The sequence below is a fragment of the Pelodiscus sinensis genome, chromosome 1 (genome assembly GCF_049634645.1).
Source record: "Pelodiscus sinensis isolate JC-2024 chromosome 1, ASM4963464v1, whole genome shotgun sequence".
NCBI lineage: Eukaryota > Metazoa > Chordata > Testudines > Trionychidae > Pelodiscus > Pelodiscus sinensis.
Window position 1 is genome coordinate 136,975,076 of NC_134711.1, and position 60,563 is coordinate 137,035,638.

At 45.8% G+C, this 60,563-nt stretch overlaps 1 protein-coding gene across 8 annotated transcripts; it reads right to left on the reverse strand.

Moving 5' to 3' along the window:
* Positions 1-294: 294 nt before the first annotated feature.
* KEL (Kell metallo-endopeptidase (Kell blood group)) lies at positions 295-38,533 on the reverse strand. 8 transcript variants are annotated; one of them, XR_012896732.1, is made up of 19 exons: positions 38,333-38,531; positions 32,283-32,448; positions 30,476-30,679; positions 29,533-29,657; positions 28,483-28,629; positions 27,402-27,467; positions 24,941-25,129; positions 24,493-24,638; positions 23,936-24,062; positions 22,282-22,395; positions 19,770-19,868; positions 18,519-18,596; positions 17,910-18,013; positions 16,892-17,002; positions 11,183-11,250; positions 9,834-10,000; positions 9,465-9,560; positions 6,637-7,298; positions 295-611 (listed from the first exon to the last, which is right to left on the reverse strand). XR_012896732.1 is itself a non-coding variant. In XM_075903207.1 (19 exons), the coding sequence occupies exons 3-19, from the start codon at positions 32,368-32,370 to the stop codon at positions 7,122-7,124; spliced, it is 2,106 nt and encodes a 701-aa protein (XP_075759322.1). In that variant the 5' UTR covers positions 32,371-32,448; positions 33,430-33,516; positions 38,333-38,531; the 3' UTR covers positions 2,771-7,121. The 8 variants fall into 8 exon arrangements, 5 of the variants coding, with proteins under 5 accessions (XP_075759322.1, XP_075759304.1, XP_075759287.1 ...); XR_012896731.1 differs by having other exon boundaries at positions 295-1,258; XM_075903207.1 differs by lacking the exon at positions 295-611 and adding an exon at positions 33,430-33,516 and having other exon boundaries at positions 2,771-7,298.
* Positions 38,534-60,563: the final 22,030 nt, after the last annotated feature.

The following is a 60,563-nucleotide window of genomic DNA, read 5'->3' on the forward strand; positions in this document are numbered from 1 at the left end:
AGGGAGGGGCAGACAGAGAAGCAGTGAAAGAGCAAAAGGGATGAGAGAATGGACAGGATGGAGGGGAGAAAGCGAAAGAGGTAGAGAGAGGAGAGCTTATGTCCCTCTCTCGGGTTGCAGGCTGGGGGCAAATGGAAGAAACCTTTGTGGCCTCGTCAACAGGGGAAGGCATGGAAATGATTGACATGGTGCAGAGCGAGGATGCACAAAGACTGAGGAATGCAGTGGTGAAGGATTTGCTATTGGATCTGGCCATCTCCCTGAATACAGGCAGCATCATGCTCTTTTTTTTATGCGTGACATAGAACCGGAAATCATTGCCATACTCATGGATGAAGACAATCTGAACATCTACCTGCGTTTCATGATTGCCTACTAGGCAGCAGTGTTTTCCCCCAATGCACACATCCCAGGGAACCTGTGACACCAAATGACAACAGCAGGCACCTTCCCGATCAGCCAGACCTGTCTCATCTTCCAACTCCCTTGAGAACAGCAATAAATCCTCAATCCAAAGCTTGTGTTGGTCTCTTAGAAACTGGACTTGCCCATCTCAGGATCTCCATCCTCTATTTCCACCTACTTTTTATGGCAGAACAGAGTATACATTTCTGGAAAAGAAATTACTGAATGACTTACATATTTCTTAACTAATATTCCAGAGAAAATGTTTTCCTCCTAATTAACAAGGTCTAAAAAGTCAAAATTATAAGAACCAGTTTAAATAATAAAAATAGGTTTGTTGGGGACATAAAAATCTTTTACAGGTTAATTTTAATAAGTCTTATATGTTTTCTATTGGTTATTCTGGTGGATTTTTTAAATAATTAGTTTCTCAAAGTCTATTAAATTATTTTACACATAATTTTAATAATCTGGAAAGATTTTAACAGCTGGGATTGTGCCAAATTTTACTGGCTGGGATGGGATTATTTATTTCTTCTTCTTCGTCTTCTATATCTTCTTCTTTTACATTAGAAATTCAGATTGTGTCCATCCCAAAAGAAACTACAGAGATAGGATAGCTAGAGAAAAGATGACATTATAACAGTCAACAGAGACTGAAGCTGAGCAATTGCAAAGGAAAAGGTTTTTAGATTATTCAAAAGTCCTTGTTTTTATTGAAATCCAGTGAATAATGAACATTTTGGATGAACGTTTTCTACTCCTTCAGCTGAGTTATGGAAGCTCACAATATAGGTATTATGAGATACCACAAGAAGTCCTCTGGGAAGACCATAAAAGCAGGCTGATCTTTCTAAAAGCAAACCCCAACCAGAAAAGAAAACATTACAAAAAATTAGGCTCGCTTTTTATAATGGTAAAGAATCAAAAAAGGAGACAAGCAACCCAAATATAGTGGAGTGAATCAAAATGAGCTGAATTATTCCCAGTATATATCACTCACAATTTATTAGGTCAGGTTATGGAAGGGAATAAATGCAAAGGAGTATTTTTCAGACAGTTTTGAGACAACTGAACTAGGAATTAACAGAACAAAACTGAACAAAGAGGAAAAGTTTGGGTGTGGAATCAATAAAAACTTTAAATGTGACCTGCAAGGGACAGTAACATTGGGCTTGTGCATTTTGTGAGGGACAAAAAAAAGGCCTGCCAAGATCTGTTAAGGTGGCATCCCACTAGCGAACCAGGACTCCAGAGCTAGATCCTGTACAGACACAGAACAAGAATAGCTGTCCCTGAATAACTCCGTGGTTAGTTAAGCAGTAAAATATTCACTTTCTTTTTCTTAATCTTAGAAATATCAGGAAAATAAGAGTCTTGCTTTTCCTGTTTAACTGAAGATCTTTCTTTGGAGACATGGATATGTAGATTCTGAGCTCTCACAGTCCATACTTGAAGGGCAAGATAAGTCCTATGGTCACACTGATTATTCAGGTATTTGACTTAAATAAAGGTTTAAAAAACAAAAGCACCACTGCCAACAACCAAACAAATAATTGAAGTGCACATAAAAATAAATCCCTCTTTCCATCTCAGTTAATAAGGCTTCATTTGCATGATTTCTCTGGAGTAATAATTTTCCCAGTTCTCTGGTAGTCTATATAGGCTTCCAAGAAAAGCATGTCTGACAAGACCTGAATTTCTAATATAAAAAACAAATAGAACAAAAAATACTTGGGAAAAAATGCCAACACTTTCAGAAGGCAAGCAAGCAAACAAAATAAAACAAAAACCCCATAAATGAATTTGTTTCTCATCGAAGTAATCTTAAATGTAATAATAGTAAATTGTTTCGAAAGGAGTCAGTGTGGTGCCGTGGATACCTTGGGTGAAATTCTGCTGTATTGATATTTTAAAAGAGTTTTAGCACTACTTTCAAGGGAGCCTGAGTTTCACCTATGGTTTATTCTCCCATCTCTGCCTTTGACCAGCTGTGTAATCTTGGTTAAGTCATTAGTGGCTGTGGATGTGTCTAGACTACACCTCTGTCCACAGACAGATGTAGATTAGGCATGTCAAAATTGCAATGAAGCAGGGATTTAAATATCCCACACCTCATTAGCATAAACATGGCCACCGCTTTTTTTCGAAACAGAGTTTTTTCAAGAAAACGGAAGTCTAGAAGTAGATCTGTCGAAAATAAACCCTTTTTCAACAGATCCTGCATTCCTCAAAAAATGAGGTTTACAGGATCTGTCGAAAAAGGGTTTATTTTTGACAGATCCGCATCTAGACTGCTGTTTTTTAAAAAAAACTCCATTTCGAAAAAAGTGGCGGCCATGTTTATGCGAAAGAGGTGCGGGATATTTAAATCCCTGCTTCATTAGCAATTTCAATGTGCCTAATCTGCCTCTCTGTCGACAGAGGGATGCAGTCTACACGTAGCCTGTGTGCCTAAGTTTCTTCATCGGTAAAATACAAATTATATTGAACCCTCTTTGTGATCAATACATGAAAATCACCAACTCATGTGCTATTATTATATCAAACTTCCAAGGAATACACATTTTGCAACCCTGAAAGCCTGAGAGCTAGAAAATAAAACTGATGAAAAAAAAATGAAACTCACCACTCTATTTTCATTCTCCCATACTGAGTGAACTTTAAAAATCAGTCAATCAGCAGTCACAGTAAACAATACATCTTAAAAACCTATTTCAGTTATATGTTTTCAGTCAAAAGTGTTATTAACAAGTAAGGGATATTTTATTCATGTACATTTTATGTGGCCTTTAATCAGTGAGAATGAAAAGTGGAATAGTCTTTCAAAAGAACTGCCCCTGAAGAATATACTGTGTTGGTCTACACAAGATGCTTGGGGTTTGCCAAGTTTAGTAAATTTTTGGTTTTTTGTTTTTAAAATTCAGGTTGGACCTCCTTGGTCTGGCACACTTGGGACCTGACCAATCCCAATCAAGGAAGTTTGCTGGACTGCGGTTGTGGGGAGGTCAATTCTGGGCCACCTTTGCCATCAGCCCTCCAGCCTGGCTATACGCCTAGCCCCAGCTGGTGTCCCCGGTCACTGGCTCTACTTCCAGCCCCCCGCCTCCAGCCCTGTTGGGCTGCCGGCTCCAGCTAGACTGCTGGATACCAGCCCTGTGGACAACGGCCCCAGCCCTTTCCCTGCTGCCAGATGCTGGCCCTATGGATGCTGGCTCCAGCTCCAGATAAGCTGCCAGATGCTGGCCCCACTGCCACTGGCCCTGGCCTCGAACAGGCAGCCAGATGCTGGCGCCATGGATGCCAGCCCCATGAGCCTCCCAGCCACCAACCCTCCTGCCTTTGAATTCCCAGCTGTCAGGGCTCTCTGGTCCAGGAACATCTGGTCCGTTGTCAGACCAGAGAGTCCAGATTTAGAGAGATCTAACATGTACAGATCTAATTATCAGGGCCTCCAAACTGATTGTTCCTAAAAACAGCCTGAAAACTTAGGAAAATTCTTAAATAACAGTTCTCTTGCTGCTCCTGAAATCTATATCTTTTGCTCTTTGACTCTGAAAAATTGCATTACAATATGATATGTGGTTATAAGGATACTATGTCACTAAAACATAACAGCAGCAAAACTCCCCTGAATAGCAAAAATTCCTGGAAAGCCAGAGATGGGAGAACCTCAACAGCTTGGTATTTGGAGAAACATTCTAAAATCTGGATGGTTAGCCTGACCCCTGGAGACTCCCAGAAACCCTGGAAACAATCTCCTCCTGTCCCACATCTCTCCCAAAACAGGCCCCCGCCTAACTTGGCATCCTTTTGTGAAAGGGAACAATACTTATCTATTGCCTCCATCTGGAGCAACTGGGGGCAATAGAAGAAATCTCTAAGGGTATGTCTACACTACCCTCCTACTTCGAACTAGAAGGGTAATGTAGGCATACCGCACTTGCAAATGAAGCCCGGGATTTGAATTTCCCGGGCTTCATTTGCATAAGCGGGGAGCCACCATTTTTAAAACCCTGCTGGTTCGAACCCCGTGCAGCGCGGCTACACGGGGTTCGAACTAGGTAGTTCGGACTAGGGTGCCTACTCCGAACTACCAGTACACCTCGTTCGAACTAGCGGGGTAGTGTAGACATACCCTTTCACCTTGGAGTGAGGCACCCAGGCCTGGGGAGGGAGGCATGGGGACAACTTCCCCTGGGCCCAGAAATTCAACAGGGCCTAAGGCTCTTGGCCACAACCACAACTGTGGCTGCAGCATCCAGAGTTCTGGGCCCTTTCAATTGCCACTCGAGTACCATGTGGTGCTCCCCAGAGCAGGGACAGCATGCTCCTGGCAGCTTGGCGGACTGACTTACAAGGGGAGGGAGAGGGTGGGCATGGCATGCTATTGGCAATACTGAGGGCTGGCTGCCCCAGCCCCACTTCTTCCAGGAGTGCTGAGCTGTCTCCCCGCACCCCCAGCTTGCCCAGAGGCCCAGCAAGTCTGCCGGACCCCTGGACCTATAACACCAACCCACATCTCATTGTTTCCTGACTGTGCATGCGCACTACTGGGTTATTCCCCATTCTGAAATCTAAAATTTTGCTTATACTCTACTCTCCCCACAGCCCATCAACATCTCACCCCAAGCTCCTCATTCATTAACCTCCAGGACCTTCTAGGCCACTCACCAGTGTTCTCTCCCCTCCTCAGGGTTTCACTCCTATCCCAGGCCAGGGAGGGATGTTAAATTTCATTGATTCAGCTAATCAAGTAGTCGATGGAATTTCCATTAAATACTCGACTAGTCAATAAGGGGGAAAACTGCAGAGCATGGTTAGCTCCTGGCCACAGGGCTAAACCCGCTCTGGATCTCTCTTTTAAATGTAATAAGAGCCACTAGGCTCCTACTACACTTAAAAGGCAGAGGCGCAGTGGGCAACCCGGTGTGAACCGGGACAGCTGATTCTCAGTTCATGCCCAGTCTCCTGCTGCACCTCTGCCTCTCCTGCCACCTACAGAGATGGTGCTGGGAGGAACCGGTTTTTAAGCCAGCTACCCTCAGCATGAGCTCCTGTCTCCCCCTTCCTGACTCTGACCGAGGCAAGGGGGAGGGAAGCAGGTAGTCACTCAACTACCCAATAAGCCTATGCTACTCGACTAGTTGCTTACTTCCCTACTCCTAACCTTGGCTGGTGGCTGCTCATCAGTTCCTCTCACCTGGTGGTTAGTGGGGACCTGTGTGAAGCCTCATTTTCACACTTACATACCTGGGGACCCCTCCAAGAAAAAGAACATTCTCACTCATCTCTCTCCAACCCATTTTTCATTCTTTTTCTTCTTCCTCCTCTTCCCGTGTTATAAGTATTAGGAAGTAAATGAAAATAAAAATCAGGTAACTTGATAGAAGCAAAGGGTTGGGCTATGGGAGGGGTGAAGGGGTCAGGCTCTGGGAAGAAGTCAGGATGAAGGGAGCAAGCTTTGGCCTGGGTGAAGGATGCGGGAGAGTGTTAGGGGGGTAGTGCTTACCTTGGGTGTCCCCCAAAGCAACCAGCACACCGCTCTGACAGTGGCTCCTAGATGGAGGGGGGGAAGAGCAGGTTCCACTGTGCACTGCTGCCTGCAGGCACCACCCCCATAGTTCCCATTGGTTGCAGTTCCCAGCAATGTGCCAGAGAGCTACACCATCTGGCAGTCCCTCATAGCCTCATGACTGTATGGTCCTGGTGCAACCGCACTACTTGCACAACTGTAGCTACATCACTGCCTCCTGAGATTGCACTCCCTGTCCTGCCCATGCATTGCTTCCCCCATTCCTCTTCTCTAAGGGGTTCCCCTGTTCCAGCCTTTCTTCTCCCTCAGTCACTGCATGCTCTTGCTTTGAGGGAGGAAAAACTTGATCATAGCTGATCTTGTTGCTACAGAAGCCAGTAAGGGGGCGCAGGTAAGACAGAGGAGAGGCAGCTGCTGCATCAAAGGCGTGGTAGCTAGGGTTTGATCAAAAGCCCAGTGAAGTTAATGGGACAGAGCTTTCCGTTCAAGTTGGCACTGGATCAGGCTGCTAGTAGTCAGCGGTGAGAATAACAATGGAGTAGGGCTGGCGGGGGCGTGGAGGGACCCAAACAGGGCAAATCTAAGTTAATTCACAGAACATAAACCTTCCCACTCATATTGTCAGCATTAGGACAGGTGTACAATAACATATCTAAGTGGAGTTTTTAGCAGAACACATTAATTAAATGTCTCACCTTCCCATCAGGAAACAGTAGGCAATGAATCTCTCCCACCATTTACTTTCAGAGTCAGAGATCTGGGTTCTTCTATCCCTGGTGGTCCAGGGTGAGAGGTGGCATGGAGATTTATGAGATTTTCCTCAGAGTTGTTAATGGTTGCAGCCAATCTTCCAACGTTGCAAGCTTGTGTTCTCACTTCCACTTCCCGCGCTCTGACATTTTGCTTAATTGGGGCAGGGCATGGGAGCAGTTGTGGAGTTGCATACACTGTACAGGCTGCTATGTATAGCTCCTTTTCCCTCCTGCTACCTGGATTGGAACATTTGGCCATCATGATCTTCTGGTAGGAGGAAAGGTTGAGAAGAAGGGATGGGCAGGAAGGGGTCAGGTTCCAGCATGTCTCTGTGTAAGAGCAGATCATTCTTCAGCAGGGATGATTTCTCCAGCTCCACTCTTCATACCTCTGCCTGTCTCCCTCTCCCTCTCCTCCTCCATGTTAATTACCAGATGTGGCACTTGCTGGCTGGATTCATTGATGCTGAGCTGGAGCAGTGGAAGTGCCTGGCAAAGTCCTGGCTGTTGCTGAGGGGACCGCGGACACGGAGTGGTAGGGGGCTGTGCAGGTCCCTGTGCAGGAAAGCACGCAGTCTCTCACGGCTCTGGTGACCACACATCCCCTGGCAGGAAACAAAACAAGCATGTCAGCATCTAAGAAAGATCCCAAAGGCTCACTTGCCCCACAGGCCTTCACTAGGCTCTGCAGGGTTCCAGCTTATCATTTTTCCTGGGCAACGTGAGATGAGGGGACAGAGGAGATACAGAAATATGCTGGGCAAGTGTGCCAGAAGAGAGGATGACACTCAGAACTACACCTTCTTCCCTTCACTATTTCTATACTGTTATTTCCTAGTGCCTGGGGAGGCGAAGAGCTCCATCCATACCCATCTGTTCTGTACTCTTCACTATGGGTATGTCTACACTACAGCATTATTTCGAAATATCTAATTTTGAAATAGTTAATTCGAAATAGCTTATTTTGAAATAATGTGTCTACACACAAAATGCATTTCGAAATAGCGTTTTTCTATTTTGAAATAGCGCGTCCACACTGAGTGGACAATGAATCGCATTTAAGGCTGGTTGGAACCAGTTCCATTAGGGCATCAGGTCATAAGTTACCTTGTGGCCAAAGTGGCCAGCAGGGCACCCTGGAAAGGGCTGGGGGCCCCCTATTTCGAAATAAGCATCTACACAGCATTTATTTTGAAATAGCAATTTTGAAATAGGCACTATTCCTCGTGGAATGAGGTTTACCAATTTCGAAATAAGCGCTCCACTATTTCGAATTAATTTAGAAATTACGGAATGGCTGTGTATACACTAGAAAAGTTATTTCAAAATAACTGCTGTTATTTTGAAATAACTTTGCTGTGTAGATGTACCCTATATTATTTCAGTGTGTTGATTTAATCACAGTCCCAACAAGGCAGAATTTATGCTGGCTTGCAGGAGAAGCATCCATAGAGCAGGCAGTGCTGTGAATATGCCATTCTTTGGAGAGGAATGTCCAGCCTTTAGTTGGGTGGTTTGCAGGGTCTGGTTCATACTGAACTCATCATTGTTACTGGAAGACCAGTTGCTCACTCTGGTTAATCCAGCCAGCATTCACTGACAGCTGGTCCCACCTCTCTTCTCTACTGCAGACTTTAACAGAGTGACTAAAACTTTTGTAGCCTCAGGACTAGATCACCTTCTTTGGTATTGTTCTCAGGGCTACCCTCAATAAGCATCCTTAAGCTCCAGCTAGTGTGAAATACAGTGTTTCCTGAACCTCCACGAGAACATGACACCAGTGATCTGTGAAGTGCATTTCACTTGAAGCTCAAGAGTTTGTTTATATATAAGCTCTAAATTTGTTAAGAGCTGGGTACCTAAAACTCACTCACTCACTCCATCCATCCATCTACTTGACCCCAGCATCACCAAAATAGTTGATCAGCTCTCTTCCTAACGCCCATTATGGTGGTTGTGCTGGATCACTCTTATTGTCTTTTCCTTCCTGCAAACCTAAATTTCTTGCTTACTCGTCTCAGGTAAGTATATTATCTTCTGATGGGTACGTTAAATATCTTTTTTTTTATCATCATCAGTCATCATAACCAAGGATGCTGAGACACTCCAGGGGCTGCTGCCTTAGGGTGTGTCTAGACTACCTAGTTTTGTCGACAAAAGTGGACTTTTGTCGACAAAACTATACCAGCGTCTACACTACCGCTGAGTTCTGTCGACATAACGTTCTGTCGACATAGCGTTTTGTCAACGCTGGTAAACCTCATTTTACGAGGCATAACACCTTCTGTCGACAGAACTCTGTTGACAGAAGGTGTTATTGCCTGTAACACTGCGTCCAGACTACGGAGTTCTGTCGACAAAGCAGCTTGCTTTGTCGACAGAACTCAATGTGTCTGGACACTCTTTGTCGACGGAAGTTTTGTCGACAGTATCTGTCGACAAAACTTCCGTCGACAAAACGCGGTAGTCTAGACGTACCCTTAGATAAACCTGGAATGATGGACAGTAGATAGATTTTGTTGTGCTTGGTCCCTCTGACAGTCTATTGCATCGGAGCCCAGTGTAAGGTATATGTCTTCACTCAGGCCTTTGATCAGCATTTAGGGAGCAGCACTGTGAAGGGGTGAAAGATGAGGAGATAGGGAAATGGGGATGATCAGACACAACAACCAGAGAGAGAGAAGAGAGAGAGTGAATGAAAGGAAGAGACATTAAAAGGTTAGGTGGGCTGTCAGAGACAAGATGAACAAAATTAGCGAGGAGTTCATTACATGGGCAAAGCTGATATAGAAGAGCTGATGGTTTGAGAGTCCACTCCTGGGTAAATTCCGCTCCCATTTGTGCTTTTTCAGCCAGTTCTTATAGGCCTGTGGGAAAAGAGAGAGAGAGAAATTAAAATTGAAAAAAAATCTCGGGGGCTACGTCTACACTGGCAGCTTCTTGCATAAGAACTCTTTTGTGTGGGGAGCCCAGGACTGGAATAGCAGGGGCTGCAGGGCAGAGCTGAGGGGCACAGGCAGGGCTGTGAGGGGAGCCCAGGGCTGGGATAGCAGGGATGGGGGGAGATGCAGGGCAGGATTGAGGGGCATGGCAGTGTTGTGTGAAACCACAAGACTAGAACAGCAGATATCTTGTGATACCTGGTAAGCGATGGCGACTCCCCCTATGTCAGCTGCATTCTCCAGCAGAGTGAAAGTGCCATTGACTCTCAGGCCCTGAAGAGAGTAGCCTTCATACTGGTCCACCAGGCAGTCTATACCTTGCACTAATGCTTCCCTGTTGCATCTAGGACAGCTCTCAGGTACCACTGTGGAAAACAAGGAAATCCAGGAAGGTAAACCCAATACCAGGAGATTCTATCATTGCTCTTGTTAGTAATGAACGTGGTCTGGGATTGAGTCTTTTGTAATTAAAAAACCTGCCTGTGCACTATACATGTAAATAGGGAGGAGGGCCTGGAAGAGCTCCCCTAAATTTTCCAGAGGGAACACAGGCCTGTGACAGTGAATAGAGGGAATAGACTGTATTACATGTTACCAGCAATGGTTCTGGGGTACTGGCACAATTTTTTATAGCTGGGATACTGAAAGTGGAAACTGTGTGTTTGATATTATTATTGTAAGCCAGGGATAGCTGCTGCACCCCCAGGACCAATGTTCCCTCTAATCTTTTTTATTTGTGTTTCATGTATATTTCATTTCATCCATATGTGGAACAAATCTTACTATATATTTTAGAAACGTGTGTCTGTCTGTGAGTCCATTTGTTCAAGTACTCCCCCAAAACAGTCAGAGTTAGGACCACCAAATTTGGTATCCAGCTTCCTCTTATCATAACTTAAAGCAAGGGCAGGGTTTGGTTGTGTCAGGACAATGGGATATACCTGGAATGTGACTGTTTCTTAAAAAACGGAAAGGCAGGGGTCTGGTAGAAACAACAGTTATATTGCAGAATGACCATGGGGGTGGGGTAGCAAGGGGACTGGAACAGCTATAATCCCACTGGGGCAGCAGTGGTAAAGGGGGGAGAAAGGGACAGCTATCTACTATATAATTCAGAGTGTTTGTCTGTTTGTATATCTGTTTGAAGTCTTTTCCCATCTGTGCCCACTGCAGTTGTATCAGCCATAGACAGGCACTTCTCAACTGGCCCCAAGCTTCTGCGGTGAGAAAGGGCTGGGGCTGTCCTCTCTCCCTGGGGAAACCTGCATATTGAACCATTCATTCCCAGCTGCATCACAGAACAGTGATTTAAATGAAGAAAAACAAACCTTAAGGACCCGAGCAACGCCAGATAAAATCTTCTAAATTTCATGTTCACTGAGGCATGTGCAATTTTGCCCACCAGTAGAAACATAAAATCCAGCTGTGGATGCACTGCTAATCAGCTGAGTGGCAGTGGAATCTCTCCTAAGTGTCTGTAGAAGCGCACAGGAAACACTGTCCAGCACCTCTACCTCCAGCACCCCTGAATGGTTCACAGTACGCACCATAATCATAGAACACGTGAAGCAGCTCATGTGCCATGATGACTCCCAACGCTCCAAAGTTCACAGCACTGAAAAGCACAAAATGAAAAGTGTGATCAGCGGCTAAGCCTGCAGGAGATTGGGGAAGCCAGGGTTTGTCTATACAGCCCTGCTCTGTCAAGTGTGATTCTACTCTGCCAAGTGACAGTGTAAAACCAGTGCCAGGGGCTGCATCTTATCCTGTCTGTTACTCCAGAGCCACTTATTCAGTAAATGTGCAAGAAAAAGTATGATCCTTCTCTCAGTCAGAACTATAAATCCCGCACAGCTATTCTTACACAGCAATTAAACACTCACAGCTGGCCTGGGTCAGCTGACATGGGGGGGGAGGGTCTCTGGAGAACTGCAATTTTTTTCTATAGACTTAGGTTTGGGCTTGGGTTGAAGATGAAGCTCTGGGAGAGGCCCCAGCCTGAATCTGAATGTCTACCTAACAAATTTTAGTGCTACAACCTGAGTCGACTGACCTGAGCTAACCACAGCCATTCCGTAATGATAGGGCTGGATGAGGTCCCAGGAGGTCATGTCGTGCAACATCTTCCTCAAAGCAGGACCAACCCCAACTAAATCATCCCATTCAGGGCTTTGTCAGGCCCAGCCTTCCAAACCTTCAGGGATGGAGATTCCACCCCCTCCCTAGGGAACCCATTCCAGTGCTTCACCTTCCTCCAAGGGAAATAGTTTTCCTAATATCCAACCTAGAACTTGAGATCATTGCTTCTTGTTCTGCCATTTGTCGCCACTGAGAACAGCCGGGCTCCATCCTCTTTGGAACCTCACACTTCAAGTAGTTGAAGGCTGCTATCAAATCCCCCCTCATTCTTCTCATCTGTAAACTAAATAAACCCGGTTCCCTCAGCCTTTTCTCATAAGTCATGTGCTCCAGACCCCTAATAATTCTTGTTGCCCTCTGCTGGACTCGCTTCAATACGTCCACATCCTTTCTGTAGAGGGAGACTCAAAACTGGATGCAGCATTCCAGATGGGACCTCACCAGTGCTGAATAAAGGGAAATAATCACTTCCCTAGATCTGCTGGCAATGCTCTTACTAAAGCAGCCCAATATGCCTTTAGCCTTCCTGGCTACAAGGGTGCACTGTTGACTCATATCCAGTTTCCTGTTCACTGTAATTCCCAAGTGCTTCTCTGCCAAACTGCTGCTTAGTCAGTCGGGCCCAGCCTATAGCGATGCAGGGGAATCTTCTGCCCTAAGGTCAGGATTCTGCACTCGTCTTTGTTGAACTTCAGATTTCTTTTAACCCAATCCTCCAATTTGTCTAGGTCACTCTGAACCCTATCTCTACACTCCAGCGTGTTTACCTCTCTCTCCAGTTTAGTGTCATCTACGAACTTGCGCAGCCTGAGTCAGCTGACCCAGGCCAGTCACAGACATGCCACAAATTTTTTTATTCTGATATAGACATATCCTGAGAGTCAAGCTGAATTCTTTCTAGCTCATACACTTTCATCATTAATAAAGATTCTGCAAATCAATTTCTGCTCTCATTAATTCCTGTGAAATCCTAGTTTTCTTATGTTATGCCAAGTTAGTGACAACTGTGCAACTCCACACTGTGCTGAAGAGTTGCACAAATGGTAACTGAGAGGAAATACAGGTGAACAATTGCAATTGCAATGGGAGGTTTATTAATAAGTCCGCTAATGATGCACAAGACAGAAAGTAACCTAATCAGGGGTTTCATTGGAAACTCCACCCACAAACCAAATTCCATCCATGTGAAACACCAAAATGAGTCCACTGACAGTCAAATTTATACACTATGATCATCTCTTTCCTTTCTTATCTGCACTGATCAAAAATTAAAAGCAAGGTACATTGATAAGTACTAGAGTTCAGAATTAATATGTCACTGAAATGAATAGGAGTGACTCACATCTATTGCTTTAAGAGTTCTACAGACTTAGTAGACATCACTGCACTGATCATACCCAGTTCACATTGTAAAGGTTATCTGCCTTTGCAACTCGCTAATTTGCTGGCTATTCTGAAAAATCAAAACTAACTTTTGTTTCAGGGTTGACCAAAACTGAAATATTTAATTGTTTTGGCAAACTTGAAAAATATTGCATTTTGCATTTATGAAATGTTCTGTTTTTGAGTTTTTTACAAGTTTATGAAATTAAAGAATTAAATGAAATTAAAGAAAATTTCAAAATGAAAAGCCATTTATAACTGAAAAAATCAAAACTTTGCATTTAAAACTGTAAAACCATAAATGCTTTGATGTGTTTTTTTTATTATTTATTTATTGCAACTTAAACAATTTGGGGAATTCAAAATGAATTTGTAAAATGTTTTGGTCAACCCCAAACTGTAGTCTTAGAAAAGATCCCTGGATGTCTGACTCCTGAATCCAATGCTCTGTTGGCTCTGCTGGATTAACAGTGGTAACACACTTATTTTCATCACAGTGAATTTAGTCAGCTGAATACAGGGGACAGATCTATTGATTCAGAAGTGACTCGCTCATTAAAAAGCACATAGAAGTATATTTGTCTTGCCATTATTCACTTCAATTGTGCCCCAAGTTTTAGGAGTGATCAAGGCACCTGGGGTGCCTAATAAGAATGATTATGTTGATTAAACCACCTGATTAATTTAAACTCATATTATATCCCCGTGTAAGTTCCTATCTTTGTACTATGGAAATATAATGAGTTTGGTATTATTCTCTCTGTATAAACCTTTCTCCAGGAGAAAAAATGGACATCCAGCAATGTTTTATAATGATCTGCCACTCAATGACAACTGGTTGCTCAACAGAGGTGCTCTTATCCTAAGAGAATTGTACTGTTGGATGGTTCACAGGAAAGCACACACACCTCATGATGCAGAAAATGGTTGCTTAGTAGAGGTGGTATTTTTATGAAGAGGGAGCAGAGTTTTCTTGGATCCATTTAAAGACACCTTTGGACCATAGATTGCCTAATAAGGCTGCTCTCATGTTTCACAGGATTTATTCTTGGAACCAGGGCCGCCAACAAGTGTGGGGGGGGGGGGGGGGGGGAGGGGGGGGGGGGCGGGAGAAAGGGAGCAGTTGCCACAGGGCCCTTTTCCCGGGGCCTTTCTATTTAAAAGGGCCTGGGGCTTTGGTCCACCACCACTGCTGCTATTGTAGCAGCAGTGGTAGTGGCCAGAGGCCCAGGCCCTTTAAATCACCACGGAAGCCTGCATAGTGTAGTCGAAGGCAGCACTGAGGACTGGCTGGGGGAACTGTCCCTACCCCCACCCCTTCTATCAGAGACTACATCTCTTGCTGGGAGAGGGAGTCTGCTGCTAAGCTCCACCCCCCACCACTGCCCAGGGCATGGCAAAATCTGTTGCTAGCCCTGTTTGGAAGATAGAAAATTATATAACCCCATCTTTGAATGAGTCAAAATAGAGGTGGGCTCAGGAACAACGTTCCCTCTAAGCTGTGCACCTGTGCAGCCGTGCACTAAAAAATGTAGGTCCACCCACGTCATTTTAAGAGTGAAGCAGCAGCACTCACCACTCACCTTCCTGCTGGAACAGAAGGTGAGTGGCGACGGTGACAGCCAGTGGCCTGGTGGGTCTGGCTGCAGGCGGTTGCCCTTTTGCTCTGCCTGGAGCCAGGGCACAGGAGGTGAGGCTGTTCCAGTGAGACTGCCCCAGCTGGAATGGGCCTCATGTGGCTGCTGCTTTACTCCAGCTGGAGCTGGAGCCGGGGGCCACCCACGGTGCTATTTTTAGTACCGAGATCCCACAAGGACCAGGACTGTGGTACTGAAAATAGCACCATGGGCAGCCTCTGCCACAGTCCCAGCATGCGGTCCCACTCTGGAAACAGCTGGGGCCATGGTTGTGGGGGGTTCTGCGACTGGGACCACAGTACTAAAAATAACACCATTGCCCTGGCCCCTGAAGCCCCTGCAAACTGCTTTCCACATCAAAGGTAGAAAGTTAGGGAAGGGGCAGGGAAAGAACTAAGGGGAAGGTGGGTGAAGAGAGGAAGGGGCTTGTGCTGTGGAGGCCAGGGCAGGACAAGAAAAGGGAAATCACCAAGGGGCAGGGTAGAGGAGAGACAAATGCCAGGGAGCCAAGAAGAGACCATCAGGAAAAGGGCAGGAGGGGGGTACAGGAGGGAAGGTTTCATTGGGGGTGTGAGAAGGGAGGGGACAGGGTGATGCTGAGGGAAGGGAGGATCAATGTGGACATGAGAGAGGAAGAGGACAGGGGAGGAGTGGGTGCCAGGAGAAGAGGGTTTGAAAGGAGAGTGGGCATGAGAAAGGCAGGGGATGAAGCAAGTCGTATGTGAGGACACAGAAGGATATGAGGGGAACTGGGGCAGAGGGTGACGAGGGGGTGGGCACAAGGGAGAAAGAAGGCAAGGCAAGCCAAGGCAGTGAGGGAAGGAGAAGGCATCAGGAAGATGCAGGGGTAAGGGAAATTACAGGTGCCAGGGGATTGTAGAGGTGAAGCAGAAGGGCAGACATGGGGATGGGAGGGATGGGCAGGTGAGTAGAGGGAGTGTTAGGAGAGGGGATGTAAGGGTAGCTACAGATGATCAGAGTGGGGCTAAAGGAGACATGGGCACAGGAGGAGGAAAAGGGTAGGTGCAGGGGTCAAGAAGGATGGGGAGGAAGACAGGTCCCCAAAGGGCTGAGGGGAGTGACAAGGGCAGGAGCCAGGATAGCAGAGAAGGGTGAGGGGTGGGGAGGAGTAGGCACCAGGGGAGCAGATGGAGGGAGGGGAGGGTGGGAGACATGGCAGTGGAGGGAAAAGGGAGAGGTTTATAAGATATTTATTAATAACTTGGGTGACACAATGGGAGGGTGTCTAGACTACACCTCTCTATCGACAGAGAGATGTAGATTAGGCATGTCGAAATTGCTAATGAAGCAGGGATTTAAATATCCCGTGCATCATTAGCATAAACACGGCCACAGCTTTTTTTGAAATGGAGTTTTTTCGAAAAAAATGGTAGTCTAGACGCAGATCTGTAGAAAATAAAGCCTTTTTCGACAGATCCTGTAAACCTCATTTTTTGAGGACTATAGGATCTGTCGAAAAAGGGTTTATTTTCGACAGATCCGCGTCTAGACTGCTGTTTTTTCCGAAAAAAACTCCATTTAGAAAAAAAGCAGCAGCCAAGTTTATGCTAATGAGGCACGGGATATGTAAATCCCGGCTTCATTAGCAATTTTGGCGTGCTTGATTTGCATTCTTCTGTCAACAGAGGGATTCAGTCTAGATGTAGCCTGGCACACACTGAACATGACCTCAATACTAGTGCACAAGACAAAACTCACTCCATTCATGGGTGGAAAATCTAGAGGGAACGCTGCTCAGGAACTGTTTTCTTTGTAGCCTGTATTGATGAGCCTCATGTCTTTTTTCCTTGTGCTCCATTACATGGTGTCTGCGAGAGCCAGGAAAATTGCCAGCCCAAGTCTATGGGTAAGAGCCTTAGGCGGCTCAGTGACAGAAGAGAGATGGCTTATCTCAGTCATACATGGAAAGGACTTAGGCTTTGAGTTTGCTTTCAATGAAGCTTGTGGCCAATTTCCCACTGACTTAAGTCAGAGCAGGCCCCCACTCTCTCCCCTTATTCAGTGAGCTAGGGTGCTGGAAACCCAGCATGCCAAAGGAGCAAGGTTCATACTGGTGGCATTGCAGCTCCTCAGTACCTTGGGAACTCGGTGTGGAAGAACGGGCTGCGGAACATTCCTGCAGGGAAGACCACGGCATGGTGCCTCAGCGAGTAGTAGGAATCTACAGACCAAGGGGAGACCTCCCAACTAGAAGCAAAAAACAAAGGAGAGAGAACATCTGCTATCAAAAGCTTGGGAACTTCTGATCTCTCTCCCTGCAGGGTCTATGTGGGAATTGCGGTGACACAGAGAAAGGACTCCCCAGGGCAATCCCATACAGAGAAAAGACAGAGCTGGAGGCTCACATGATTCAGATGTTTGTGTGCTCTGCCTTTATTTTTATTTATTAGGCACTTCTCACTGTCCTTAAAAATATTCATGGGTGTACCTTTCCCACAATGCTATCAGATAGGCCAGTGCTAATAGCCTCATTTTACAGAATGGCTAAGAGACTTGCCTGAGGTCACAGAGGCAGTATGTGGCAGAAGAGGGAAATGAACCCAGATTGTCTAACTTTCTGTTCAGTGTACAAGAGCAACCTTCCCTCCACTGTCTTGGCTCACTCCCATGTGATATCTCAAATCCTCTTGTTTTTGTGGTATCTTCTGTATCCTATCAACTGTGCCTGTACACCCTTTGCACTGCCTTTATACATCCTCTAACCCCGTGGTCACCAACCAGTAGATCGCGATCTACCGGTAGATCTCGGAGGCTCTAAGAGTAGCTCTTGAGCCCTCTCTGAACTGTGCGCCTGCACAGTACATTTACATTAGATTTCCTCATTTGAGGAGCAGCTACTCACCGAGCAACAGCACAGGTGAGTAGCTGTGAGAAATGGTGGGATTTTTTTTTTAAGTAGCAGTATAAGGATTGGGGATAGCAAGTGATAGAGAGGAGGAGAAGAGAGAGGGCGGGGCTTCAAGGAAGGGACGGGGCGGTAGATCTTGTCTTGGTCTGTCATTTAAAAAGTGATCTTGGGTGTAAAAAGGTTGGAGACCACTGCTCTAACCAGTCTACCACACATCATTTCCACCATCAGTTGGCCAGCACATACTTATCCTGCAGGTGCGGATGAAGGAGCCTCAGAGAGAAATTTTCCTTCATAGCCTTCAGGCAGGCCACCACATTGAGCAGAAAGGTATTGTCGTGTATCTCCAGCTGAGGAAAGAGAGAGGCAATATGAGTGAGTCTGAAAGGCCACAGAAGTGAGACAGAGCAAGAGAGAGATGAGAATCAGAGAGCGGGTGGGGTGGATCAAAAGAAACAACAGCAAACATGAAAACCGGTTTAATCAAAAACCAAACATTAAATATTCTTTCTTTGCTCTCCCAACCCCCTAAATAGCCATCTGAAGATGTGCAAAAGGACTATGGGAGATATTATCACAGGCAAAACAGAAATGCCATCCTCAGGGATGAACTGTGCCCCTCCCCCCAATTTCCCCCTTTCCAACAGGAGGAAGAGTAGACAAAGTTGCAGGAGCATTAGCTGGACCTCCCAGCTTCTCCAGACCCAGCCTCTCTTGAAACAAAACACTGGAGGGAAAGGAGAATGCATGCTGGGTGTATGGAACATACTCTGCTCCCTTCCCCCCAGGTGTCCTTGGGTACAGAACAGACATATTGCCAATAACAAGATAGTCATGTCTGTTTGTATAACTCACATCCTGGAATTCCTGGTCCATCTCAGCAGTTTGGAGAATACTGTTTGGATAGCCAATTTCCACCTGAAGCTCAGAAACCTTAAATTGTTAAAATAAAATAAAGTAAAATAAAAGATACCTAATCAAGAGGATTCCTTACATGTTGAATGTCCCTATAATGTGTTTCAGGGCAGGGTAAGTAGGACTTACAAATGAGATTGGTAAAAAAAAAAATAGAAGTCCTATTTGACTCCTCAGGTAACACATCTCTCCTTATTCCTCTCCTTTCCCAAGTCAGTTGCCCTAAGGCCAAAAGCAGCCCTGCTCTTGTGAAGCCAGTGGAGTTGCAGCTGCTTACACCAGGGCAACTTTGTGGTTTTATATCTCTTGTAGGTGCTCATATATGTTTGCATGTATGCAGCTGTGGGGTTACTTGCAAGCCATGTAACTTTTATGTAATGTTTCAAGTTTTGCACTTTCTTGCAAGCTTTGTAACTTCCAGCTATTGCTTGTACAATCTTTACGCTCTGTAACATTCCATCTTGTGACAAGGGAGTGCATGGGTGTGTGTAAGTGGTGTGAATAGGGTTTGTAAGTGGTGTGAATAGGGTAATGTCTGTGCCTTTGTGGAGAGGAGCCATGAGGCTGCAGAGAGGAGCCAGGGTCTAGGTGGGGACTGATATAATTTTTGCTTGCACTTAAGAAAGGCAAGAAATGGAGATGCCATGAAAATGAAGAGAAGGAATTTAAAAGCATGAAGAAAATGAGATCTGGGTGGGCATCTTGATGATGGACAGAGAAGAACTCAATGTACATGATGGGGCCACTCAGATCAATATAGAGAAGAGAGCATGGAGACCATGGGACATATGATCAGCTCGCCGGCCTGGATTTGTGACTGCAGGCAGAGACATGAGACCCTCATGCTTAGCCTCTTTTGCTATCTCTGTGCAACTCGTCACTTGTGTAAGTGTATGTGCATGTGTTAAGGAGTTCCATTCCCTTTTCTCTTGATCCCATAGCAGCATTGAATAAATCAGTATAAGTGTAGGTCTCCAGTGAAATCTGGCAACAAGTTTATGACCATGTGGATATGACGGAATATAAGTATACATCTAGAATTGTTAAGTAGATATATAAAAGTGTCAATGTAGGATCATGTGCATGACCAGGCATGTCAAAATATGTTTAGGTGCAGACGCCCTCCCCCCCACCTTCTCCAGGGGCTTCTGGGATATAAAGGCCCCTGTGACCTGTGTCTTCCACACATACCTTGTCTTTGACTTCCTGTCGAGTCTGCTCATCCATCCATTCCACCTGATCCAGACGACTGTGGAGTGCATCTCGCACCTCAGAGAACATCCTCTCAGCCTGCCAAAGGGAAAGAGAGACACAGTCAGGGCTACAGAAAAGCAGCTGCTTTGTAGGAAATGCCATGAAAGGGGAGCAATCAGGGCACATGGTCATTCAGTCCTGGGTTACCCGCTCTCTATGTTCAGAAAATGGAGTCACAGCCCAGCCCTGGTGAGGATCTCTCTTTCCAGGGAGTAAGAAGGGAATTCATTCTTCACGTCCTTTCCACCATGCCATGTCCCTATACACTGCTTCCTCAACAGATCCCTAGCCCTCCCTTGTTCTGTCTCTCTATACCAATGGTCACCAACCGGTAGATCGGGATTTACTGGTAGACCATGGGTGATCCTGACAGGTTTGGCCAAGAGGCGATCAAGTGCTGGCACTTCAGCTGCCCCTCTCCCTGCTGCTGTGCACCTCCTGCCCTTTGCCTTGGAGCTGTCCCCCCCCCCCCCCCCCCACACACACACACTCAGGAGCCTCCTGTTTGCTGTGCAGGGGAGGGAGAAGCGGGTGCTGATGTCAAGGTGCCCCCTCTCCACGCTGCATACTATCTCTACAGAGCAAGGTGGGGGCACAACAGGATTTGGGAGGGAGTTTGCTGGCTGCTTCTGGGAGTGATGCAGGGCTAGGGCAGGGGTGAGCCTGCCTTAACCCCACTGCACCACCACCCAGGAGCCACCTGAGGTAAACAGTGCCCAGCTGGTGCCCACATCCCTAAATCCTATCGCAGGCATGAACCCCTCCTGCTCCCCAGATCTCTGCCCTAGGCCTGAGCACCCCCCTACATCCTAACACCATCCTAGAGCCTGCACCTACAACCCTCTCTGGCACCCAAACTGCCTGCCCCAAGCTCAGCTCAGAGCCTCTCTCACATTCCAAATCCCTTAATCCAAGACCAGAGCCTGCACCCCAACCCGCTGTCCCTGTCTGGTGAAAGCGAGGGAAGTTGGGAGAAGGAGGGAGGGAGGATGGAGTGAGCAGGGGTGGGCCTTGGAGAAGAGGCACAAAGGAGGGAGGGCAAAAGTATTTGGGTTTGAGGTAGATCCTGGATTGCACTTCAGTTCAAAGAGTGATCTTGTGCTTAAAAAGGTTGGAGACCACTGCTCTTCCACGAGGCATAAGGCAGCAGTTGACAAAGGCTTCCCCTGTTGACCGATCCGCGTCTTAACTCGCGCGCTGGGCCAACGATCAGCTGAGCTGGCACAGCGCAATGGCCATTTTTATTTTAATGAAGCCGAGGATATTTAAATCCCCACTTAATTGACTATGTCGGGTAGCCTATTTTACATGCCTCTGTTGGCAGAGGCATGTAGTCTAGACATACCATTTGATGTGTAGACATACCCCTACTCTGCAGTCTTTGTCTCTGCTTGAATTAAAGAAGAATTCACCATGCACATCCATTTAGTTTGCCTTCTAGTATACAATCTGACCCTCCTCTCTGCTGGTGGTGTCTGAGGGGGGATTCAGTCAGTCAGTTCTGGGCTTCCCTACATGCCACATGCACACAAACACACACCCTGCTCCCACACTGGAACCTATTTTCTGCCCTGGAGGAATCCCAGGAAATACATTTCACTGCTTCTCTTATAAGGAAGAGGAGTGCTAATGCTTGACACTCAATACATGTTGCTCTCCTGTGTCCTTTCCTCTTTCTCTTCTCATCTTCTTTGTTGCTCTTTCCTCTTAAGGTCTCAGTATCTCATTGTCCCATCTCCTTGGATTATTTGTTCATGTCATTTTTCACACATTGCAAACCCTTTATAAATTCAGTGTTTTTGTTAATCACATTGAAAATAGAAATCTGCTCCCTTAGCAAAAACTTTCCCCTTCCAAGGGCATGCAGACCTGTTTTATTATTGATGCATTCAGAAGCCCCGGCACATTGATTTGTTAATATAGGGTTGGTCACAAGCACTGGGTAAACCATGTTAGTTTGTTATAATTGGGTGGTTCCTGAGTGCCGGGACTGCACCTATTGTTGTTAATAAATTATGTTCATACTGGTCATCATTGTATTGTTACTCATGCACATTATAGCTGCATGCACTAGTTTGTTGTTGTAGGGTCATGTACAAGAACTGGACTTGCTCTCACAGGTTTGTTATTATACAGCCACTCATAAGTATTTGGGATGGATGCACTGGTTTGTTATTGCAGTGTCCTGTATAAGTGCTGGGTCTCCACACGGTGATTAGTTAGTGTAGGGTCATTCATTAGCACTATGAGCCCCAGTTCCTGCTTCGTTACTGAAAGGATGAAGATAAGGATGGAGGTCCTAGTACTGGCTAGTCAAGCAATAAATGTTTTGAGGCTCCAACAACCTACCAAAGAATTCTGGGACATTTGCATGGAATAAGGAAGTGACACAGAAAGAGGAGAAGGAAATGAAGTTGATTTTGTGTTTTGGTGGGGGAAGAATACCTACAAGTTCCTTTGTCTCTTGAGGGAAAATCTCTTGCACAATCATCTGCCCAAGGACAGGTTCAAAGAAGATGCTGGTGTCAGTCAGACATCTCTTCCAGCGATGGGTACTCAGTACCTAGAAAGAAAGAAAGAAAGAAAGAAAGAAAGAAAGAAAGAAAGAAAGAAAGAAAGAAAGAAAGAAAGAAAGAAAGAAAGAAAGAAAGAAAGAAAGAAAGAAAGAAAGAAAGAAAGAGATCCAGAAGGCAGACCAACACAGAAAGAAGGACAGTGAAATAGGTGTACATTTGTAATAAGGCTCATAAAAATAATCAAGAATTTAATTTATTTTACTTAGATATTTATCAACTCTAAAAGGCTTTGAGCACCTCAGGAAATATGAACATACAACTCAAGGCTGGTTCACCCTCTTCACATCCATAAATGGTGGGGATTCATATTCTGACTGGGAGTAACAGAAAAGGGAAATCTGTATATTGTTCTCCAACCACTGTCCTTATAGAAGCCTCTCAATGTGGATTGGACTCCATGGAAGCAGCAGGTTGAGGGCTGACTTCCTCCATGTATCATCACTGGAGGTAACTGCAGTCATGTGGATGATGGGTTGGTCTGCACCTCAGAAAGTTTGTGGATGACACTAAGCTAGGGGAAGAGATAAATACATTGGAGGGCAGGAGTAGAGTCTAGAGTGATCTAGACAAATTGGAGGATTGGACCAAAAAAATTGATGAGGTTCAACAAGGACAAGTGCAGAGTCTTGCACTTGGGATGGAAGACATTTGGGATAGAAGACTCCCATTCACTGCTAAAGGCTGAGACAGACTGGCTAGACAGCAGTTCAGCAGAAAAGGACCTGGGAATTACAGTGGACAAGAAGCTGGATATGAGTCACAGTCTGTCATTGTAGCCAATAAGGCTAATGACATATTGGACTGCATTATCAGGAGCGTTGCCAGAAGATTGAGGGAAGTTATTATTCCCCTCTGTTAGGCCCTGGTGATACAATATCTGGAGTATTGAGTCCAGTCCCCCCTCCTCACTACAGAATGGATGTGGACAAATTGGAGAAAGTCCAGTAGAGGACAAAGAAAATGATTAGTGGGCTGGGACACATGACTTAGAGGTTGAGAAAAATGGGCTTACTTAGTTTTCAGAAGAGAAAAATGGGGAGGGGATTTGATAGCCAAATTCAACTACCTGACGGGGGGTTCCAAAGAGGCTCTAGAGAGGCTGTTCTCAGTGGTGACAGATGGCAGAACAAGGAGCAATGGTCTCAAGTTACAGTGGGGAAGATCTATATTGGATATTAGGAAAAACGATTTCCCTAGGAGGGTGATGAAGCACTGGGATGGGTTCCCTAGGGAAGTGATGGAATCTCCATCCCTAGAGGTTTTTAAGTCCTGGCTTGACAAAGCCCTGGCTGGGTTGATTTAGTTTGGGTGGTCCTGCTTTGGGCAGGGGGCAGCCCTCTGATTCTATGACACTATGAAATAGGAAGTAATGCTGCTAGCTTGACCAGCCTGCCCTTCCACTCAGCATAAGAAACTCTACTTTGAGAACTAGCGATTGGGGGGCAGCAGCCTGTGTAAGTGTCCATGGGAACAGAGCTTTTACTGAGCTGCTGTGGGGCTGGAAAGAATGAAGGGAAGCTGACTCACCATCATAGAGTCTCCTGTTTTTCCATGCAGCTTTTCAAACAATTCCCTGCGTGCATCTTGGAACCGGCTGTCGAGGGCTGGGGAGAGATTTCCAACCAGGCAGAGGATCATATAGATTTGTAGGACCCTGGTGGAAAAGACACAACGCTGCATATTTATATGGACCAATACATAGAGATCACTTTAGCCAGCACTAAATGCAGCCATATCTTGAGTAAACTGTGACAACTATTTAACTGTAAACTACAATGCCACTTAATAGCTGAAGACAGAGTGTGATCAACAGTGCCTGTGCCTAGAAGGATAGGGAGAATTTACTTGGAAAAATGTAACAGCCTGAGCTGAACTGGACTGGAAAATAGGCCAGAACTTGCAAAAAGTGCCACAGGACCTATAACGACTACATGGGAAGAGTCCCTCTTGCTCCTGCAGTGCCTTCATGTTTCCTTGGCCACCTCCCATTTGAACACTAAGGCCATTCATATTCAGTTTGACACCTGAAGCTATCACAGTCTCCTCAAAGCACAACGGCTACAGCATCAGACATCAGCTCTTACCTCCCCTTCTGCCATTTTTCAATAAGTTGTGACATGCCTTCCAAATAATCCATGTCATGCACTGCGATTGGCTGGGAGATGTTCAGCAGCACAGGATGGAAGGCTGCTTGGAGACATGGCAGCCAATCAATTGCGGGTGCCTTTTCCTAAAGGTAAAGCCAAACAGAAATGTTGAAATGTGACTTCCAGACTGAATGGGGGAAAACAGGAATGTCTCTTTAGTGCATGAGGGGCCATCTCACCAGAGTGAGATTCAAGGGCACTGAGAGTGGCGGGAGAGGAGTTACCAGGACTGAGAGTGCGGCGAATGGAAGTTGCACCATGGTACCAGTGAAGAACAGCCTCAGCAGGTTGGGGATGCACTGACAGTTCATTAGCAGAGGAGACTAGGTGGCTCCTGCAAGGAGCTCTACACATTCTCCTTCACCTGGAAGTTCAAGACACATACCTGCAACTCTCCAATAGTGGTGTGATAGAACAGCATCCCTCTCTCTCGCCGTTTCTGCAGTGGGGTGACCATCTTCTGGAGGTTGGAGATGAAGGACAAGGCGAAAGAGATTGAGGTGGTGGTGACATTCTGTGGCCCTCCCAGCAGTGTCCCCAGCTTCATCAGGTATGAGAAATACACACGGACAACCTATGATTTAAAAAAAGATCTATGAGTTGGGATCTGAGCCATTCCACCACCTACACATTCAACAATCTCATCCCACCTAGGCCTCAATCCTTCAGGGTTGTAGCCCACCACAAACCATTCCTTTCATTCCCATGTTTCTGTATATCTGCTGGAGCAAGGTTCGCTGAATAGGGTGGTTGGATCTGTGCACAAAATTGAACTATAAATGAGAAATAATAGTTAATGGTTCCTTCACATTTTACTATTGCTTTAAATATAGGGATCATTTTAGCACTGAAATGCCACTACTTTTGGGAAGGGGAGAAGCAAGCTATTTAATTGCATGACTCAGCAGTGAACTACAGTGAACAATGAGATTCTGGCTTCTCTAGTGCCATCTGAAAACAGAGCAACAGGCTAATTTGTTCATATGTTAATAGAAATGAGAGAAGAGTCAAAGGTATTGTAGTGCAATTTGCCAAACCACTTATGTGTTAATTTAGGAATGGTATTGTCTTTGCTTATCTTTAACCTGTTGATTGCTATCACATAACATTATGTATAAAGTGTTTCTTCATGTTAAAATGAGAATGCATGTGTAAACTTCATGAAAATTAATGAAGCATTGTTGTTTGCTATTACATTACCTTTTGCACTGTGTAAATCTCTGTAATTACCCATCAAACGTGATTGAAGCCTTGGAAATGTAAACGAAGAATGCTAACTTCAAAGCAAGGGCCATTGTGTTCCACAATGGAAATTCACTGGCCCACATGGTTGAAAACATTGTTCAGATTGTCTTCTGTGAGAAGAAACTATAAATACAGATTCAAAGGCATAATCTTCATCTCAGGCTATGTCTACACTACAAAGAAAAGTTGGAAAAAGATATGCAAATTGCGAACCACAATTTGTGTATCTTTTTCCACTTTTCTTCTGAAAGAGGCTTTTCCGACATTTGGCCCATCTACACGGGGCCAAACGTCAGAAAAAAACTCTCCTTTGGAACTTCCCTTCTTCCTCATAGAACGAGGTTTACAGGGATGCTGAAAAAACATGTCTGCTTTTCCGAAAAAAAATGTCAGAAAAGCAGATGCATTCCTTGGACCTCCAGTATCCCAGAAAAGCTCTGTAGTGTAGACATAGCCTCAGACTGTTTGGACTTTTACAGAGAAGATGCCAAATGCAGAATGGAGATCCCCAGAAACATCAAGGTTACTTGAAAATTTTTTTGAACTAGCAGATTATTACATCAACTGCTATAATTTTGAATTTACTAACTTTGACTGTTAATGTATTTATTTTCCTGCTTTAACCTCTTACAAATTCTCATTTCTTTTTTAAGCTAATAAATCTTTCATTGATTTACTAGAGAATTGGCTACTAGCATTATATTTGGTGTGAGATTCAAAGTACCAAATTGATCTGGGGTAAGTGACTGATCCCTTGGAATTGGGAGTAACCTAATGTGATGTCATACTTGGTTTATATAACCTTTTATCACAACGTTCAGTTTGTCTTGGCTGCAAGATTGACTGGAGAGTCTAATGACTCCATGGTAAGGCTGGTATAGTGATTCAGGAATGCACGTTTGTTATTGGCTTTCTGAACCCCAATTATGTAGAACACACCACCAGTTAGGAGCTTCTGCCCTGTTTTCTGACAATTAGACCAGGAATTGGCATTAACCAGTTGTGAGCCACTCCAGACAGCAAGACAAACAGAATGGAAATTTTGGACAGAGCAGGCCAGCCTTGCGTTACTACTTGGATTTGCAGGGAATCTTAAACATCCATGGTGGGAAGACAGAACTTTAATTTTCAAGATCTGCTCTGAAAGGCTCACACTGAGTAAATTGCAGCCAACTCAGCAGATCCAGGTGAGAAAGAAGAATAGATGAGATGAATAAATTGGAACTGGATTTTCTGGACTGAATTCAAAAGGGATTCCAAGGACTCTCATCCATGCTAGGATGAAATGTGTCATATTTTAACAACAGGTTACAAAGTCCTAATAAAATCAGGTCAAGTTTTTGGTAACTCATGTTCCCCTTGAACAGCTAGCACATTAAAAACCTACAGCATTCCCTTCCTACACCACAACATAAAAACCTGTTGGCTAAAAATGTTCCAACACTCCATGTTATCCTAATATGAACAAGCCCTATAATACCTCTATACTCTCATCAAATACTTAACACGTGTGATCATCACTCACAAACTATTCTATACCAGAGGACATTCCTGAACCTAGTAGACATGTTTTTTCCATGCCCCAGGCTTTGTTGTGGTACCTCAGGATAATTTGCTTTCTCATCGTAGTCACTCTCTGGAGGTATCTCAAACTTAGGATGGTCAATCTAAGGAAAGGAGTGAAGGAAAGACACTTGGTTAATATCAGAAACACTAGAGATGGAAAAATAATTTAGTCAGTGACTTTTGTTTCTTTATCTGCTCAAGCACTTGTCTGCAAGCTGTTTATGATTGTCATAAACTGAAAAGTGTCCCCAAACAGTTTCTATGGTTAATTTTTGTCTTGAGCTCATTTGCAAGAAGTCTGTTGTAAGTATTTGACATTTAAATTCAAGAAACATTGGTTAGCTACATATATGATATAATATAATAAATGATAATAATTATATACATGCAATACATAACAATGTTTTAATGTTGTATGAATTTTTATTCAAGAAATGCCAAAATATCTGATTTGAGACTCGGGCCCCACAGCGGTATGCACATAACAAGAGTCAGTATCTTTGAAGACAGCTTACTATCTAAATAGACAAGGACAGAAAAGGGTGGGAGGAAGGGAAATAACTTTCCCCACATATGCTCCTACTAACTTCAATTTCCAGAAACGAATGATAAAGATTATGTATTTAACAAGTAATAACAATTAAGAAATGAGTGGAAAATGTAAGGACAGGAAGTGGTACAAAAGAGTATCTAGTCTCCAGCCTCAAATAGATGAAGGCTTTAAAATATCAACAATGAATCTCATTATACAGTATTATAAAAGTGGATCAAGGAGGACTCCTTGGCCTCTCAGCTCATGAGGGCTGATGACAAAGCAATTTGTCTCTTATATAATGTTACTGCTGGTTCTGTTCTGGTTAGGAAGTGCCTAATCCTCTTCTAGTCTCACTGAGCTATTAGCATCAATGATACCCTGCAGCAATGAATTACACAGTGCATGGCAAAACAGTTCTTGTGTATTTTAATTGCATGGATTTATAGAAATCATTTAAAGAAGACCATATTACTCATAATATATGCCTTTCCCAGTGGCTTAAGCAGTTATTTGGTCTTAAAGATCCACAAGTACTACTCTGACTGTCCTTTCCCACTGCTATCGCCTTCTGATCCTCTTACCTGGATGATATTGGTGCTGGGGTCCGAAGGGCTAGGTCCCACATATGCTCTGAAGAAGGGGAAAGTGTTGTATTTGCCCATGAGTATCTGCAGGGTCTGGTTAAAATCTGTCTGTTTCCCAGGACCTGTGAAGTTCCAGCCACCAATCTGAGGAAAGAGAGTAATACAGAGAAAAAACTCCCTGACTACCATGGGTCGAAAGAGAAGCAGGAACAGCTGCTGTTCACTGATCTCCACATTCTCCCCCCTACTTTCATGGAACATGATGACTATGACAGCTCAGGGCCAAGATCGTACAAATAATGAAGACAAAAGAAAGGGAAGAACCCAGGAAAATCTTCAAACTCCCAGTGATACTCTGCAGTGACCCTGTCACTTTATGTTTATGGAATGCCATAAAAGTGCTATATAAGGAGGCAGAGGAGGTCAAGAGCATAAGAGAGCCACCTGAAAGGGCAACAGGTGGCAGAAGAAGGTAGAGGAGGAAGTGTCTGCATTTCACTGCCATCCTCAATCAGGGCAGTTAGGACTCGTTTTTCATACTTGGGGATTCAGGTGCTTAAATCCTACCTTACCTCTCATGGGCCCTAAAATTCCATCTCACTTGCAGGGAGTTTCCTAAGCTGCAGGATGGATCTCACTGAATTACCCTGAGTTCCTGTTAAGAAAAGTACATGATGGGAGGAATTCTAAAATTCCAAGGCCTCATGTGTCTGAATGGATATTAAGGTACGAAATAAATATTCAGGGTCTGAAATCAGGCAGCCAAATCAGAGCACCCAGTCCATAGCATCTATTAGGGAAATGATTTTTGTGCCATGGAGTCTCATCATTTATAAATTAGGCTCATTCCCTGGGCAGAAGCCACTAACTTTCCATCACTGACATCTTAGTCACCATTGACTTAGTGGTTGCAAGTGTAATAATGAAGGAGCAAATAACAAAGCAGATTATTACATTCCCCCCATTGTTTTCTATCCTTTTCGGAGAAGAGCTTTTTTCTGAAGTACATAGGTATGCTCAGAAATAGTGTGTGAGAGCAACAAGCACCTCATTTATGAGCTCCTTCAAGGGCTGAGCCCCTTCTGCTTCTATCCGCTGGGTATTCATGCAGGAGTGGTAGAACTGGATGGCTTTCTCCTTGGCTGAGCCTCCAACCTTGACCCGTGGAACCTCTGAGATAAGGAAAAAGACAAAACACTTAACGAGCCAAACATTAACGAAAACCAAGAGGAGGCATCAGGTGAGGAGGTGGGGTAAATGTTCATCCTGAAGCAGGAACTACAACTTGTTTGATAATCCATGACACAATATAACACTTTCGGAGTGCATCGACAGACACCATGGTCTCCACTAAAGATCAAATCTGGATCTTTCACACTAAAAAGTACAACCCACAATCACTAAAACCAAAGTAGTAGCTTTAGCTGTGAGCAAGGAGGTTTCTGCTAAAGTTTCTAGGGGCCCAGAGAGTAATGAGAGACATGACTCATCCAAACTCTAGCAAACAGAGGGATACAATCACAAGTCAGCACTACAGTTTCCCAAGAGAGTGTTATGTTCCCATTTAGGATGATTATAGCTCTGGTTGTGGTGACAAGGTGATAACACGGGGGTGGCTGTGACAGCACAGCTGTTTGTATTGCTGCCCGACTGGGATGCCTGCTTCACTGTGGTGATGGTATGAGATGGCAGGGAAATGATTTGGAAACAAGAAGCTGAAGTGAGAGACCATGTGATTGTTACACTGGCTCTGGTGAGTGAAAGTGCATTTTCTGGGGAATGTTGTAGAGATGTATATTGGGGGTTGTAGTGACAAGGGAATGGAGTTGTTCCCATGGGTGTGGCTTGATACTGGTGCATTCTAGGGTTCATGGCTGTGGTTGCAGTGACAGAGAGGTACCAAGGGTTGAGTTTGGTCCCTTTTGGAAGTGGCTGCCCTGTTGTATGTCAGTAACCAAAGCTGTGGCTGCAGAGGATGTCCCCCCTCTACCTAAGAGCCTCTTCAGGATCAGCTCGTTTTCTTCCAGCATGACGTCAAACACATTTGAGGACTCCACAGTCAACCTGAGCGAGTGGTTGGTTTTCCAGTTGCCACAAACATAGCCATAAAAATCCTCACAGGGATCTATGGTGGTATTCCTTGTCTCCAGGAGTCTGGCCACAAGTGTGAGACACTCCTTGGTGTTACAGGGCTCTGGGCAAGAAGCACAGACAGAAGCCATTATTAGCAGGATGAAGGAAATTCAAGAAAATACATGGAGAGAGATTATTTTGCAGTTTAATGTGTTGTACAAAATCCTATGCTTTTGAAACAATATTGAATTATCTGGAAAATTATTGCTGACCAGAAGATAAAGTATATCCTATGTTTGACTTTATGCAATGGATGAAAATAGGCACCAAGTAAGGGACACCATTTAAAATAAAGGATGAATGGTCACCCAGGGATAAGGTCCCATCTTGGCACAATCTAATCAACCACAAAGCTGATTATCAACAAACTTCTCCCATTTTCATCTTCTTACCACATTCACTGTGTGTCAGTGAGAGTCTGGCCAAGCAGTGATCTCCCAGGAATATAACTACTACTACAAGGCTAGAGAGTTTAGGACCAGCAGAGAGGAAGAGAAAGACATAGGCAGGGGAAAGGAGATAAACTGAACAATGATATATCAGGAAGCATTTCCCAAGAATGACATCTGTCAGAACTTTTCTACCAGTCCAACTTATGTTAATTTAAAAACTTATTTAATAAAGCCTGTGTAAACTCCTGGATAAACATTCTTATTTTGTTTTACAAGTAACTTATGTTGTTTTCCTGTTAAATTAGTTCTTTGCTGAAATAAGACACTCTCAAATCAAAATAATAATACATATTTAATTAAACGCATGCAAGTTTGTGTCTAGACAAGGCCATAGGGCGGACTTAATGTCTCAAGGTGACTGTCATTTCTTAAGACACAGACACTGGCCTAAGCAAAGTTCTGTATAATATACAAGTAGGCCTCAGACCTTCACTGGTTGGTATGATGTATGTGGGAAAAAGTGGGAGATAGAGAAGATTTGAACGAATACAGCCTTTGTAGTGGTCTGTAGTTAGGGGATTCCTAACCCTTACAGACAGCAGACAGGGGAAAGGTCAGAAGAGGAGTTAAAGGGGGATTTTAACCAAGAGGGAGATAAATTATGGAAGAGGATATGACTTGGCCTCTTCATATATATATATAGATTCTTATTTTGCATACCCACCTAGTGGTTAGAAAAGTGGACTGCTTGTGGATCTGGATTCATAGGCCCTGCTTTCAGGTTTGCCACTGATTGGAGCTCTCTAATTATCTTATTAGTGATAGGGACAGGGACAGAAAGGAGGGACAATTTCAAGCTCCAGTCCCAAATTCCGGACTTATCCCTATTTCTCCTAGGGCACTATAAACAGACCAGTCAGGGATACAGAAGCTGCAGACAAGAGGGAGGGGATGAGAGTAATACAATAGTCTTTAGAAGGTTCAGTGCTACTCTTCAGAGAGGGTGGGCCTGGCCACACTAAGCAGGCAGGATGTTTGGGAGTGAAGAGGTCTCCACATGGTAGGGAAGGCTTGGAGTGGGTACGGTAATGAGTCTTTATTACATTTTATTTATTTCAGACATTTCTGTTTTCCCAAGTCTTAGGAACCAACCATGGCCTGGGCCTCACGCAGATGCTCAACCCAAAAGACAATTAAGGGAGAGGAGAAAGGAAGGGGTCTCACTAGCAGGTTGGGTGCAGGAGAAGGGAGAAGGGAGAAGGACTGAGGTACCCTTAATTGTACCCTTAATTGTACCCAGGCCACAGGTGAAGATGGTGTAGACAAGAAGCAATGCAAACCCAAGGACAGCGCTGAGCATGAGAGCACACAGGAGGAGGCTCTTCCCCCGAAGGTATCTCCCTTTCTTTGCAGCCTCTTTCAGATCCTCCTCACGGGCCTGAAAAGGGGAAGAAAAGAAAAGAGGGGAGATGCAGAGAAAGACATTCCTATTAGAATTACTCCAGTCATATGCCCTCCCAGCTCCACCCATTCTACCAGTATTATATAGAAGAGCTGGGAACTAGGGGCATTAATAATTGTACCAGTTCCTCAGTTGCTTCTAGTTCAACCCACATCTTGCAGAACCCTCAACAACAGTTCCTACACTTCGTCCTTTTCCCCAGCCTTACCAGCTGCAATGATTCTTCTTTTTCTTTCCATTTACCTGACTCCCAGAACTCCTCCCCATCTTGGTACTAACATACTGCCATCCTGTTGTTCATTCTACTTGCATTTTACTCTCTTCCCCCCACTCTGTGCCTGTTTGGTCTGTTCAGACTGCAAACTGTTTGGGGCAGGACTATCCACTACTCTGTGTTTGTACGGCACCCTGCACAATGGGGGGTTGGCTTTGGGAACTACAGATATAAACATAATTTATAATTACCAGTACTCATAATAAGAATAGAGCAAAGATAAGAAGAGGAAACCCAGGTGGGGAAGAGGAATGTGGAGATGGTACAGAAAGAGATGGGTAAGGTCACCGGTTCAGGAGACAGAGCTTCTCAGGGGCTGAACTGAGAGTGTGGTGTGGACTCCTACAGAAACTAAGGTTGTCCTAAACCTCACCACTTTCTGCTCCAACTAAATATTTTTCTTCTGTTCCCCTGTGATGGTTATACATGCTGGGTTTTACTCTGAAAGTGAAGACAGCCCCAGGGAAGGGATGGAAAAGGAGGAAGGAGAATTTGTATGGCTTACAAACAGAGAGTGGGTACGTTTTTCTTTCATGAACTACTCCTTCACTCCCTCCAAGACCATCCCCTGTGATCCCTCCTTCCCACTGTAATATGTTTCTCTCTTTTTCAGGTTGGTAGCTTGATTACAAGGTGTTCAAAATCCAGGACTACCTTGGACTTGGATTCTTTTTAAAGGGTACCTATATCTCCTCCTCAAATGCTGAAAGCTGAGATATAGGAAGACAGCCAGGAAGCAGCAAGATGTGACTTTCCATTTTCTGTGGAATCTATGATTCATATTAGCAGTGCATTAATATTTTCCTTATTAAATAATGCCTCTGTTGAATATCAGTGATTAAAATAAACAAGCAAGTAAGCAAACAAAACAAAAACAGACATTTAGAATGCTCCCATGCCTCAATTCTAAACAGTGCAAGGAAGCTGAGATTTTAGGGTCTGTCAATTCTGTGCACTGAGGGATATGAGAAGAACAAATGTTCCCAAAACACTTCTTATTTCCTAAAACAGTTTAGCTTATCTGTTTTTGATGCTGGGTTTGAAAGAATGGCATCAGACTTTTGAAATAATAACATCCTGTGTCTACTTGGAAGGACATTGATCTCCCTTACTGCTCTCAGAAGAATACAGAACTGGTGAATGCCTCCTTTGCCTCACACTGCTAGATGTATGTGGACCCACACAAACTAACCATCTTTGACCTTAGATCCAAAGAGGATGAAATGTCTCTGGGGAACTATATGGGAAGGGGAGCTACTGATCTACAGACTTTTTCAAATCTCAGTCTCTGGGCAGGCCCAGCCTTAGGGCAAGGCGAGCAAGGCCTGTCTCTGGGTTCAGTCTGGTCTTAGCTCAGGTAGATCTAGATGACACAAAAGGATTTGGCAATGAGCTATGGAAGCTTTTATATCTTATTCCAACCTGGCCTGAAGTTATGAGGCACAAGACAGTTGGATAGCTTGCAGGGGACTGAAGAACAGAGCCTAGCATATGCAGGTTGACTCTTCCAACTTAGCCTCAGGTAAGAGGAATGAATGGGAAAAATGGATGGTTTGGAGGAAATTTAGGGAGGGGACAGAGTGCCGTCACTAGCCATCCAAGCCATCACTAGCTTCAGTTAAAAAAGGAATGGGGAGTCTAAATGGTTTGCAAGAGTCTGAGTGGCTCAGCATTTCCAGTGCTGCTCCATTTTGTGGGGATTGGATATTTGAGGCTGGGCACATGGGAATGAGACATAGATCCTCTTCTCTATAGACTATGTTCTGTGCTGTGGCAAAGGGTGAGGGGCACGCTATTTTCCAGATGTTGCAGCCATTCAGTTAGCCAAAGTTTTTTCTCTGTAGTTTTTAATTCTTTAGACCTCACCCTAATTACCTTGCCTATAAGGATTAAATCCATCAACAGTGGATCCTAGAGAGTCCCCAGGAATTCTAGGGAAGCAGGAAGTGAATTGGCAGGAGAGACAGTGTGTGTGTGGGGGGGGGACTTTTTGAATTAGAAGCAGTGACCTTTCCTTTTCTGTTGTGTGGCCAAAGGAGAATCTCGGAGCTCTATAAGGGTATGTCTACGCTACCCTCCTAATTCGAACTAGGAGGATAATGTAGGCATACCGCACTTGCAAATGAAGCCCGGGATTTGAATTTCCTGGCCTTCATTTACATTAAGCCGGCCGGCGCCATTTTTAAATGCCGGCAGTTCGAACCCCGTGCCACGCGGCTACACGGAACACGGAGTAGCTAATTCGGATTAGGCTTCCTAATCCGAACTAGCTGTACTCCTCATTCCATGAGGAGTACAGCTAGTTCAGATTAGGAAACCTAATCCGAATTAGCTACTCCGTGTTGCGTGTAGCCGCGTGGCACGGGGTTCGAACTGCCGGCATTTAAAAATGGCGCTGGCCGGCTTCATGCAAATGAAGCCCAGGAAATTCAAATCCCGGGCTTCATTTGCAAGTGCGGTATGCCTACATTACCCTCCTAGTTCGAATTAGGAGGGTAGCGTAGACATACCCTAAGAAACCAGGGTGCCAGGCATGGAGAATCCAGAGACATCCATACCTAGGGGAGGACTCAGTCTTGAACTACAGATATGTGAGTAGAACAGGGAATATTTAGTCAGACACAATCAGGTTATTTTCGGTTTGTTGGTCTTCTCTGTGCTGAGCACATGTAACTACCCCCTTACACTATAACTTTCCAAGCTGAATCCTAGGAAAGCAATTCTCTGTGTTTTTAATCCTTCTCTCAGGTCCTCTGTAACAGCTAGCAACCAAGTAATGTTTCACTAAGTATGTTTCCTTTTTCTTGTTAATAAAAACCACCCATGATCTTATTCCTGTGTCCTGGAAAGTGTGAGGTTCTGTGTGCACATGTCTAAAACTGCACAGCCAAACTACTAAGAGAAACTAAAGTTCCCTTTTCAGTTGATTCGCAGCACCTGGGTTTTCAAACTCTGCCCAGAGGGAGGGTTAAAAGAGGGTCCCTTACAGGAAGGAATTCCCAAGTGCACCTTCCTGGGTTCTCCAAAGAGTTTTGCACTTGGGTGGTGGCAGCGGTATCCATCCAAGTCTGGAGAATCTGTAACCTTGTAGAGTTTTAACACAGGCCTTAAAGGGCAACGTGTTTTAAAGTCTTTTGTGAGCTCCCACCTTCTGCACTTAAAGTGCCAGAGTGGAGAAAAGTATTGTCATATGCTAATACAGATAGAGTTGCCAGGTTTTCAATCAGAACAAGCAGTCGAAAAGGAGCCTGGTCTGCTGCAGACCAGGCTGTTAAAAGTCTGGTTGGTGGCACAGTGGGATTAAGACAGGCTTCCTGCCTGCCCTGGCTCTGCATGGCTCCCAAAAGTGGCCAGTGTCCTGCAGCCCCTAGGTGCAAGGGCTACTTCTGCCCGAGTGCTGGCTCCTCAGGTCCCATTGGTTGGAAACCACAGCCTATGGGAGCTTCAGGGGCTATGCATGCAAGCAAGGGTAGCCTCTGGCTGCCCCTGTGCCTAGAAGTCAGAGGGACATGCAGTCCACTTTGAGGAGCCACCTGAGGTAAGTACCACCTGAAGCCTGCACCCAAGCCCCCTGGTATATCCCTGCCATAGACTTGAGCCCTCTCCCACAGCCCCATACTGCACTCCCTCCAGCAACCCAACACCCTGCCTCAACCCTGAACACTTTCCTGCACCTAAACTCCCTCCAAAAGACCACACATACCCTGCACTCTGAATCCCCTTGGCCCCACCCCAGAGCTTGCAACCCCAGCTGAAACCTGCACCTCCCTGCAATCCAAACATTGTCCCTACCCCAGCTGGGGCACATGATGCATGAAGAGAGGCTGAGGGATCTGGGCTTAAGAAGAGTGAGGGGGGATTTGATAGCAGCCTTCAGCTGCCTGCAGGGAGGTTCCAAAGAGGATGGAGAAAGGCTGTTCTCAGTGGTGACAGATGGCAGAACAAGGAGCAATGGTCTCAAGCTGCAGTGGGGAAGGTCAGGTTGGATATTAGGAAAAACTATTTTACTAGAAGGGCAGTGAAACATTGGAATGTGATCCCAAGGGTAGTGGTAGAATCTCCATCCTTAGAGGTTTTTAAGTCTTGGCTTGACAAAGGTCTGGCTGGGATGAATTAGTTGGGGTTGGTCCAGCTTTAACTAGTGAGTTGGACTTGATGACCTCCTGAGTTCTCATCCAACCCTCTTCTTCTAAGATTCAATTAATTTGGGCCTGATTTCTGTAGGTGAACTTGCATCCATAGACCTGCACTACACCTGCCTTCTCGTCACATGGTAATACTTATGCTCTCAGATTTGGGGTTGAAATCCAGCGAAATACTTTAGCACCTGGTTAAATCCATGTCTGTTTAGCAAGGCACTTAAATGTGCATGAAAACCAATAGGATAGAAGTACACACTGAAAGTGAAGCACATTCTAAAGTGTTTTGCTGAACACAGATGGTTTGCTGAACCCTGGCCTGGAAAACTGAAAAGTGTGAAGCATAAAAACAGACTATAAAAAATTAAAATAGTGTATGTTCTCAAATGAATGTGGGTATCTGTATGTAAAACAGCCATTCAATAAACAAAACTCCATTTGTATGAACAGAAAATAAAAATAGGTATGAACACTAACAATGGAGAAGCCATTCAGAATACAAACAAAGGTTTGTGAACTCTACCTTTTGTTGTAGTCAACAGATTTATCTATAGCCTAATAAATATTTTGAAAATTATATTATGTTGATTGGTTACAAATTTGGATCTTACATAATTAAGAAAATTATCACCACTTGCCAAATGTACATTAGAGTATAAAATTTGCAGTTATGTCACTTAATTATATAAGATATCTAATCAGGAAAGAGAAACAATTGTACATAACATACAATTAAGCCAATTAAAGTGTGATTTCTAATTTTCAAACATTTCCAATTGAAGAATCACCTCCACACTAAACAAGAAAAAAACACAACAATTTGTTGAAAAAATTTGCAAATAATTCTGAATAAAGAGAGCATTGGGAATTCTCCCATTTGTGGACAATTTGTGTATACTCTAAAAAAAGGAAACTTATCAGATACATTATTTGTTGTAAATTGTTCACTTAGGTCTCAGCATAACCTCAAAATAGGAACTGGTTTACTATAACCTTTAACTGTGTACAACAACTCCAAGACAAAACTACCAACTGGGATGACTCTGAATTGTAGCTGGTGATTTTAGCAGCAGTTACCTGCTGGAACAACACAAAACGAAAGACTCTTAGAGACAAATGTTAGCAGAGCAGAGGAGACAGATAAATACACAGAGCGAAAACTCCGATATCTTGTCTCATCGACCGCAGGGAAGGGGAGCCAGGAGTAAGTCAGGAAAGTTCAAAATAAAGTTGAAACTCCAACTGCAAAGACCCCTATGCTGGAATCTGAACCCCTAGTGTTGGGCCCTGTGAAAGTGCTGCTGCAGCCCCAACTCTGAAGAGCATTTGAGTCCAGCTGTTCAACCCCCCTTAGGGCACAAAGCAGGGTAAGAGTGAAAGAGAGACATAGAGAGGGAGCACAAGTGAGCTAAATGATATGAATGTGTGACTAGCATTCTTTCCCTACCTGCTGAGGAGTCCTTATGTCTCTCATTGTGGAAACTGTCCTGCTCTGTGTAGTTACTGCTGCTGCTGTTGCTGCTACTAGGTTGTTTATGCCTTACTCCTCCCCAAGGGCTGGTAAAGAACACAGTTCAGATCACAGACAGTCTTTCCTTCCCACCTTGGCTGAGTGCTCTGAGGAGGAGGAGGAGGAGATAGAGGAAAAGGGCTTTGAAAAACGCCCTTAAAGAAAACAGGAGGCAGAGAGAGAGAGAGAGAGAGATGGACACATTTCTGCAGTTCCCCACCCACCTTCTCCTAACAACCCTTCCTCCCCCAACAGTGCATTTTCACTCTCTACTCAGTTTTGGGCAAGCAAGTTTCCACCACAATCTGTCTGTCTATGTGCCTGAGTTACTCTGTGCACCTGCCCCCTCCCCACCATGCCTGGACACAAATATGCAGTTCTTTTCCCTGCCAACTCATCGCTTCTTCCTTCCTCCCCCTTTGTACCCTGCTTCATTTCAAATGCCTGCTTCAATCCACATCATCACTGCTTGTTTGAACCTGCTGTTCTGGGCCTGAGGCCTCTGCTAACCTCCAAGATAATGAGACTTACAGATTCTCATGCTCCTCCTTCCCCAGAAGGTGCAGAAATCCAGATGTGCTTCTCCTGCTGCTTCCACAACAGTACCAGAATCTATTTCCAGCAGGAACAGAAATGGAATTCTGATTCTCTTCCTTTTGCTCTCAGAATCCACTCCAGGGTGGCAGGAGTACCATGTGCACATTCCTGCTTGGTACAAAATAGCAACAGCCCTTTTTCCCAAAGAGCATTCCTGGGAAGATTTAAGAGGGTGGTTCCTCCAATTGGAGAAACCAGGTGATGGGGTTCATGAATGCAGTGGGATTCTAGGATATCTCCCTAAAGACCTCTAAAACTCAGTGGCAAGATCCTTCTTCACCATTGCACTCTGATAGACACTCCAATTTTATAATTAGATTCCTTATAAAGCTGAAGCCAATTACTTGTACCTCTTGGGTCACCCCTAGTCATACATCACCATATCCATATTATGGGTTTGACTAGCCTGGAACATGGAGATCCTTGTAGAAGTTTTCTTATGTGTATGTGTGTGCGTGCTGTTTTACCCCATGTCATCCTCAGGTCACTCTCCATTTTACAAATGCTCCTTTGAATATGTAACTAGTTATGTATAAGAAAATAGCTCGTAGGTCACCCCAAATCAACTTTCTGTGACTGAGGGCATCATGCCCAAAGATGTTCAAAACCATTTGCAGATGCAGGGACACATGACTTGGTATGACCTGAGAGATGTTTTGTCAGACCCCCACTTACTTCTTCAAATACAGAGCCCTTGAACACTGAACCAGGATTCTGAATAAAGAGGTAGGACTAGGTAACCCACTTCAGCCTCATAATAGCTTTATTTTGCGTAGCCTCTGTCATCCCTGAGCCGCAAAAGCTAGTGCCTCCACCTAGTGTAGGGAGAATAACTGTGAAATGGGCAAGGAGGGGGGCCCTGGCTTTGCACTCCCAGAAGGGGTGGGGCTGGGGCAGCCAGCTCACAGCACTACCCAGAATGTGGCATGCCTCCCCAGGCTCTCATAGCCACACGGGGTGTGCGGTACAGAGCTCCAACTGTGATTTAAAGGGCATGGGGCAAGGCTGTTGCTGTTGTGAATCATCAGGCCTCAGGCTACTGCCCCCTTTGCCCCATCCCGTTGAACTGGCCTACACCAAGGGGCTCACATCCAGTGCTGGATAAGTGCACTGCTGTCCCTATACAAGATCTAAGATTCGCCTCCTAGACCTATCCATCAGTGATTTCACCTCCAGTGATTAATTAGTGAGCAGAAACAAGGACTCTCCTTTCAGTCTGATCAGCTTTGCATTTAGACACTGGAGGGCAGGATCAGCTGATACAGATTCTTTGAAAAACTCCACATCACCCAGTAGGAACATTCTTTCCAATCCTCTCTGACTTTCACTTGGGTTTGGAATCACTATTTTTGGCTTAATGAGTGAGGGAAGAGAGTGAGGTTAAACCAGTGAGGGTAACCCCCTCCATTAGGACCTATTAAGTTCTGCTGCTCTTTAGTCAGAGTCAGTATAACAACATTTCTTTATCCCTGTCTCCAAGATTAACATGATTTTAACCCAAAACAGCCAACATCCATCACTTTGGCAAATCATGTCTCTGCTGACCAGGCATTTCTTTGCACATACTGTATACTCCTGAAGTCTCTGCCCCCAGTTCCACAATATAGGACAGAAGAAAGCACATTCAGACAGTTTACCTAGCTAGCTACTTCAGTGCTACTTGTCACTGAGGTACCCAAGAGACCCCTAAACTTAAGGAATAAAGTAATATCTACCTCTCCTTGCCCAGTCAGCACTCTTTGGGGCACAGACCTTATTTCCTTTTTTGGATGTGAAGTGCCTAAAATGCTTTGGGTTTAAAACAAATTGGTTTGCTAAATAGGATCAATTCTTCTGCTGTTCAGCAAACTAGATTTAGCTTTTTTGACCCAGACGTTATGATGCTAGCATAGGCCCTGTCTGTTAAAGAACATTTTATTATTTCCTTTCCTTGAAGTTTACCCACACCCTTGAAAAACAAGTTTGATAAGTACATTGAAAGCTCAGCTGGAGGAATAGCTGCCAACAAAAACCATCTGAAAATATACCCACAAAGAAAAGGAAGCAGAGATCCAGCTTTCAGATATCTGACAACTTTGCAGCTTAAATTCAGCCAGAGGTGTCTGAAGTGGAGCTCTGGAAAATACTTTTAAATTTACAGGGCAGAAGCCCTGAGCCCCAGTGGCTCCCATATCGCTGAAGCCCTGAACCCCAGTGCCCCTGCTATGGGGCTTAAGCCCTGGGACACCATGAACTGCAGCTGATACCCAGCATCCTGTCACACTGCAGGGTAGAAACCCTTAAACCCCACACCCACCCTGTGCAGGGAAGAACACCTGAGCTCCCCACCCCAGCTCAGCGGTTGAAGGCAAGGGCCCTGAGTGTGCCCCCATCTCTGCTGTATCCTGAAGATCTTACAGCATGTCAGGGGCAGGGAGAGGGGAATGGGAAACAATTTATGAAAATATAAGCCCTGCAATTTTGATTTAAGTCCTTGGGAGCTATTGTAGCTCAGACCCTGTAAAAATGAGGCCCCAGACACATTTGTTTTTAAAATTACTAAGAAACTTGAATTGGCCAATAGTCAACACTGGATCAAGGGCACCATTTTGGGAGGTTACAGGGGCTACTGCTGCCCCCTTCCTTCCCCAGCCGGGAGTAAGAGCAATGCACATAAGCTCCTCGCTCCCTGATAGAGAGGGGAAGGGGAAAAAAGAGCAAATAGTGTCCCGGCACATGTGGCTGTAGCTCCTCTGCCCTCCCAAAATGGTGCCCTTGGATTGGATAATATCAGTGAAAGCATGAGACTGGAGATAATTTAAGTGAATCTCTTAAGAGATAATAGGGCTGATACATTTAAAAAACTATACCCTACCAATGGGAAAAAACAGCAAGCAAGTGGTCTGGTAGCACTTTATAAAGTAACAAAACATGAAGACGGTATCATGAGCTTTTGTGAGCACAGCCCAAATCTCATGATACCATCTACATGTTTTGTTAGTCTTTTAAGTGCTACCAGACCATTTGTTTGCTGTTTTTTTCTGTAACATACTAACTCAGCTACCCCCTACCAATGGGAGACTTTATTCCTAGTAGAATGCCCTGGCTATGTCTTCTCCCTGGTACAGCATCCAGACTGCTTGAGATGACTATGAGCTCAAGGCTAATCTTCAGCAGTTCTTGGACAGGAGACCTCCATGGAGATCTAGGGTGCTTCAGGAAGTAGTGCCATCCCTATCTGTGCTCACTGCAATGACTAAGCATGGCAACAGAGGGTGCTGTGCCGCACCACTGTGGGTGACTCAATTTGGGGTGCTTAATGGCATTTTTTCTCCAGGAGTAGAGGCTCTTAAGCCCAGTGTCCTTTCCAAATTCCAAGTACCTCTCTCAATTGTCCATATTTCTACTGGATAGTGGAGTCTTCTGCTCTTCATCCTCTATAATGTTGTGTAGTGTTATGGTGTGAGTTTAAATAGCTGCGGAGATCTGCATGGAGGAAGCGCTGCGGGAGTGATGCCTATACTGCCTATACAGCCTGCAGAGAGCTTGGGCTCCTTTGAGAGGAAATGTGCTGCGTATGCGAAGTTGTTTTTGCTGCTAACTCATGAATTTCTTTGAAGACACTTTATCAGCTACAGAAAGAGCAGACAAAATGCTTTTCCCTGGAAACTTTCTCTTGGTCACGGGTGTCAGAGGTGTCAGAGGGGGAGACATCACAGGAACATTTTATCAGCTGACTTTTTTCTTATCTGTGAGCTGCAGAAGACAGCTGGATCCCTTGAGGCCTGGGGTTGAGACAGGAGTTGTAGCAGTGCCAGTATTGGCTTTCTTCCTTTTTCCTGTACAAAAATGTTACATTTAATAAGGTTTTGCATTCCTTTCTTCTCCCATTACCTCTCCTGGCCCCCAGGATGCAGTGCAGGGCTGTCCTGCAAGCAAAATAAACTATGGCCACATATTGTGAATTGTGCTTATGTAACACATCCTAGAATACTCTCTGTTCTTATGCAACAATATACCTTGTCCTCATCAGGGAAAAGGCTTGTGTCCATTGGCATGAAGGGACAGGTAGCAGAGATACAACAAGGCTGTGTCTACACTGGTGCGATCTTGTGTAAAAGTGGCCACTCTTGCGCAAAAACTTGCTGCCTGTCTACACTGGCAGCTTATTCTTGCGCAAGTAAACTGACATTCTAATGTATGAAATTAGGGCTTCTTGCACCAGAACTCTGACGCTCCCACTCAGGAATAAGCCCGCTTGTGCAAGAACTCTTCCAGAAGAGGGCAGTGTAGACAGGCAACATGAATGTCTTGCGCAAGAAAGCCCTATGGTTAAAATGGCCATCAGAGCTTTCTTGCGCAAGAGAGCATCTACACTGTCATGGATGCTCTTGCGCTAAAGCACATGCCAGTGTAGAAGCTTTCTTCTGGAAGAGTTTTTGCAGAAGAACTCTTCCGCAAAAGAGTTTTTGCGTGAGAATGCGCCAATGTAGATGTATAGTTTTACCAAAGCACAAAATCATGAATTTGCTGTAAAAATAAGAGATTTATTGTTTGCTTGTTTGTTTTTAAATGTTGGTTCATTTGACATCTGGTTTCTGAACCTTTCAGAGTCGCTACATTCATATTTTCAAACTTTTCTCTGCAACCTTGAGAAGTAGAAACTTCCTTCTCTTTTTACACAAAAGCTGAGATGCTCTGGGAATTGCTTGAAACTAGGAGCTGAGACTCAACATATGTCTACACTATAAAATTAGGTTGATTTTATTTAAATTGACATAGAGCCTCAGATTTAGTAAAGTTGATACTTCATGTCCCCACATTTGGTTGGTCTACCACCTTCCTCCCTACCAGGGCTTGCACTGGTTTATGGAGGGATGCACTGTGGGTAGCTATCCCACAGTTCCTGGAGCCAACTGGAATTCTGGCTCCCAATGCCTGATGGGATGAAAACATTTTCATGTGTGAACATATCAGCCTCCCATGATGCACTTGCCTCCCTCTTTCCTGAAAACAACAGCAAATAATGATATTTGTGTCTTTTTTATTAAGCCTGGGTTACCTGTGCAGCCCCCATAGCATGGCAAGCATGGACCCCTCTCATCTGTACACTGTTCTTATGAGTATCACAAATACCTCATGCATTATTCTGTGGTATTTACAGAGTGAAAACACCACTTGGAAGAATGTGATGTCACTCAAACAGGAATGCTGGAAGCCATGGAACGGAGAAATTCACAGATGGTAACAATACTCATTGGCTACGTCTAGACTGGCATGATTTTCCGCAAATGCTTTTAATGGAAAAGTTTTCCGTTAAAAGCATTTGCGGAAAAGAGCGTCTAGATTGGCACGGACGCTTTTCCGCAATAGCACTTTTTGCAGAAAAGCATCTGTGCCAATCTAGACACATTTTTTGCACAAAAAAGCCCCGATTGCCATTTTCGCGATCGGGGCTTTTTTGCGCAAAACAAATCTGAGCTGTTTACACTGGCCCTTTTGCACAAAAGGACTTTTGCCCGAACTGGAGCAGCATAGTATTTCTACAAGAAGCACTGATTTCTTACATGAGATCGTCAATGTTCTTGCGGAAATTCAAGTGGCCAGTGTAGACAGCTGGCAAGTTTTTCCGCAAAAGCAATCACTTTTGCGGAAAAACTTGCCAGTCTAGACACAGCCATTCATGTTGACACCGTGGAACCCTGCTTCTGGGCCCAGGAAACAAGCACTGACTGGTCAGATCACATAGCTATGCATCTATTGAATGAAGAGCAGGGGCTGCAGAACTTTCACATGAATAAGGGCACTTTCATGTGTAATCCTTCTGCCGGATAGGGTTGGCAGCAACCAGGGTCAGGTTCAATATCTAGGGATCCATCTCACACAGAACCAGCTCCAGCCTCCACACAGTAACCTGGGAAATTCACCCCTGGGTGCCTCTGAGAGGCAATGCTTCCCCACTCGCAAACACAGAGGCTGTGTCTACATCGGCAAGATTTTGCACAAAAGTGGCCGCTTTTGTGCAAAAACTTGCCGCCTGTCTACACTGGCTGCGAGTTCTTGCGCAAGAACACTGATGCTCTAATGTTAAGAAATCAGGGCTTCTTGCGCAAGAACTATGATGCGCCCGCTCAGGGATAAGCCCCCTTGCACAAGTGTTCTTGCGCAAGAGGCCAGTGTAGACAGGCAACATGAATTTCTTGTGCAAGAAAGCCCGATGGCTAAAATGGCCATTGGAGCTTTCTTGTGCAAGAGAGTGCCTACACTGGCATGGATGCTTTTGCGCAAAAGCACTTCTCTTGCGCAAAAGCAAAAACAAAAACTCTTGCGTTAAAAGTATTTGCGCAAAATCTTGCCAATGTAGACGTAGCCAGAGTCTCAGTGTAGAAAAGAAACTTTTAATGAAAGAGAGAGAGAAGTGACATGGCATTAACTTGGGAAAATACCATGAACAGAGTTCATAACTCTCCACGAGTAACCATCCCAGCTCAAATGGATTGAGCAATGTCCTTGGCCTCTCAGGTTCACTAGTCCAACAAGAAAAGGGTTCCATTCACTTACCCAAACTTTCCCCATACCCCACTTCAAACACCCCACTTACAGCTCTGTCCAGTCAGTGCAGACCCAGACACATCACCCTGGTGACTTCCTTCATAGAGCCTGATGTGATGCCACCTGTGTGCTCCCCCTGCTGGTCATTCCCGCCAGCCACTCTGCTGCCCGCCTGCCGCCACTCCTACCGGCTGCCCGCCGGTCAATCCCGCCAGCCGCTCCGCTGGCCTCCCACTGGTTGTTCCCGCCAGCTGTTCTACTGGCCACCTGCCACCGCTCCTACCGGCTGCCCACCGGTCTATACCACCAGCCACTCCGCTGGCAGCAATGGGTCTGGCTCCAGGCCAAACCAATGACTTCAGCTTTTAGTGATTTTAACTCTTTAGCCACCACCTAGGCTGGCAAAAGATTCCAGCTTCCACTGGACTAGCAAAAAGACTCCTCATGGAGTCTGCTTTAGGTCTATCCTTAAAACAAGGGGGAAAGAGGTAGGTTGAGCCAGTCTTACAGCTCACACCTGGCAGGCATGAAGCAGGCTGACTCAAGCCCTTTAGCCTTTCCCCTCCCCAACTCACTTCACTCATCTCTGGAAGGGGGGAAGCTTGTTCCTCTGAGACCTCTTACAATGATGGTGTCTCTCCTGCAAGCACCGGTGTCATATTTTACAGTTCCCGCATTTAGAGGTAGCATGATTTGTGACCCCCCACAACAGCCCCAAATTAGTTACAATACATCACATTCCATTCCAACACTGATTCTCCATCAGCTCTGGCTGAATTGGATTTACATAACCACACCTTGGATTCCTTCCCTCTCCTGGCATGAGCTGTATTTACATATCAACACTTAACAGTTAATTATCTTGCAGAGCTAAACAATTGGATCATAGAATCATAGAACTGGAAGAGACCTCAGAAGGTCATCAAGTCCAGCCCCCTGCTCTAGGCAGGACCAGTTCCAACTAAATCAACCCGGCCAGGGCTTTGTCAAGCCGAGACTTAAACACCTCTAGGGATGGAGACTCCACTACTTCCCTAGGTAACCCATTCCAGTGCTTCACCACCCTCCTAGTGAAATAGTTTTTCCTAATATCCAACCTGGACCTCTCCCACCACAACTTGAGACCATTGCTCCTTGTTCTGCCATCTGTCACTACTGAGAACAGCCTCTCTCCATCCTCTTTGGAACCTCCCTTCAGGAAGTTGAAGGCTGCTACCAAATTCCCCCTCACTCTTCGCTTCTGCAGACTAAATAGACCCAAGTCCCTCAGCCTTTCCTCATAAGTCATATGCTCCAGCCCCCTAATCATTTTGGTTGCCCTCTGCTGGACCTACTATTTAACCGGTTTTTCCCCAGCTTGTAACTATGCTTGGGATTCTTCCGTCCCAAGTGCAGGACTCTACACTTGTCCTTGTTGAACCTCATCAGATTTCTTGTGGCCCAATCCTCCAATTTGTCTAAGTCATTCTGAACCCTATCTCTGCCCTTAAGGGTATCTACCTCTCCCCCCAGCTTAGTGTCATCCGCAAACTTGCTGAGGGTGCAATCCATCCCCTCATCCAGATCATTAATAATGATATTGAACAAAACCGGTCCTAGAACTGAACCTTGGGGCACTCCGCTAGAAACCGACCGCCATCCTGACATTGAGCCATTGATCACTACCCACTGGGCCCGGCGTTCTAGCCATCTTTCTATCCATCTTACCGTCCATTTATCCAATCCGCAATCCCTTAACTTGCTGGCAAGAATATTGTGGGAGACTGTATCAAAAGCCTTGCTAAAGTCAAGGTATATAACATCCACTGACTTCCCCATGTCCACAGAGCCAGTTACTTCATCATAGAAGCTAATCAGATTGGTCAGGCACAACTTGCCCTTTGTGAATCCATGCTGACTATTCCTAGTCACTTTCCTCTCATCCAAGTGCCTCAATATGGATTCCTTAAAGATCCCTTCCATGATTTTTCCAGGAACCGAGGTAAGACTGACCGGCCTATAGTTCCCTGGATCATTCTTCTTCCCTTTTTTGAAGATGGGCACTACATTTGCCTTTTTCCAGTCATCCGGGATTTCTCCCCATCTCCACGACTTTTCAAAGATAATAGCCAAAGGCTCCACAATGACATTTGCCAACTCCCTCAGTACCCTCGGATGCACTAAGTCCGGACCCATGGATTTGTGTATGTTTAGCTTTTCTAAATAGTTCCTAATCTGTTCTTTACCCACCATGGGCTGTCCATCTTCATTCCATCTTGCGTCACTTAGCGCAGAAGTCCAGGAGCCGACCTTGTCCATGAATACAGAGGCAAAGAAAGCATTGAGTACTTCAGCTTTCCCCACAACATCTGTCATTAGGTTACCTCCTTCATCCATTAGGGGCCACACATCCTCTCTGATCACCTTCTTCTTGTTAACATGCCTGTAGAAACCTTTCTTGTTATCCTTCACATCCTTAGCCAGTCGCAATTCCATTTGCGCTTTCGCCTTCCTGATAACCCCCCGGCATTCTCGAGCTATAGCTTTAAACTCCTCCCTGGTCATTTGTCCAAGTTTCCACTCTTTGTAAGCTTCCTTTTTGTGCTTAAGTTCACCAAGGATTTCCCCTGTAAGCCAGTCCGGTCTCCTACCATGTTTGCCTCTCTTGCTACGCGTCGGGATGGTTTCTTTCTGTGCCTTCAATAAGGCTTCTTTAAAATACTGCCAGCTGTCCTGGACTCCTTTCCCCTTCATGTTAACATCCCAGGGGATTCTGCCTATCAGATCTCGGAGGGAGTCAAAATCTGCTTTTTTGAAGTCCAAGGTGTGTACTTTACTACTCTCTTTTCTTCCTTTGGTCAGGATCCTGAAATCTACCATCTCATGATCACTGCTTCGCAGGTTGTCACCCACCTCCACTTCCCCTATTAGTTCCTCCCTGTTTGTGAGCAGAAGGTCAAGCTGCGCACGGCCCCTGGTCAGATCCTTCAGCACCTGTGTCAAGAAGGATAACCCCAACATTCTCCAAAAACTTCCTGGATTGCCTGTGTACTGCCGTATAGGTTTCCCAGCAGATGTCAGGGTGATTAAAGTCCCCCACGAGAACCAGGGCCTGCGATCTGGAAGCTTCGCTCAGTTGTCCGAAGAAAGCCTCATCTACCTCATCCACCTGATTCGGTGGCCTGTAGCAAACACCAACCACAACATCAAGGCTGTTGTTTGCTCCTTTAAACTTAACCCATAGACTCTCAACAGGTTTTTCTCCCTCTTTATACTGGAGTTCAGAGCAATCGTAGTGCTCTCTTACATATAGTGCAACTCCTCCTCCTTTTCTCCCCCGCCTGTTGTTCCTGAACAGTCTATACCCTTCCATGACAGCACTCCAGTCATGCGAGTCATCCCACCAAGTCTCTGTTATCCCAATTAAATCATATTTCTTGGTCTGGGCCAGGGCCTCCAGTTCTTCCTGTTTGTTGCCCAGGCTTCTCGCATTAGTGTACAAACACCTCAAATAACCAGTTGATCGTCCTATCTTCTCCATTCGAAACATGGGTCCTCCTTTCTTGCCCCTTCCTCTCTGCATTTCTTCCCGGTATCCGACTTTCCCACTCCCCTCAGGGTTTTGGTCACCGTCCCCCGACGAACCAAGTTTAAAGCCCTTCTCACTAGGTTTGCAAGCCTACCTGCGAAGATTCTCCTTCCTCGCTTCGTTAGGTGGATCCCATCTCTTCCTAACAATCCTTGCGCCCGGAACAGAGTCCCATGGTCGAAGAAACCAAAGCCCTCTCTGCGACACCATCTGCGCATCCTCAATTCGACGATCCCTGCCCAGTCCTTTCCCTTCAACAGGGAGGATGGAGGAGAATACCACTTGCGCTCCAAATTCTTGGATCCTTCTTCCCAGTGCTACATAATCTGCAGTAACACGCTCAAGATCATTCTTGGCCATATCAATAGTTCCCACGTGGAAAAGCAGGAAGGGGTAGCGATCCAAAGGTTTGATCAGCTTGGTAAGCCTCTCAGTGACATCCTGAATGCGAGCTCCTGGTAAGCAGCACACCTCTCGAGATTCCAGGTCCGGACGGCAGAGGGATGGCTCAGTCCCTCTTAGAAGGGAGTCCCCGACCACCACCACCCGTCGTTTCCTTTTGGGCGTGGTGGCTGTGGAACCCCCATCCGTAGGACTACGCATCCCATGCCTTCCAGTAGATGGTGTTCCCTTCTGGTTTCTTCCTTGTGAGGTCCCTTCCAGAGCTTTCAGCACTGCAGAGCCTGTGGAGAGAGCTTGAAAGCGATTGCTTACCTCTATAGCATCGGGGGATTCCCGTGCTGGCCTTTTTCCCCTTCTAGAAGTTACATGCTGCAAGTTCTCTTCTTGGTCACGTACTGCCCTCTGTGGCTCTTCTCCCTGCCGTGCTTGAAGGATTAAATGCTGCCTTCTATTGAGGAAGTCTTCATCCTCTCTGATCAAGCGTAGGGTCGACACTTGGGCCTCCTAATTTTTTCTTCCAAAATGTCGACCAGCTTGCACTTGGTGCAGATGAAATCCGTTCTCTCTTCTGGGAGGAAGACAAACATGACATACGTTGTGCAGGTAACAACAGCAGACCCATCACCAACCATCGCTGCTGTCCTGGAAAAGGGATTTAAAAAGAAAGGCAAGAGAACCTCCCACCCTTCCCTCTCCCCTTCTGAACTCCCTCTCAAAACTCCCTGTTAGCAATCACCTGTTCACAAGCTCCTTGGTCACTTGCCCACTGCCTTATAAAGCCCCTCCCCCTACCAAGGCTCAGCCATCCCCAGGGCAGCTCTCTCCTTTTAGCTGTCTGATAGCAAGCAGTAATTCAGCCCCTGCTTTCACATGGAACTATGCAAAGTGCTTTCCCCAGCCCTGAAGTGCTGCAATAGCAAAATGAGACCTGCTCTGGTAGTTGAGAAGCAAGTGGCAATATCCCTACAGAATCTTGCAATGTCAAGCTGCTACTGGTCAGCTGGGAATCAATTAGGAGTGGGTAAATCTACAGTGGGAGCTGCTGTGATCCAAGTACCCAAGGCAATCAATACCCTTCTGCTACAAAGGGTAGTGACTGTGGGAAACATACAGGACATAGTGGAGGGCTTTGCCGCACTGGGGTTCCCTAACTATGATGGGGGTATAAATGAAATGCACATCCCCACCTTGGCACCAGATCACCCTGCCAAAGGGTACATAAACCACAAGGGGTACTTCTCAATAGTGTTGCAAGCACTGGTGGATCACAAGAGCCCTTTTACTAGTATCGATATGGGATGGTTGGGAAAGGTGCATGACATCCTCATCTTTAAGAACTCTAGTCTGTTCACAAAGCTGAAAGAAGTAAATTTCTTCCCAAACCAGAAGATTACCATCAGAGATATTGAAATGCCAATGGTGATCCCTGGGGACCCAACTTTTTTAGGTGACAAATCTGAGGAATTGTCCAAAATTGAGGTGTTACTAGAGAAGGTTTTGGAACAAATTGATAAACTTACCAGTAACAAGTCACTGGGACCAGATGGCATTCACCCAAGAGTTCTGAAAGACCACAAATGGGAAATTGTTGAACTATTAACTGTGGTTTGTAACCTAACCTTTAAATCAGATTCTGTACCTAATGACTGGAAGATAGCTAACATGATGCCAATATATAAAAAGGGCTCTAGAGGTGATCTTGGTGATTACAGACCGGGCAAATTAGTTGAAACTATAGAAAAAAAATGGTCAGACATACAGGTGAACATAATTTTTTGGTTAAAAGTCAACATGATTTCTGTATAGCGAAGTCGTGCCTTACTAATCTACTTGAATACTTTGAGGGGGTCAACAAACAGGTAGTCGAGGGGGATCCACTGGATCCATGCATCTGACGAAGTGGGTCTTTGCCCACGAAAGCTTATGCTCCAACACTTCAGTTAGTCTATCAGGTGCCACAGGACTCCTCGCCACTGGATACAGCGTACACAGATTCAGTATTCCCTCTAAACTACGCAGCAGCACATCTTCATAGGTGATTAATCAGCTCCACCCAGTCAGTCAACTCTGTGCAAGGAGCTCTGAGCCTCTGACTGGGTGGGGCTGATTAATCACCTGTTAAACTGTGCTGCCCTGCATGTTAGAGGGAACGCTGCTTAGATTTCCAGAAAGCCTTTGACAAGATCCCTCAGTAAAGGCTCTTAAGTAAAATAAGTTGGCATGGGATAAGAGGGAAGGTCCTCTCATGGACTGATAACTCATTAAAAGACAGGAAACAAAGGGTAGGAATAAATGTTAAGTTTTCAGAATAGAGAGAGGTAACTAGTGGTGACCCTAAGGGTCCATATTGGGAACAATCCCCTCATCTATTCAGCCTATTTATAAATGATCTGAAGAAAGAGGTAACCAGTGAGGTGGCAAATTTTGCAGATGATACTAAAATGCTCAAGGTAGTTAAGAGCAAAGCAGACTGTGAAGAGCTTCAAGTAGATCTCACAAAACTAAGTGAGTGGGTGTCATGGGGCGCACGCCCCCCAGTAGCCTCAGTGCCCCCTGACTGTCTTCACATGGCCCATCTCAGGGCAAGTTACAGTCTGTATGGGTTGCTCATCATCGGCTTCACCGCAGTTTATACTGGCCCTTTAAACAGGCCGAGTCTCCAAACAGATTCTCGTCGTAGCTGGGCACCCCCCCGGTAGGGGGACCCGGGCCCACCCTACTCCACCGGGTCCCGGCCCAGGGCCCTGTGAGCGACCGGGTATAGGGTCACTCCCTCGGTGGGGCTAGCTAGCCAAAACCCACCAAGTCTCTCGGGCTAAGAGGGGCGCCTCCCGCTCCTGCCCTGGGCCACTTCCTACCTGGCCTTGCCCAGCTGGCTGCGATCTCCAGGCCGGCGTCCCCTCGGCAGGTAGTCTCCAGGTGGCACCAACTCGCCTCTGCTTTCCTCCCGGCCTCTCCTGGAGTCCCCGGCAACTGCTGAGGGAGAGCTTCTCTCTCCAGTCCCTCTCCTGCAGCTGTAGCCCTCCCAGGAGCTCTTGCTGCCTCTGCAGTCAGCCCTGCCTCCTCTCCAGCAACTGTGCCTCTCCTTTTATAGCCGGCAGCTGGGCTCATTAGCCTCACCATCTCAGCTGGTCTTCCAGCTTCCCTCAGGCTCGGGGCCTGAGCCTTGGGCTTAAAGGCCCAGTGCAGGGCAGGCGCCCTGTCACACAGGGCAACAAAGTGGCAAATGAAATTTAATGTTGATAAATGTAAAGTAATGTACATTGAAAAAAAATAATCCCAGCTATATATACAAAATGATAGGGACTAATTTAGCTATAACTATGCAAGAGAGAAATCTTGGAGTCATTGTGGATAGTTCTCTGAACACATCCACTCCATGTGTAGCGGCAGTCAAAAAGCAAACAGAATGTTAGGAATCATTAGAAAAGGGATAGCGAATAAGACAGAGAATATCTTGTTGCCTCTATATAAAACCATGGAATGCCCACATCTTGAATATTGTATACAGATGTGGTTGTCTCAGCTCAAAAAAGACATATTGGCAGTAGAAAAGGTTCAGAAAAGGGCAACAAAAATGATTAGAGGTTTGGAATGGGTCTCATATGAAGAGAGATTTAAAAGATTGGGACTTTTCATTTTAGAAAAGAGGAGATTAAGGAGGGATATGACAGAGGTCTATAAAATTATGACCAGTGTGGGAAAAGTGAATAAGGAAAAGTTATTTATTTGTTTCCAAAATGTAAGAACTAGGGGTCACCAAATGTAATTAATAGGTAGCAGTTTAAAACAAACAAAAGGAAGTTTTTCTTCATGCTGCACGCGGTCAACCTGTGGAACTTCTTGCCAGAGGATGTTTTGAAAAACAGGACTTTAACAGGGTTCAAAAAAGAACTAGATATGTTCATAGAGGTTAGGTCCATCAATAGCTATTAGCCAGGATGGGTAGGAATGGTGTCCCCAGCCTCTGTGTCAGAGACTGGAAATCACCTGTTCTGTTCACTCCTTCTGGGGCATCTGGCATTGGCCACTGTCAGCAGACAGGATACTGGGCTAGATGGACTTTTGGCCTGACTCAGTAACGGCCATTCTTATGTTCTTAACCTACCCCTCTTTCCCCTGGCTCATGAAGCCACACACAGGTACCTGGACAGCAGTAAGGAGCAGTTCAACACGCTGAGCAAGTGCAGAATAGCAGTATAATGTGCCTTTGGCCTTGTTTAAAGGCCTGCTGGTGCAGTTTGCACATTAGGTTCGACTTCAGGAAAAGCAACATTCCTATTGTTGCTGCTTGCTGTGTGCTCCATAGTATCCGTGAAACAAAGGGGGAAATGTTTCTGGCAGGAGGGGCATTGAAGCAGATTGCCTGGCAGTGAATAACGAGCAGCCAGACACCAGGGCAATAAGAAGTAGACATTGAGGTACACTGTGTCTCCCAGAGACTTTGAAAACCAGTTTAACGAATGACCCAAACTCAATGTGACAGTTACATGTATTATTCCTTACCAAACAGCCCTCTTTTTTGATGCAAAAGTGGTACTGCCCTGTAAACTAGACTCCCAGCAATCAAAGCATGCTTAGTGAATAAAGAGCCTCTTGTCCGTAATCCATGTATTTTTATTATGCTCACAAACACTGAAAAAAGACAGCAATGAATAGTAAAAAATAACCCAGGGCTAAGGGCATGGTAATAAGGGGTTAGGGTTGGGAGTGAGGGACAAAGACATGTTGCTTACAATTGTATCATGTAGCAATCAAAGCTATGGGAATGATAGCCCTCCACTCCATGAACCCTCCCCTGGAACTGAGTATAAGCCAATAGTTTTCATAGTGGGAGGCCACTTCTCAAATTTTGTACACGATCACTGGCCAGCTCTGGGCCCATGGAAGGGGTGGGGTTGGGCTTTTGAGAGAAAGAGAGTGAGTGTATGTATGTGTGTGTGTGCGTGTGAGAGACGAGAGAGAGAGAGAGAGACTGAGACTCTGTGTGTGAGACACAGACTTGGTGAACCAGAATGATTGTGTATGTGACAGTGACTGTGTGTGTGTGGCACAGAGACAGTGTGGCACAGACTGAGGTGTGTCTGATAATGACACAGAAAGCGTGTGCACTGGTTGCTGCTGGGTAAGTTTCTGAGAGAAGCCATGCTCTGTCTCTTTTAGGGAAATCTGTCCTGCTCTGTTGACTCCCCCCACCCTGCTCAGCTCTGTATTCTGGGTCACTTCCCATCCACGTGTTAGATTGCAGCTGCTCCCTGTCTGTGTGTCTCCCTCTTCCCAACCCCTGCTCTGCAGAGATGGGTACAGAGGCAGGGAAACACCCTGACTTCAGCATTCCCATCCCATGCCCTTCCCCGCTCTGCACAGCTAGCAGGAGAATCCTGGGAACAACTTGTCTGCAGGACACAGCAAGGTGGGAAGCACTCTCTGCTAATCAGCTGGGTGGGCCAGAAAGAAATGCTTGGCAGGCTAGATCCAACCCTGGGCCTGAGTTTGCCTACCCCTAGTATAAGGGATGCCAGAGGTTCTCCTTACCCACACCCCATGCATTCTAGGATACCTGGGAGAGGAGGATGTGGAACTTGGTGTGGAAGGCAGCAGGTTCATCATTGAGTGTAGTGGGACTCTAAGGTCCCTGCATCTCAACCAGATGCCTCAACATGTTTGCTCCCCCATAAGCTGCAACAACTTGTCTTGTGTGTTACACTCTTGTTCCCTGCATGGTCTCCTGCCCTCTCATTCTGTTCGCACACTCTGACAGTCTAAGCCTCCATACATTGAGCTGGACTCTGTAACTCTTGGAGGAATGCATCAGATCACAAAACGTGTCTTCCCAAGTCTTCTTTTTCCGCCTTCTGATCTGGGACAGCCTCTGTGCTGGTGTGCAGGAAACACCCACAGACAAGGTTCCAACTGCAAGGAAAAAAACTCATGGAACCCACATTGTTGAAAACAGATGGTTAACTTTTACAATGAATGAAACACTTCACAGCCTTAAATACATTGCTTTTATGTAAAAGATCAAATTTTGTCTTTTAAAAGAAGTGCCTACCAGCAAAGTCCAGCACACGGCAGAGCAGTGGGCAGCAGAATTCAGTTTGCAGACAGGCATGGTAAGCACACACAAAAGGGTAGAAGGGGTCCTTTGCTGCCCCTTTTCAAACATCTATAACGAATGGGTGCAAAGTCTGGTCCCCTTTCCCACAGCAACCTGGATGTTGCTTGAGTGTTTGTTAGTGTGTTTGTTTTTGTGAAGTAGCAACACTGGGTTGGGGTGGAGAGAGACAGAGTCGGCATCACCCCCAACCTGAACATTCTTGCTGTGATCAGGGATGATCCATTTGAGCAGAAACAGGGCACAGCCAGGGACATTTTTTGGCAGGGATCAGCAAACAGTGGTGGATTATTTCAGGGCTGGCATTTATTAAACTTTCCCTATTTCACCATGTGTGATATCTGAGGGTAACAGAGGCAGAAAGGGGATGAATGCTGCAGTTGTCAGAAACTGGGACCTTTTCCTGCTCTGCTGTGCGCTGCAGTGATGCCAGATCACTTAGTACTACATTGGCATGGGAAAATGTTCTACCGCAGTAGACATAATATGACAGCCATCCCCAAAACCTTTCTGCAAAGGATTGCAGAGCACCTCTATGAGAGCTTCCTAGAGATATCCACAGAGGATTCCTAGCCCATACCCAGGCACATAAATGGCCTTTTCCAAGGAGCTCCCTCTGCATACCTGGACTGGCCACCAATGTAGTCCAATTATATACCTCATTAAACCCAAACACCAGGGCTACGTCTAGACTGGCATGATTTTCCGCAAATGCTTTTAACGGAAAAGTTTTCCGTTAAAAGCATTTGCGGAAAAGAGCATCTAGATTGGCACGGACACTTTTCCGCAAAAGCACTTTTTGTGGAAAAGCGTCCATGCCAATCTAGACACGTTTTTTGCGCAAAAAAGCCCCGATTGCCATTTTTGTGATCGGGGCTTTTTTGCACAAAACGAATCTGAGCTGTCTACACTGGCCCTTTTGCGCAAAACTTTTCCGCATTTCCGCAAGAAGCACTGATTTCTTACATGAGATCTTCAGTGTTCTTGCGGAAATTCAAGTGGCCAGTGTAGACAGTTGACAAGTTTTTCCGCAAAAGCAGTTGCTTTTGCAGAAAAACTTGCCAGTCTAGACACAGCCCAGTGGCATTTAGCCCCTACAGTGGGATTACAAATGTGCACGCACCGGAGGTGTCTTCTCCACCATCACAGTGTGGCAACACTTGGCCCTGGGTGGGGGCTGGCTCCGCAGTTAGGAAAAGATCCTGGTTCTTGGGGAGAATGGAGCCTCCTTTGCCTGCTGCACATTCTCCTCCTAAAAGGGTTAGCCAGCGTCCTGGGGACTCAGGAGGAGTTGGTGGTGGCTCAGCAGGGTGATGAGGGAAGGTGAACTTTTGCTTGCAGAAGGTCATAAGGAAGAGGATCCTTATGGTGATATTAGTCAGCACTTTGCTGTGCCCGAAGGGCGTGAAGGTGAGGGACAGGAGGCTGTTTCAGATGGAGTGGAGACAGCCAGGGAGATGAAACAGCCCTATGGTAATCAAATGACTGTGTTTGACCAGCTTGCTGGAGAGTGTGTGTTGCTGAAACAGGGATGTTTCCAGTCTGATTCTGTGAAGGGACCAGAGATCCGTAAGTCTATCAAGCTAGGTCACCCAGGGTATGTCTACACTACCCTCCTAGTTCGAACTAGGAGGGTAATGTATGCATACCGCACTTGCTAATGAAGCCCGGGATTTGAATTTCCCGGGCTTCATTAGCATAAGCGGGGAGCCGCCATTTTTAAATCCCCGCTGCTTCGAACCCCGTGTAGCGCGGCTACACGGGGCTCGAACTAGGTAGTTCGGACTAGGGTGCCTATTCCGAACTACCGGTACACCTCGTTTCACGAGGAGTACCGGTAGTTCGGAATAGGACCCTAGTCCGAACTACCTAGTTCGAGCCCCGTGTAGCCGCGCTACACGGGGTTCGAAGCAGCGGGGATTTAAAAATGGCGGCTCCCCGCTTATGCTAATGAAGCCCGGGAAATTCAAATCCCGGGCTTCATTAGCAAGTGCGGTATGCATACATTACCCCGCTAGTTCGAACTAGCGGGGTAGTGTAGACATACCCCCAGGCTCTGTGTCTATGAGGCAGTGGCCCACTTGGAAAATCAGATGGAAAACTTTATTGGAAACAGCAGGGTGCAAAATTAATGTCTGGGCTGCTCGCTTCATGATTAGCTGGGGGGAGCAAGGGAATTCCATAGCTATTGTAAGCAGGGGAGACACACCCAGCCAGTCCTGTGTCTTTGGGATAGGGAGTTTTGAATTTGAACACACAGGGCAAGGGGGAGGGGCAAAACTTGTGTTTGCCCAGAGAGGCTGCAGTTTTTTAAATCTAAAAGGCCAGAATTTTCAATGTACACTTGGGATGGGTTTGTTCCCATTGCTGATGTCAGCTATTGTAACCACTGTACTGCTGTTTCTAACAATTGTAGCAATGTCCATTGTGCATATTCTTGTGCCAAAACCTTGGAAACTGTTAAAAAATGTACCCAAGGACACACTGTATGTTCAAAAGACTTGTGACACTGCTAGTTCACTGTTAATACTTGTAATTAGTGTTGGAGCTTCAAACTTGAGAAGAGCAATTCCAGAATTGGTGTGCTGTGTAAAAAGGAAAACACACAGACTTCTCTGAGGGGAAATCAGAGACATTTTCCTCCCCCTCACAGCTTTCTAGACTGCTACACACTTCCATACTGTCTGTAGGTACCTCACTTACCATACCCTGCTCCTCACCGGGAGCCCTGATCACACTGAGGGTACGTCTACACTACAGCGCTAGTTCGAACTAACTTAGTTCGAATTAGTTAATTCGAACTAAGCTAGTTCGAACTAACGCGTCTAGAACTAAAAACTAGTTCGAACTAGCGTTTTGCTAGTTCGAACTAGCAAGTCCACATTGAGTGGACTCTGAATAGGGCTTAAGGATGGCCGGAAGCAGTGCCGGCAGGGCATAAAAGGAGGACTTAGAGCATGGAGATGCTGTCTCAGGCTAGCCGAGGGCTGCGCTTAAAGGGTCCCGACCCCCACCCCGGACACACAGTTCTAAGGGGTGCCCCGCTTGCAAAGAAGTTCTGGCTTGGAGTGCCCTGAGTGCCCACACTGGGCACATCACACCACTCGGCCATCAGCCCAGCTGCACTTGCCGCAGGCTGCCATCTGGGGAGAGGGAGTAATTGGGGGGCTGCAGGAGAACTTCCACCCCCAGAAGCCCGCAGAGCCAGCCCAGTCCTCCCCATCGGGGGCTCGTACCCCATTCCTCCCTCACCTCCTTCCACTTACCCTTCCTTAGCCCCCCTTCTTATTGATGTACAAAATAAAGATAACGTTTCTTCCAACATTGACTCTGTCTTTATTGAAAAAAAACTGGGGGAGACTGGGAAAAGCAGGTGGGAGAGGGGAAGAGAAAGGCTGGGAGAGGGGAGGGCAACTAACATGATCAGGGGTTGGGAACAGGTCCCAGATGAAGAGAGGCTACAGAGACTGGGACTGTTCAGCTTAGAAAAGAGGAGACGGAGGGGGGACAGGATAGAGGTCTCTAAAAGCAGGGGTTGGGTGGAGAGGGTGCATTCAGAAAAGTTCTTCCTGAGTTCCCATCAAGAAGGACTAGAGGACACCAAAGGAAAGGAATGGGTAGCAGGCTTCAAACTAGTAAGAGAAAGTTGTTCTTCTTCACAAAGCAAATAGTTAACCTGTGGAACTCCTTGCTGCAGGAGGCTGTGAAGGCTAGAATTAGAACAGAGTTTAAAGGGAAGTGAGATAAAGTGATGGAGGTTGGGTCCATGGAGTCCTATTAGCCAGAGGGTAGGAGTGGTGTCCCTGCCCAAAGTTTGTGGAAGGCTGGAGAGGGATGGCACGAGACAAATGGCTTGGTCATTGTCTTCGGTCCATCCCCTCCAGGGTCCCTAGGGTTGGCCGCTGTTGGCAGACAGGCTACTGGGCTAGATGGACCTTTGGTCTGACCCAGTACGGCCATTGTAAGCTCAGGGCTCAGTGTCGGGGGTCTCAGTGGACCCCCTTGATTTTCATGCACACCTGGTCCTGGGTGGCCAGGCTGGCAGCTCTCCTGCCCTAGACGGCCACTTTCCTGTGCCTAGTGCGGAGATCGTGGACGAGGTCCACGATGTCCGCACTAGCCCAGGAAGGTGCCCGCCTCTTGCGGTCCAGGGCAAACTCCCGGGAGCCGCCAGCCTGGTCCCGGCAAGAGGGGGTGGGCTGGGGGGCATCGGGTGGGTGGCTCTGTGCCGTGCCAGGTGCAGGGTCTGCTAGCTGGGTGCTGGCAGGCTTGCACCTGGCACGGGCACCGTAGCCAGCCCGTGCCCCTTTAAGGGGTCCGGGGCCGGGAGGGGGGCATAGAGTTTCCCTGGTGTTGGCCAGAGTGGCCACCAGGGAAACCTGGGGAGGGCTAGCCTCCCACTAGTTCGAACTAAAGGGCTACACAGCCCTTAGTTCGAACTAGCTAGTTCGAACTAGGCGTTAGTCCTTGTAAAATGAGGTTTACCTAGTTCGAACTAAGCGCTCCGCTAGTTCGATTCAAATTCGAACTAGCGGAGCGCTAGTGTAGCGCATAGGAAAGTTAGTTCGAACTAACGTCCGTTAGTTCGAACTAACTTTGTAGTGTAGACATACCCTGAGTGACTCTCCTCCCACCCAGCAACACACCCGCTACAGGAAACACACAAGCACCAGACTGGTCTGATCCCTGAGTTTCTGACATGATACTGACTGGACCTACCCCAGTTACAGCACCACTCTCCTCGGCTGATACAAACCCAGGGTCCTCCCCTTTTTGGGCTTCAGCTGTCCCCAGAACTAAATCAGAGCCTGCAGCACTATCCTCAGCCATTCCAGGCTGGCAGGCACCTCCTGCATACAAAGAACTGGGAAGAAACCCTTCCCCCTCAGGCATACTGCCTCCCCAGCAGCCAAACTGCCAGGTTCCCAATAAGACGACTGACTAGCCACAGCCAA

Coding starts and splice junctions, on each gene's coding strand:
- KEL (XM_075903172.1), bottom strand. CDS start 38,359: ATGAGAGACATAAGGACTCCTCAGCAG. Junction 18,014..18,518: donor TGGACCAGGAATTCCAGGAT/GTGAGTTATACA, acceptor CTCTTTCCTCAG/CTGGAGATACACGACAATAC. Junction 9,561..9,833: donor GAGTCGCCATCGCTTACCAG/GTATCACAAGAT, acceptor CTTTTCCCACAG/GCCTATAAGAACTGGCTGAA.